At 41.6% G+C, this 72,089-nt stretch overlaps 1 protein-coding gene, 1 long non-coding RNA gene and 1 pseudogene across 13 annotated transcripts; 2 read left to right on the top strand and 1 right to left on the bottom strand.

Annotated features, from left to right (window-relative positions):
• Positions 1–21,537: 21,537 nt before the first annotated feature.
• LOC308051367 (heterogeneous nuclear ribonucleoprotein K-like) lies at positions 21,538–44,349 on the bottom strand. Of its 11 annotated transcripts, none has more exons than XM_080361761.1 (15): positions 44,236–44,349; positions 41,397–41,448; positions 40,434–40,531; positions 39,063–39,119; positions 37,588–37,631; positions 36,633–36,705; positions 35,947–36,060; positions 33,788–33,916; positions 32,895–33,202; positions 32,520–32,574; positions 25,277–25,327; positions 23,635–23,656; positions 23,478–23,560; positions 22,870–23,039; positions 21,538–22,100 (listed from the first exon to the last, which is right to left on the bottom strand). In XM_080361761.1, exons 2-15 carry the CDS (start codon positions 41,443–41,445, stop codon positions 22,067–22,069), a joined length of 1,287 nt encoding a protein of 428 aa, XP_080217887.1. In that variant the 5' UTR covers positions 41,446–41,448; positions 44,236–44,349; the 3' UTR covers positions 21,538–22,066. The 11 variants fall into 11 exon arrangements, with proteins under 11 accessions (XP_080217887.1, XP_080217882.1, XP_080217878.1 ...); XM_080361756.1 differs by having other exon boundaries at positions 40,434–40,544; positions 41,398–41,448; XM_080361752.1 differs by lacking the exon at positions 44,236–44,349 and adding an exon at positions 43,997–44,089.
• On the top strand, positions 44,169–51,133 carry LOC308051369. Its single transcript, XR_013923468.1, has 3 exons — positions 44,169–44,291; positions 49,950–50,129; positions 51,085–51,133. It is a non-coding gene; the product is annotated as an uncharacterized lncRNA (long non-coding RNA).
• LOC308051371 (recQ-mediated genome instability protein 1-like) lies at positions 45,961–47,127 on the top strand (annotated as a pseudogene). Its single transcript has one exon. The product of its transcript is annotated as a recQ-mediated genome instability protein 1-like (transcript).
• Positions 51,134–72,089: the final 20,956 nt, after the last annotated feature.

The following is a 72,089-nucleotide window of genomic DNA, read 5'->3' as shown; positions in this document are numbered from 1 at the left end:
TTTTTCATATTCTGGTTTGCTTATCAACAATGCTTTTTCAAGGTCTGCTTGAAACATTTCATATATCAGCTAAAAAAACAAAAATAACATTCTTTCAGATTTCTTTTAAAAAGGAGAAAGAGAGAACAAATCACTAAAACAATGTTAAAATTTCAGTTTCAATAAACATATCATTGCAGTTGTCAGAAAGCTTTACTGATATGACATATGACAGTATTAATTATTATACCTATTTGTGTCATAAGTAATAAAATTTCTTCAGGAAAGTGTGTGATGTAAGTTTACTATAAATAAGTTGTGCACATCTTAATGTCAATACAGTTACTACTGTAACTACTCCTACATTTATACAGTCCTAAAATTACATTCGTTCCTTTGAAGGCAACTGTGAGGCTAATGTGGCCCCTGGTGAAAATGAGTTTGACACCCTTGACATAGAAGCTTGACAGAATTTGGACAACAAAACTGAGGACAATAAAACAAGTTATCACTAAAACTGTTGATGACAATATTAAATAGATATGACAAAACCTAGCAGATATAAAAACTTCATGGTTCCTTGTTGTAGTTATCCTGACCAGAAGATCACTGTACATTGAGGAGTTAGAGATCCACATAACAGTTAACCTGAGTAGTCCCAGGCCTGTGCTACATATAGTGCTTGGCCTTCAGACCAGTGTTGTGCTATGCATAGCCCTTGGCTGCAGGATAACCTCAGCCAGCTCATTCTAACAGAGGAGCCTGCAGGCATCTCCCACTTGGTACCAGCAATTATGCCACCTGCATGGCTTTGCCTTTATCTAGGAGTGCAGCAAGAACTATTTTCTTGTAAGAAAATCCTATAATAGCTTGAATGACCAAAAGGGGGGAAACCTGGGAATCTATTCTATGGATAGGGTCTGCACAGCCTGCTGTTTAGATTAGAGGCCTGTTCAGTGCTATGTCATCTGGGGTTCCTGCCATCTAAAAGGATGTAAGATTATCCATACTATTCTCTTCTTGCAGTGTTAGTTCTAATGAAAAGAATTTTTAAATTATGCTTTAGAGAGTCCGAGTGCCTTTCTTACTGGAGTCATAACAGACCAGCACCTCCTGGTGCAAAACATTTGGTGTGGTCAGCAGAACCCAGTGAGAAATGCCTTTATGTAGAAAGAATGAGCAAGAGAAAAAGCTTGTGCCTAGCTGGCCACATACACAGCCGTGGAGGCTATTTGCAAGGCATTTCACCCAGGCAGTTTCCCCAGTGCACTGAGAAAATGAGAAAGAATGCCCTAAACCAGATGAAGTATTATGTTGTCTTAGAAAACACAGTCTAGGGAATGGAAAAGGTAAGGAAAATTTGCATCATCTTTGGTTGTTTCTAATATGCTTCAAATGAACATGGGATTATCTAGAGCTGGTGCAAAAAACTACAAACTGCAGGCACAGCTCTGCACAGCAGCTCCTGAGCAGCAGATGGCAATGCAGGCATCCAAAGTGCAACCCAGGAAGGGCACTGCTGAGATATGAGTTATTTGACAGAAGGATGAATGGTGGGATGAGGATCCTTGTTTCTCTGGTGAGGACAAATGGACAGAGGGGTAGGAGGATGTGTGGCAACAGCATTTCCCTCTGGCCATTAGCAAATCACGAAGCAAAGGGCCCCCCCCCACCCCCTGGGGACATTCCAGCACACCGAGTGCACAATTTTATACAGACTAAGTTGCAAAGTTTAACAAAAACATATCTGTGAAAGCCAGGATAAAGGCTGGCTTACTGGATATTGTGAAGATTACACTTTGGAGGAGATAATGTACATTTAAATACTAAAAAATTCAAGTGCTTGGATGTAATCTCTCAAAACTCTATGATTACCCAGGAACTGAGAGAAGCACAGGGTAATGTATCCCACTCGATATGGGTATGGCTCCAGCAAGCTTTAAAAGCAGAATATCCCTCACCTACTGATTAGGACAATAAAGCAGCATCCTGGAAAAGTATAACTGAGGCTGGTCAGTATTTACAGGAAGTGGCCACATGGCTGTGTTTCACACTGCCCTTTCTATATAAAGTTTATTTCAGGGTCATGACTCCCTTACTGTCTAATCACTGGAGTGGTAGGAATACAGAAAAAAAAAAAGTCATTCTCCCCAAGAGCCTTAATGTTTATGGAATATCAACCCTACACTCTAACAGTGATCATGCCCATGACAACTATTTTAGTAAACCTTTATTCTAGCAAGATAAAAGTTAACGCAGAATTTGTCGGAAGAATATTTACAGTCCACACTGTACCTCCACTGTTTATGCTCAGTCCCCTGTGACTGCAGAAAACTGTTTGAAATATAGCTGTACTAAAAAACAATCTACACTCCAACCCTGTATCTCATTACAGCATTTAATTTCTCTTTTGGTTTGTGGTTGTTTGTTTGTTTGTTTTTTCCATAAAGAGGGATATAAAATGTCTTCAGAACTGTAACATAGCTATCATGTTACAACTTTGATGAAAATTAGTTGGACACCCCTGCTCTAAAATTACTTTTAAAAGAATCCCAAGGCAACTTTTACAGGAGTGTAGCCTATAGGTCAGCAAAATCTGAATAAAAATCAGCTGTTTATAACTGAACTTACTTTGACCATCTTACCACCAAATAATTAGACTGAACAATTCTCTTATTTGCCTGAAATTATTGCTTTACAGCATGTAGAACACAAGAAGTACTGAACAAAGTAAACCTGTACCTTCAAAGTAATTCTGAGGCTAATTAGTTCCACTGCTAGGACAATCATTCAGAAGCCTAGAAAGTTAAGAACTTGGCTATACTATTTAAGGAGGCACATATACAAAAGCAGTAGCAACAAAGAAAAAAAACCAAAGACAGCATCCAAACATTAATCATTTGTCAACATAGATTTCTGTATTTCCTCTTAATTAAACAAAAGTAGTTCAATACACTCTTTTTTTGGCAAGACATAAGTTGAAGATATCTCTGTAAAATAAAATCACATAGAATCACAGAATGTTAGGGATTGGAAGGGACCTCGACAGATCATCTAGTTCAATCCCCCTGCTGGAGCAGGAACACCTAGATCAGGTTACACAGGAAGGCATCCAGGCGGGTTTTGAATGTCTCCAGAGAAGGAGATTCCACAACCTCCCTGGGCAGCCTGTTCCAGTGTTCTGTCACCCTCACTATGAAGACGTTTCTTCTCATATTTAAGTGCAACCTCCTATGTTCCAGTTTGCTTTCATTGCCCCTTGTCTTATCATTCGTTGTCACTAAGAAGAGCCTGGCTCCATCCTCGTGACACTCACCCTTTACATATTTATAAACATTACTGAGGTCACTCCTCAGTCTCCTCTTCTCCAAGCTAAAGAGTCCCAGCTTCCTCAGCCTTTCCTCATAAGGGAGATGCTCCACTCCCTTAATCATCTTTGTTGCCCTACGCTGGACTCTCTCCAGCAATTCCCTGTCCTACTTGAACTGAGGGGCCCAGAACTGGACACAATATTCCAAATGCGGTCTCACCAGGGCAGAGTAGAGGGGAAGGAGAACCTCTCTCGACCTACTAACCACCCCCCTTCTAATACACCCCAGGATGCCATTGGCCTTCCTGGCCACAAGGGCACAGTGCTGGCTCATGGTCATCCTGTTTGTCCACCAGGACCTCCAGGTCCCTTTCCCCTACGCTGCTCTCTAATAGGTCATTTCCCCAACTTATACTGGAACCTGGATTTGTTCCTGCCCAGATGCAAGACTCTAACACTTTCCCTCAGTTACAGCTGAGCAATGTTGTACTACTACTACTCTGGAACATGCAATAAATTGAAACTCAAAACTCAAAAAAGGTTAAAGATACTTCTTTACGATGCAGGGGGGGGGGGGAATGATGACATCAGAGACAAGTGCTCAGTCATGCTATTAAAAGAACTTGCAACACCAGATGTTAAGTCATGACTTGAAGTTTCTAAACTCCTTATTTTTTTCAGCTTAAGGAAAAAAAAATTTAAAGTCCACTGCAGTATGACTCTGTCAGCTAAAACCTTGATATTTCTAGTGCTCTATGTATTAATTATTATATATTTGGTTCTTAATATAAGTAATTAAATGGCACAGCACATTCTTTATTAAGTTCACAGCTGTTAATGGTGTCAAATATTCTCAAATTTTGGAAACAGCGGACCTATAACTCAAAGCTTTCAGCTGAGAAAATATGTTTGCTAGTCCTTTTACAAGATTTTTTTTTTCCTTAAACAAGAAATTAAAAGTAATGATGCTCTTTATTGTGAAAGATATGAAGAATATTAGAAAAATGAGTATTGGCATTCTTGAGCTGAAAATATTCTAACTGTGCTTGAAAAGGCTTTGGGGTGGGGGGTGGGGGAAGGGCAGGAAATGGGTCCAAATTCCAGAAGGAAATTTTGTAATTCCATATGACCTGAAAAATCATTTCAACCTTTATAGTGCTTTCAATTAAGAGTTTGACAATATGAGAAATTGCATGAGTTGATAACAGTCAGTCGACCCAAACCTATCTACATAAACACAATGTTATATAAAGATCAGTGATAGTCTGTGAGAGGAATAAAAGGAAACAAAAAGTGCTTGTGATATTTAAGCAGCTCATTAACATCTCAAGTTTTTGGTTTTTTGAGTTTTTTTTGTTTTTGTAAAGAAAATGTATAGTTACGACCATTTTTGTTGTTTTTGTTGTGCATAAGCACTATTCATATTCTTCAAGACTTCAATATATTAAAGAAGTAACTATCCCTTCATTTCTGTGTTAGGGAAAAGATCATTGAAGAATGGATTTCAAAGTCACAGTATCACTAAGGAATTGTTACACAGGTAGGATCAATTCATGAACCAGTTTCAAAACTTTCTGCTTTGCAGGACCAGGATCAGACTATTAGTTAAACTATTAATATTTTAAACTATAAGAGTTTGTGAGCAAATTTCCTTAAACCAAAAGTATGTATTATTCAGATTCATATATTACCAGCATAAGACAAGCATTATATATATGCACCATATAATTTTGAGGCAACAAAAAACATTTATTTTGGCTAGCAAGTGGTAAATTTAATGCATTACTCATTACAGAGAATTATAGACTGGTTGAGATTGGAAGGGACCTCTGGAGGTCATCTAGTCCAACACCCCTGCTCAAGCAGGGCCACTAGAGCCAGTTGCCTAGGACCATGTCCAGGTGGTTTTTGATCATCTCCAAGAAGGGAGACTCCACAACCTCCCTGGGCAACCTGTTCCAGTGCTCAGTCACCCTCACAGTAAAAGTCTTTCCTTATGATCAGACAAGAACCTCCTGTGTTTCAATTTGTACCATTTGCCTCTGGTGCTGTCACTGGGCACCACTGACAAAAGCCTGGTTCCATCTTCTTTGCACCCTCCCTTCAGGTACATATACATTGATGAGATCTCCCCTGACCCTTCTCTTCTCCAAGCTAAACAGTCCCAGCTCTCTCAGCCTTTCCTCATTGTCACTGTTTGATTTCAGGTGACAATAAACCATGGCAGATGCTTTGTTAACCCCTCTCACCCTCCCCAGCTCCCCCCTTCCCACTAAGAAGAGGCAATAGGAGGAAAAGAGAGGACAGACTTGCAAGTTGGAAAAACAAAAGTTAAAAATGTCTTACTAATAAAACAGAGAAAATAATACAAAATATACAAAACCAATCTTGAATTTTCCTGGTAGCTCAGCACTGCTCCAGCAGCTGCAGGGCAGGCACCCAGAAGTCCTGGGTTGGACTCTGCAGCAAACCGGAACGGGATTCAAGGATGCAGGGTCTGTCACTAGGCCTCAGGTTGCAGGGATGACTTGCAGGGTCCTTCCCAGATGCTGGCCATAGTCGAAGAGAATGAGACCCTTGTGAGCTCCCACTTTTATATGGTGTTATGACATGGATGGGATGGAATACTTAGTTGGTCAGTTTTAGCCACCTGTTTGTTCAGTTTGCTCCTCCTTGCCCCTCTCACTTAGGGGATGTGCATCCTTATCAATGACCTTGCATTCCATTGTTATGTCTGCAAAAACATGTATCCTACTTCTGAAAAGTGCAGTTACTTAGAAGAACTTAGCTGAAAGGGAAATTCACTAAAAGAGAAAACTGGTCTTGTTTTTAACAAAACCAGGACACTCATATGAGAGATGTTCCAGTCCTTTCATCATCTTTGTGGCCCTTTGTTGGACTCCCTCCAGTATTTCCCACTTCTTGCTTGTACTGAGTAGCCCAGAACTAGACACAGGACTCCAGGTGTGGACTTAGCAGTGCTGAGTAGAGAGGAAGGTTCACCTCTCTCGACCTGCTGGCAAGTCCTCCTAATGCAGTCCAGGATACCATTAGCCTTCTCTGCTGAAAGGGCACATTGCTGGCTCATGTTCAACCTGGTGTCCACCAGGACCCCCAGGGCTTTTTCTGCTAAACTGCTTTCCAGATGGTCAGCTCCCAACATATATTGGGGTTGTTCCTCCCCAGGTACAGGTCTTTGCACTTAAATACAAAAAGATGGGGATTCCATTTATTTCCATTTTTATTGCACAACCCTCCTTCATATAGTCATAATTTACAAATGACATTTTTAAAGCTAATTTAATTTTACTTCACTGTCAAGATGCAATACAGACTCATGGTGGGTTGGCCCTGTGTCATGGTCCATTCAGTGATGGACTTGTGATGGCTTGTCTACCTTGATCTTGAAGTGCAAAATTAAGGCAACCAAAATGCCAAGGGGTTATAATTCAATCAAACAGTGTTACTTTATTGTTTTGCCCATAAAGCGGCATGCGATAAAGTAGAGAAAATGGAAATAAAAATAAAAGGAGGAAAGAGAGTTGGTTACCACCACAGGTCCAAAGGCATCCCTATGGTCCCAGGTCCCGAACAGCGTCCTGCCAGTCCTCTGTCGTGATCTGTGATCCTTTGGTGGGGAGATCTCAACGATGTCCAGTCAGGAACCATCTTTATGCTTCTTCATCCCCCCTCACTCCCATGTGTCAAGGCCAATCTCCGCCTTTGTTTCACAATCCAGGCTTAACTGTGCAGGCTCGAAGAATCTCCACTTCGCCTGCCAGAACCCATCCGCGCCTGTGGGGCCTCACGTTCAGAGATCTCTTACTTGTCCACTGGGTGACCTCAAGACCCTCGGCAAGCCTCTGTGCATGCTCTTTTTCATTTGCCTTAGTAACAGGGAGGAGGTGGGGCAAGTTTGGCTGAAGCAGCAGGTGAAAATCCATCTTCTGGACAGCAGCTATTGTCCCCAGGTCGGAGAGACCTGTGCAACACAATTCTTCTCCTCAGGGCCTCTCTCCAAGTTATTGTCCATCTGTTCCTGATGGCGATTTTCAGGCAGATACTGTTCTTTGGACTGACTCCTACACCCTGGATGGCAGATAAGCCTCCACCCAGTTGCTTGCTGGCTCATCTCCTCTGCAGTGGAACAGGGGAGTGAATCAGAAGGGCAAAAGAGAAAAAACCTCATAGGTCAAAATATATAAAATTTAATAAGTGAGGCCAAACTATGTGTGCAAGCCAAGCAAAATAAGGAATTCACTCACTACTTCCCATTGTCAGGTAGATGTTTAGCTGCTTTCCTGGATACAGGGCCTCAGCACGTTAGGAAAATCTCAACTATTGTACCAATTAGTCTTTATAGTTGTGCTGGGTCAGCTGGGATAGGGTTAGTTTTCACAAGAGGATGGGAGCCAGGACAGCAGACCCAAACTAGCCAGAGATATTCATTACCATATGAGGTCATGCTGAGTATAAATCTGGGGGGCTAGCCAGGGGGAGGAACTCATTGCTTGGGGATTGCTGCTGTCTGGGGCATTTTTGTTGTTGTCTGTCTGAGGGTGCCAAAGACCTGGAACAGGCTGCCCAGAGAAGTTGTGGAGTCTCCTTCTCGGGAGACATTCAAAACCCACTTGGACACATTCCTGTGCAATCGCATCTAGGTGAACCTGCTTTAGCTGGCGGGTTGGACTAGATGATCTCGAGAGGTCCCTTCCAACCCCAACCATTCTGTGGTTCTGTGATTCCCAATTCTCCTCCCTATCCCACCAGGGCAGGGGGAGAGATGATCAAGTGGCTGCATGGTCCTAGTTTGCCAGCTAGGGCTAATCCACAACAGTCCTTTTTGGACTTGCCCCAGCACGAAGTTTTGGGATAATGACAGAACTTACCAAAGCAAGTTATACACATTTATTATATTAGCTAAGTAGTTGCTGGTCACAGTGTTGTTTTGCTTGCCCACATGGCTCTGTTATGTAAATTCTTACATGTTCTATATATTCCCTGCAGTGCTCCCTTCTGGGAGAAGGATCAGGATTATCATATTGCTGTCCTATGTAATATCAACCTATGATATGATAACATCTCTTGCCATGCGGCTAGGCTGTTATTTGCATGCGGCATTGCTGTCATTTTCATACCTCAGGCACCATCTCTCGGAACTGATTAGCAATCACACCCAGTCTATGAGGAAGAAGGGGGGGGGGGGGGGGCGGGGCAAAACTTTCCCGCACTCTTTCACCTTCCCTTTCTCCTTAAGGCTAGGTACAACAGTTTATGAGAATTTTGACCCCCTTGGGGACATTCAAGCTAGCATACTCTTATTGCTATGTCTCCTGAATGTGTTTCAGGTCATATTTAGGGTTACAAAAAGATTTTTTAAGAATATCACCCAGAGATTTGCCCCAAGGCTGGATGGTCATGGGTGGCATGGCATGTGGGAGAACATGGGGAGGTATTTAGAAAATTTCTCACCTCCAATGGTTTGGAGTTTCACTCCTGAACAACTACAGGACCCTGATGAAATTATAGATTATTTAGAAGGAAAATGCTGTGGCTATTCCAAAGAGGCATAACTTATCACCTTGTGCTGGGCCCTGGCCAGTATCTACCAAACTCTGCTCAATACTATGCAGCATCCCCAGGGGGAAGAGAGGGAAAACAGACAGATAGGCACTGCAGCTATTCCCACCCTCTTGCCAAACACTGCAGCTACTCAAACCCCAGTGACAGGAACTGTGACTACTCAAACCCAGTCAATAGGCACTGCAGCTGAACCAGAGAACCAATACATGCCAGTATCAGTCACCCCTATACGTAAAAGGAAATACACAAAAATTCAGTTCATTTAGTGAGGGATGATGATGAAACAGACTAATCATGAGAACAGGAGGAAGAGGCAGAACCAGCGATAATCATCCCATCCCTATCCCTGAGTGAGCTGTGAGATATGTGAAAAGATTTCAGCTGCCATCCCAGTGAGCACACTGTTGCCTGCCTGCTCCAGTGTTGAGATAATGGGGCCAGTAGCTTGGAGTTAGAGGGTAGGGAAGCCAAGCAGCTGGGAACCCTGTCTAGGGAAGGGGGCATTGACAAAGAGATTGGGAAAAAGACACAAGCTCTCAGCCTCTGGAGGTGAGTTCTCTCAGGCGCGAAGGAAAACTGTCCCTTCAAGCAAGATGTTACCTGTCACCCAGGCAAGCGGACCACCATGGAGAGAGGTATCCAGTACTTGAGGAATTAGCCATGTTGGAGGTGATTTATAATGATCCAAATAACAAGCATTTACCCGCAGATATAGATGAAGTCAAATACACACAACCCAAGTTCCTACAGAGTGCACATCATCGTATACCACCTCATTGGCAGTAATGTCCTGAAAAGGAGAGGGACTAAAGGTGTATGAATTGGCTAGTTAACTCCAGCAATACAAAGGAAGTCTCTCTTTCGCCCTAAAGGCCTGTGTCTCAGCTGTGGAGAAACTGTCCTGAGAGTTCTAGTGATTCAAGTATAAGTTCCGCTCTCCACCTGTACGTACCAGTATCTCAGCTATTAGGGATGAGTGTTCCTCAGCTCAAGAGAGAGAATATAAAGGGTACACACTATGAGGCACCCTGTGGTTTTACCTGCATGACCATGGAGAGGACATGAGGATGTGTGATGCAAAACCTACTTCAACCCTAGAGTCATGGGTACATGAGTTGCAAGGAAAAACAATCACAAACGGGGACTCTTCCAGGAAAGATGCCATTCCAGTTTCCAGAGGGCAGTTCCCCAGAGAGAGTAGAAGGGCTGATCTCACTTCTGATCCTATGGAAGGAACTTATGATTCATTTTCACAAGAAGCAAGTAATGAATACTATGACCAGGACTAGAGGGGCTCTGCCTCCAGCCAGGTGGAGGAAAGAGACAACCGGGTTTATTAGACTTTGTGGATTCAATAGCCTGGCACATCAGACCCACAAGAGTATAAGGCTCTAGTGGACACCAGTACACAATGTAAACTAATTCCATCAAATTATGAAGGGGCAGAACCCATCAGTATTTCTGAAGTGACAGGGGAATCCCACCGCTGACTGTATAAGAAGCTGAAGTGAGCTTAACTGGGAAAGACTGGCAAAAGCACCCCATTGTGACTGGCCCGGATGCTCCATGCATCCTTGGCATAGACTCATACTCTCAGAAGAGGGTATTTTAAGGACCCAAAAGGGTACCAGTGGGCTTTTGGTATAGCAGCTATGGAGACAGAGGACATTAAACAGCTGTCTACTTCACTCGGTCTCTTGGAGGACCCTTCTGTTGTAGGATTGCTGAGGGTCAAAGAACAGCAGGTGCCAATTGCTACCACGACGGTGCACTGGTGACAATGTTGCACCAACTAAGACTCTCTGACTCCCATCCATAAGTTGATTCGTCAACTGGAGAGAATCAAGGAGTGATCAGTAAGACTCACTCCCCCACTAACAGCCCCATTGCGTCAGTGTGGAAGTCCAATGGTGTCCTGGTTTTGTTAAAAACAAGACCAGTTCTCTTTTAGTGAACTTTCCTTTCAGCTCAGTTCTTCTAAGTTCTTCTAAGTAACTGCACTTTCCTGCATATTTTTGAGGAGCTGTTCACTCAGGGACTGATAAGATGACCAATGGAATGCAGAAGAGCCCCATGTTTAGATTTATTACTATGGTAACTAAAGTTAACTGATAACGGGACATATTTGCAAGGAGGGGCAGACAGAACAGGTGACTAAAACTGACCAACTGAGTATTCCATCCCATACGCATCATACACCCTATAAAAGAGGGAGATCACGAGGGTCTCACACTCTTCAACCATGGCCGGCATCTGAAGAGGACCCTGCCTGTCGTCCCTGCAAATCCCAGGCCTACTCCAGGCCCTGCATCCCTGAATCCAATTTCCAGATTGCTGTGAAGTCCTGCCCAGGACTTTCAGGTGCCTGCCCTGCAGCTACTGGAGCCAAACCAGCTTCGTCCAACACAGGAGGGGTTAAATGCTGCTCTACCCCAGGGGATTCAAGATTGGTTTTGTATATTTTGTATCATTTTCTCTATTTATTAGTAGCATTAGTAAAGCATTTTAAAACCTTTCCAACTTGAAGTGTCTCTCCCCTTTTCCTTCCTATCACTTTCCCTTAGCAAGGTCTTTTTCCTATGCGGAGAGGGTAGAGGGTGGGGGGGGGATTAACAGAGAGCATCTGCCACAGTTTATTGTCGCCTTGCAATTAAACCTTGACAAATGGAGAGTGGAGACTAAGAGTAGACTATCATGGTCTGAATTAAGTCATGCCGCCATTAAGTGCTTCTGTGTTGGACATGCTAGAACTGCAATAAGAACTGGAATCAAAGACAGCCAAGTGGTATGCCACAACTGACCTCACTAATGCATTTTTCTCAATTCCTTTGGCAACAGCGCCATAGTTTGCTTTAACTTGGAGGGGCGTCCAGTACACTTGGAATTGACTGCCCCAGGGATGGAAACACAGCCCTACCATTTGCCATGGACTGATCCAGACTGCGCTGGAAGAGGGCAAAGCTCCAGAACACCTGCAATACAATGATGACATCATTGTGTGGAGCAACACAGCAGAAGTTTTGAGAAAGGGGAGGAAAAAATCCAAATTCTTCTGAAAGCTGGTTATGCCAAGGGACCTATACCAGTTTTTAGAAATAAAATGTAAAGATGGATGTTGTCAGATCCCAATAGATGTGATCAATAAAATAGCAGCTATGTCTCTACCAACTAATAAAAAGGAGACACAAACTTTCCTGGGTGTTACGGGTTTTTGGAGAATGCACATTCCAAATTACAGTCTGATTGTGAGCCTTCTCTATCAAGTGACCCAGAAGAAGAACGATTTTGAGTGGGGCCTGGAGCAACAGCAAGCCTTTGAACAAATTAAATGGGAGACAGTCCATGTAGTAGTCCTGGCGCTAGTCCAGGTAGGACAAGATGTAAAAAATGTTCTCTATACCACAGCCAGGGAGAATGGCCCTACTTGGAACCTCTGTCAGAAAGCACCAGGAGAGACCCAAGGTCGATCCTTAGGGTTTTGGAGTTGAGGATACAGAGTCTCCAAGGTCTGCTATACTCCAACTGAAAAAGAGATATTGGCAGCATGTTGCTTTTTCCATGCGAGACACGGAACCTGACACACCAATGTGATGTTCACAGAGTTCGCTTTATTGTCGGACCGGGCTAGCTTTATAGCAAAGCTGCCCTGTCCACGCGCCTTACAACAATGTGATTGGTTGTAACTCATGCTATACAATCACGTGATAGGCTGCATGTACTGTCCACGTGCTCTGAATGCATGTGTCCAGCGATTGCTCACTCATTGTTACCTTCTAATGGTGCTCCTTTAGTTTCTTTTGTCTCTGGCTTCACCTCTCAGCCAGGCTGGCAACAACCCCATCCCCCCGGGGCAGGGGGGGGGCTCTGCCACTACATCTCCCCCTCTTTTATTTAATATAATATTAACAATACGCCGTATCGTGCTTTAAAGACAGTGCGAAATACAGGGTAAGAACATTAAGGCTAATACAATTACAATTAACAAGAACAGACCTGTTTTCAATATTCCTTTTAACCAAACAAGGCATCCAACCCAAAAAACCGAACATCTTCTGTTATTTTCTTGTTCTGCAAATCTTTTCTCTTTTTATCTTTTAAGTTCAAACAACACATACAATCAAACTCTTCATAACTGTGACCATGGCCAATAATGAAAAATTGCTGCTCTGTTTTACAAAGTGGTATTCTCAACATTGGCTACATCCGTTGCTAAAAGTGATAACATCTCTGAGGTTAAGGTTGTCATCATTGCAATCGGTTTCTTCTCTTTTAGCTAGCCAAGGTCTCACCCACTTTGCTGGGATCCACGAATTTTTGTGGTTACCTGTAGAAACACAAGCATACCCCCTTCCCCAGGTTATTAGTGACATAGGACCTTCCCATTGTTGTGTTGTGTTGTCAGATTAAACACACTAACCTTAGGCACATTTTCGGAAAAATCTTCGACATTTTTGATGTGGTGCATAACAACAGGTTCCATTTCAGTCTCACTTTTAGGATTAAGCCAGTTCAGCACATACAATGCCTTCATCAATACCTCTTCTGGACTCACACCAATTCCCCCTTGTTTTTGCAAAACAGATGAAAGATTTTTCAATGTGTGGTGTGCACGCTCAATAATTGCTTGGCCAGTAGAATTATAAGGGACTCCAAACAGGTGTTGTACCTTCCACTGGACGAGGAAGGTTGCAAGTCTGTCAGAGCGCTATGCAGGACCATTATCTGTTTTGATTTGTGTAGGGACACCCATGACAGCAAAAGCTTGTAATAAATGACGGTTTACCGCTTTTGCATTTGCTGAGGTCAAAGCTGTAGCCCACAGCAGTCCTGAACAGGTATCTATGGACACATGAATGTATTTTTGTCGGCCAAATGGTGCAAATTCAGTATTATCAGTTTGGCATAACTGACCTGGCTGCAAGCCCCGAGGATTTACTCCCTTTTGTTGTAGAGGCACTATGCGGGCACAATCAGGACAAGCTGCAATAATGGCTCGAGCTTGTTCCTTGGTAAGTGTAAACTGTTTTCAGAGTGATGCTGAGGATTGATGAAAGAATTCGTGAGCTTGTCTGGCTTGTTCAAAAGGAGATATATCCGTTACTGCCACAAGTTTGTCTATAATGCTGTTTCCCTCAACTAGACCATCTGGTATGTTAGTATGGCTTTTTATATGCATTATAAATATTGGCGCTGTCCTATAATCTAACACGTTCCACAAATCTAACAATGCTTCAAACAACAAGGAATTGGAAACTCACTGCAAAAGAGCTCTATGTATTCTTTGTACAACTCCCACAATGTAAAGAGAATCTGCTACCAGATTAACTGGGCAGTTATGCCATTTTTGTAATGCTGCTAAGCATATTGAGGGCAGTTTCTTTTAAGATGTCCTGTCTGTCCACAAGTAAAACATGCTAGGCCACAAGAAGAAGGGCTTCGGCCTTTCATTGTAGGCTTAAGTGCTGCAGCCAAGGCTGCAGCGTGGGCTTGAGCATGTATTTTTGCCTTTTCTACCTCCTGTTGCATAATCAGTACCCGTGTGCAAGCCTTCACCATCTCTGCCAGAGAAGCAGTTTTTCCCAAACCAGCTAATATCTGTTGGCATTGGGTGTTTGCATTCATCATGGCCAAATCTTTCCCCACAGCAGCTTTTGCTTCTGGAGTCAGGTTAGGAGAAGCATCTATAGCTTCTTTTAAACCGTCCACAAACTTCATATATGGTTCCCCAGGATCCTGCTTTGTTGTAGAATAGAGTGGCACAGGGTTACCTATATTGGGTAATTCTTTCACTGCCACCAGAGCAAGCCCTTGCGTTTGCTGCAAAATCCTTGGATGAAGCGCTGCCCGAGTGGCACCATCTGCATATTGCCCACGACCCAGTAATTGGTCCAAGCTAACTAATCGCAATGGATCATCAGCTGGTAAATGAACATTTTCTAATACTGCCAATTCCACCTTCCCCTGCCACTTGTTCAAGAACAGCAAATACCCCGTTGGAGGAAGCAATAACTCCATCAATGCCCTAATATCTGTTGGAGTTAGTACTTGTCCCTTGAAAAATGAATTGATTAGCTGCATCACGTGCTTATTATCCATACCATATTGCATAACTGTACTTTGCAATTGCTTAACCATTTTCCAATCAAAGGGCGACCACTGCCTTTGTCCTCTATTATCTATGTGCACTGGCATTGCTGTAATACTGCCAGGTAACATGATCCCTTCAACTGTTGCATCTCTGATTACCCCTTGCCAACGTTGCCCTGCATTATAAGAATGATCTCGAGGAATATCTCTACCCTGATGCACAGGGGCAGCACCCAAATTATCATTACTATCACTGCTATACAATTCCCTTGTGTTTCCCTGTGGATCAGTAAGTCGACGCATATTTGCAAACCGATCTGCTAACCCAGTCTCCAGCCCTTTTCCATATCGCGCTCTCAAATATTCATCTGCTTCTCTTACAGACCACATCCCATCTTCAACACATTGTCTAGCCCATTTTTGTATTCGCTCCCTTTTAATAAGGAGCTCCTCAGGAGTGAGGTCTAATTCCACCCCCTCCCGTTCCTGTTTTCCCTGTTTTTCACATTTCCTGCCAATTGCTTCCAACCCGTCCTTAATTGCATCTGACGCCTTTTTATATGCTATTAACCGTTAAGTTTTACTGTTACCGCCATCTAGTCACTTCATAGCTTTTAGAACTTCTTGCATCTGGCTCTCCTGCCGTCTCAGAAAGTCCTTCAGGCTCTGCACGTGGCTCTCCTCCTGGAAGTCAGGGCGATTCTGCGGTGCTCCATCCCGGTGCTCCATCCGGTCCTCCGGCAAAGGCACGTCAGCTGGATTAACTTGTCCTGGATTGTTGAAACTTGCTGGTTGCTGCCATTCGTCGTCGGAGGCAGGCAATGGCTCAAAGGGTGCAGAGGGTATAATTTGCTCTCCGCCTCAGAACTCCAGATCTGATATGGGACATACCAGCGGTATCGATTTTTCGGAGTTCTCAGAGAGGGGGCAGCTCGCGGCGGGCGGCTCCGGGGGGACGGCACACAGCTCCGGCTCTCCTGAGACTTCTTGCATCAGCTGCCTGACCTCCCGCCACGGTCTGGTGAGGTCGCAAGCCTCGCCGCTCCCCCTTGTGACATCTTCCCATAGTTTGGTCCCTATGTCCTCCCATGTACCAGGAGAAAAAAATTCGTCCGTCGATCGGACACACCCCTTCCGCTGGGCGAATCGGAGCAGACGCTTTAACGCGTCTTTTTCAAAATACCTTCCTGTTCGTGCAGCCAGCTGCAGAATACTTTTCATTAATATTTTTTCTTCCGTGGATGCCACGTTTCCCATGCCACCTGCTTCCCCGTAGGCCTACTTTCCGCTATTCTTCGAGTGCAGGGCTAACTTCGCCCTCCAGGTGGCTTTCCTCGCATTTTCACGTCCCAACGATCTTGCTTCAATACAAAGTATCACGTCGGGGTCACCAAAATGTTGCTTTTTCCATGCGAGACATGGAACCTGACACACCAATGTGATGTTCACAGAGTTCGCTTTATTGTTGGACCGGGCTAGCTTTATAGCAAAGCTGCCCTGTCCACGCGCCTTACAACAATGTGATTGGTTGTAACTCGTGCTATACAATAACGTGATAGGCTGCATGTACTGTCCACGCGCTCTGCACGTGTGTCCAGCGATTGCTCACTCATTGTTACCTTCTAATGGTGCTCCTTTAGTTTCTTTTGTCTCTGGCTTCACCTCTCAGCCAGGCTGGCAACAACCCCATCCCCCCGGGGTGGGGGGAGGCTCTGCCACTACATGAAGGGATTCTAGCTGCTTCAGAAGTGGTTGGTACTGAAGCACAGCTCCTCCTGGCACCTCAACTGCCAGTGCTGGGCTGAATGTTCAAAGGGAAGGTAGCCTCTACACATCATGCAACCGATGCTACATGGAATAAGTGGGTCACGCTGATCACAAAATGGGCTCAAATGGGGAACCCAAATCACCCAGGAATCTTGGAAGTGATCATGAACTGGCCAGAGGTCAAAGATTTTGTAACATCGCCAGAAGAGGTGATGCGTGCTGAAGAGGCCCCACCATATAACAAACTATCAGAGAATAACTCTTATGCCCTGTTCACTAATGGATCCTGCCGTATTGTAGGAAAACACTGGAAGTGAAAAGTTGCTGTTTGGAGTCCTATACGATGAGTCACAGAAGCCACTGAAGGACAAGGTGAATCGAGTCAGTTTGCAGAGGTAAAAGCCATCCAGCTGGCTTTAGATATTGCTGAATGAGAAAAATGGCCAGCACTTTTTCTTTATACTGACTCATGAATGGTGGCAAATGTCCTGTGGGGGTGGTTACAGCAATGGAAGTGGAGCAACTGACAGCGTAGAGTTAAACCCATCTGGGTTGCTGAATTGTGGCAAAATATTGCTGCCTGACTAGAGCCTGCCTGTACAAGTATGTCATATAGATGCTCGTGCCTAAAAGTCAGTCCACTAAAGAACACCAAAACAACCAGCAAGCAGATCAGGTTGCTAAGGTTAAAGTGGCTCAGATAGATTTGGACTGGCAACAAAAAAGTAAATTATTTCTACCTCGATGGGCCCATGATTCCTCAGGTCATCAAGGAAGAGATGCAACATATAGATGGACTTGTCATCAAGGGGTGGACTTGACCATGGACACTATTGCACAGGTTATCCATGAATGTGAAACATGCACTACAATTAAGCAAGCCAAACAATTAACGCCTGTGTGGTATGGGTGGGCGATGGCAAAAGTATAAATATGGAGAAGCCTGGCAGATTGACTATATTACACTCCCAGAAACTGCCATGGCAAGCACTGTGTGCTTACAATGGTGGAAGCAACCACAGGGTGGATAGAAACATATCCTGTGCCCCATGTTACTGCCCAAAACACTATCCTGGGCCTTGAAAAGCAAGTCCTACAGCGACATGGCACCCTAGAAAGAACTGAATCGGACAATGGGACTCATTTCTGAAACAACCTCATAGACGCTTGGACCAAAGAGCATGGGTGGGTATATCACATCCCCTATCACGCACCGGCCTCTGGGAAAATTGAACAGTACAATGGACTGTTAAAGACTACACTGAGAGCAATGGGTGGTAGAACCTTCAGAAACTGGGATTCAAATTTAGCAAAGGTCACATGGTTAGTTAACACTAGGGGATATACCAATCAAGCTGGCCCTGCCTAAAGCTTCCACGTACTGTAGTGTATATGAAGAATACGTTAGGGAAGACGGTATGTGTTACTCCTGCCTCAGGCAAAGGCAAACCCATCTGTGGGATTGCTTTTGCTCAAGGACCTGGGTGCACTTGGTTGGTAATGCTGAAGAATGGAGGAGTCCAATGTGTACCTCAAGGGGATTGGATTCTGAGTGAGAATACTCCATTATGTGAACTATAGGATGTTAATTGCTACTGGTAGTTGTTATATAATACTATACACCATACTAACAGTGTTCAGTAAATATCTTTCAGGTTAATGAAGAATGAACTTCAATAAAAGTGAAAAAAGTGCAACAATGATGAAACCAGAGCTGGCTTCAACAACTGGCATCCAGCCACCTCCTTGTTGACTTCTACATAAAACTTATGTTCAGCCTTTCCTAAGGAAGTGCCAATTCTACATGTATATTTATTCACTGGTGGTGTGGTTTAACCCCATCTGGCAACTAGGACCATGCAGCTGCTTGCTCACAGCCCCCCCCGCCCCAAGTGGGATAGGGTAGAGAATCAAAAGGGAAGGTTTAAACTCATGGGTTGAGATAAGAAGTTTAATAGGACAGCAAAGAAAAAGAAAATAATATAAGTGATACATGATGCAATTGCTCACAAACATCAGTTCCATACAGCTGATCCCAGAGAAGTGGAGATCCAGACATCAGTTCATGCTTGAACACAATTGCGCTGAACAGACAGTCCCAGGGGAAAAAAAAAAAAAAGGCAACCCAGCATTGAACAGTTGATCCCAGAAAGAGAGCAAAAGGCCAAGCTGGAAAAGCTGGCTCTAGCTATATACAGAGCATGATGCTAATGGTAGGGAATATCTCATTGACCAGCCTGGATGTCAGTCCTAGGGGCTGTCCTGTTATGCTCCCTCCCAGCTTCTATGTGCACCTGCAGCTGCTGGAAAGCTGAAAAAGTCCTTGGGTCTCCTTGGCAACAGCCAAAACATGCGAGTCTTCGCATTCTTTTCATACCAACTCCAAAACACAGTCTAGCTACTAGAAAGAAAAAATTAATTCTGTCCCAGGGAAGATCAACTCTTTCCCATGGAAACTTTGGTGTATTATTACATTATTCCATACTAAATCCAAAACAAAAGACTTCTAGCTACTAAAAAAAAATCTAACCACTATTAAGAAAACTAACTTGATCCCAGCAATACCAGCCCAACTGGGAAAACTGCCATACTCATTGCCCTAGACAAAAGCAGGTTTTGTGTGTTTTCTAAGGACTGATTACAGCTCCGATAAGGAGATTACCTCTTACCTCCTTGACCTTTCCCATTACATTTTAAGTGTAGCTCCTTATTATGACAGGAATTACCCCATATAGTTCAAAAAGATGAGAAAAGTAAAATGTTCTAGACACCTCCCTGTGGTGGATGCACTCGCCCCCCCTCAGCCAAACCAGCAGCAGTTTGGTCCAGGCTCCAGAGGAGGTAAGGGCCTGAGCCACAGCCAGGCCAAGAACTCCTTCTACGAGACCCACAGGGAAGCAGAACAGCACTGAACACCAGTGGCTTGTGGGCACAGGGAGTCTCGTGCAGACTTTTCCTACTGTATGCAATTTGACCACGAGTTAACCACCTCATTCGATAAATACAACAGCCTGGAGGAGCCTACTTTGGGCTCTCCCAGCTAAATAAGTGAGCTGTATGGCAATGGTTTTACTACTCACAGGTCAGTGGATGAGCCCAATTTGAGTACAATATTGATCGTTTAGCTTAAGTAGATGCACACCAAATGTAATGGATTATTTAGAAATATAAGGTTGTATAATTTTTAATATACCTCTTGATTCATGTTACTTGGTAGACTAAATTTGCGAAATTTTTACCAAGGTCAATTGCAGGCTACACTAAACCCTGCAAGATAAAGTCTAGAAGGATGGAACTGACTGGGAAAACAATGATCCAAGGCTAATGCAGAGACATCGCAGACATCTGCAAAGTGGCGCTTATTTTGCACTTTGCTGAGAAGAAAGGATTTATCCAGACAAAATGGCATCTTCAAGGATATGGACCAAAAACAATGTCTACAACTGAAAAAAACAAAGGCCCACATGGAGTCAGGGAAAAAGGGTCCAATGGGGAGCAAGGGACCCAGTGGTTAAATTTTGCTATTGGACCAGATCTTGGTGTGAATGGTCTGTAAAGATATAAAAGTTTGTAGTTTTCTATGCTCAGGCGGACCTCTTCGCAGGTACCCAGCTTGAGCCAGCCCTTCTGCTATTCTACTCCATTTTTATTTTTTTTCTGATAATCTTGTCTCCTTAAAGTCTGCTCTGCATATGGTCATAAGGCCTCGCCTGAATGTTTGCTGCTGGAGCTTTAAAATACAAACTCCAGAGCAAATGGTTATCAGGGAAAGAGGAATTCTGACGTTTTGCACTACAACAGACACAGCCTCACCTGAAAGTTTGTCTCCAGAGCTTCAAGACACAGCCCCTAGAGCCAACGGTTATCAGGGAGGGAAACGCCTGAAAGTTTGCTTTGTGAACAGGTACAGGCATCTGGAGAGAAGGTAATCAGCATTTGGCTTGGGATATTTCCCCCATGCAGTAGAGTGAACTTGCCACTGAACTCTTTTAAGTCATGCTTCTCTTTAAGAAATCTAAACATTGTTCTGCAGCAAAGAGAACCCCTAAAAATCACTCCCCTGTGACACCCAAAGTGAAATAATCCACTTAATCTCGATCAATCACAGATTTACTAAGCTATTTTGATTTTTTTTTTTTTTATTTAGGAAGTGAAATTAAAACTTATAAACTATAAATACAAATGCCAGGGTATTACATGAAATATCAAGAGGTACTTTATCTTGTTTAATGTCTCACAAATATTTCCTATGGAATTCAACAAACAACAGGGAAACCAAACAAGTTTAAGTTCTGTATACAATGAAAATCAAGTTAGATACTGCCAATTTGTCAACTCATAAAAGTTTCTACCTGACACAAATGAAAGCTCTGAAAACTACAATTAAGTCATTAATGATACACCAACTGCTATTTTTAACATTTTTATTTGCATTAAGCAAGCTGTCTAGAACCAGGTGTATTTAACCCACTGTTAACTTAGTGGCATCACAAATTTTAAAAATATTTATATACTGTTACCAATATATATAAATGTATTGCAAAAAGGGCCAAAAACTTGCAAAAAAAGGTCAAATTTCACAGTGTTTGCATTAATATTTTTGTGCTTTTTTTCCCCAAATCGCAAAGCTGAGCCACTGTTTTCACACTGTTTCTTTAATTTGCCAAGAACACATAACTCCATCTATATCAAAGAAGCAGAAGAGTAAACTTAACAACAACTTTCATTTATGCATTTTCTTGTGAAGGGCAAAAAGGGTGTATCCATTTTAGATATTACCTTATGCATATAAAAAATGACCACCATTAATAGGTTCACTAAATTTATTTAAAAATCATAATACATATCTTAAAGAAGAGCATTACATTCTGCACACTGCTCTCAAAGGATGCCAGGGACACGTGGATGACCAGTCTTCTCCTCCCTTAAAAAAAAAAACAAAAACAAAAAAAAACAACCCGTTGTACATTACATAAAGCAGGGTTTTCACAATAGTTACAGAAAAATCATTACAGTTTATCACCAATAATGAACAAAAATAAAATCCACTCTCTGCTGCTGTTTCAAAATTTCAGTGTTAGTCTTGTGTGGCCTTTCCCTTCTCCAACTATTTGTAATGAACTAGAACATTACATCTGATGAACAGCAGATTTCGCTACACCTCAAATGCAGAACACTTATGAAGCAGAGGAATGTTGGCTTTTTAAACAGAAGCAGATATTTAAAAAAAAAAAAAAAAAAAAAAAAAAAGGTGCAGGACTCCTTCAGTTCTTCACTAGTCTTAGAAAAACTTTCCAGAATACTGCTTCACACTATAAAAAAGAAAAAAATAATCTTGCATTAGAATCCTTCAACATCTGCATACTGCTTCACACTATAAAAGAAAAAAGAAAAAAGCATGTATTAGAATGATTGACCATACATCTTGCATCAATATTCACAATAGCATTCTAAAAGATTAATCTACAAATGCCCAATACATATAAATAATTTTAGAAGATTAATGGCTAGTAATTACAGGCATATAATTATTTTAAGCACATTTTAATATTAGAAATCAAACATTCAAGTTAAACATTAACAAATGCTATGATAGCCAACATTATTAAAGCAAAACTAAGCGAACTAAGTCCAAAATTGTTAATATTTGACAGAAGAGAAAGTAATGCCAGCAAGGTGTGAAATGCTGCCTAACAGCACCAATTGATTTCAACTTGTCCTGTAGAGGCATGGTCTGTGCCATATGGTAGACTGTGATTTGTTGTCAGTTAAGTTATCTAAAAACAACAAAATCACTAGTCTTCCACACAGAACTAGACCAACATCCACTGAAATCTTCTATATTTTCTACAGGTTCTATGTAATTTATTACAAATACACTTTTTGTAGCAATTTTCACCAGAGAAACAAGAGGACTGCTTGATTAAGGTGTCTTCCATCAAGATTAGTTTTGAGGGAATCTTCATTTCAATTAGAACAGAGAAAAGAAGAAAATCAAGGCAGAACTACCACTGGAGAAGTTCAATAATTACTTAGGTACTGCCTTCTAAAAACTATATTGTGGAGAAGAGCAGCTTTAGATTGTAGTAGGAGGAAAGTCAGTTTAAAATTGACATGAAGGACAGCATTATGCTTCAACTTGCCTGTTCTGCAGTAAATACTGAGCATTTTGTATCTGGTCCTGTGTTCCTGTAATAGTTATTATTCGATCTTCTGAGCCTTCTAGTGGTTCATCAATTTTGATTGAAGCTCCTGACTCATGACGTATTTGTTTGATTCTCTGGCCTCCCTTTCCAATAATAGATCCTGCCAACTAGGGGAGAAAATAAAGCATTTATTTATTGATGTAACTTTCTCTGCAAAAACACAGTACTGTTCAAGTAGCTTCCATCAATTTAGTTTTAAGAATTAAAACAGAAGCTTACTCTTTTACAGCCTCAAAACATCATCTGTAATGTTTATTATATAAACACAGGTGGGATAAAGTTGGAAGAACCAGATGCTTGTTTATAAAAACAAGGTATTGAATATTAACAATTTTAAAAAGTAGTTCAGTGTATCTCTAAAGTGAAGACAAAACATCCTTAAGAACAAGCTTTTGACAATTTAGAAACACTTGCTTTATATTAAAAGTATTTGTCAAGCATCCCAAATATTTTGATTTACTTACACAGTCTGAGAAAAGGCTGTGACTTTCTATTCATTTATTTATTTAAAAACAAGTGGAAATCAGCAAATCAGTTTTACTTACATCTTTGGGAATCGTTACTTGTGTTGTGATGATGGGTCCACCAAGATCTCCATATGAACCACGGCCCCCTGTGTAAGAATAGTCTGATTTAAATGTATGCATCAAGCCCCTTACTAACTAAATAAAGTGCATGTCAAAGTTGTCTATAAAAACTTACCATATCCAGAGCCACCCTCAAACTATAAGAAAAAGAAAACACTTAAATAGCAAATAGCCATGATTAATTAATATGTTTTCATTTTAAGTATCATACTGTTAACTTTGAGCCTATTTTATGCAAAAATCCTAACACACAACCTTAATCTAAATGTTATTAAAGGCAAACTGCAGAAGAGGGCAGAATAGGAACCAAGGGGGGGAGTAGGGAGAATATCTCATGAGAAACTCTTAGCTTGCTCTGTTAAAAAGTCTAAGTCAGGGGTGTCAAACTCATTTTCACTGGGGGCCACATCACCCTTGCAGTTGCCTTCAAATGGCCCAATGTAATTTTAGGACTGTATAAATGTAGGAGTAGTTACATTTATACAGTCCTAAAATTACATTTGGCCCTTTGAAGGCAACTGCGAGGCTGACGTGGCCTCCAGTGTAAATGAGTTTGACACCCCTGCTCTAAGTCATCAAGATCCAGCCATACTATTTACAAAGCAACCTTATCAATTCAGCTGGTAAACAGCTCTTGATACTCATATACTCCTGACCCTTGAACTAAACTAACATTCAAAACAAACAAACAAAAAAAAAAAAAAAAAAAATCAGAGTTCAGCCTAGTACCTACACAGTTTGGGACAATTTAAAGTGTCAGTTTGGGACAAATTTACCTAGTAACTGCCAATCCTACTCCATCTATATCTTGAGGAAAAAACAAGTCATCTCTAATAAAAATTTTATGATTGGTCTCTCCATTCAGACTATGCTACAATCCTTTGTATCTTAGAAAGGACAATCATGACACTAATTACTGCTGGTTTTGAACTTAATTCAGAGGTTGATCAGAGCTTCATATTCCACACACATACTCTTCTACCTATTTCAGCTGATATTTTGCACAGAGAATCTTTTTCAGGCTAAGTTGTTTTAATGAACAATTCTTTTCTTGACCTTTTCTGCTGCTTCTCTTCCCCAGACTACAAGATAGCAAATGAATTTGACAGCAAAAGAATAATTATAAGTGCAGTGTTTACATAAGCTAGAAACTAACATTAAATATTTGGCAGCACTTTGCCATCTTCTAGACAGCATAAACACTTGCTGACACCCTTTGAACTTTCCTTACTAAACTCCCTAAGAGTAAGAAGTCTGATAAACACAAATGAAATGGAATACTTTCAAATATATGGATAGGTAATGCATAAGTTTATCCACAACTATATGAATTATTCTTAACATTCCTTGTGTGAAACAGGAGAAAACACAACATGACAAAGTTAACATAAAACATACTCCTAAACAGATGCACGTACAGGGTGTTGAAAAGTAAGAGTTACAGTGAAAGTTACAACTTAGAACACTAAAATAGGGTACAAAAGAGGCAATACAACAGAAAAGCTTCTCTGTCTTGGCTGTGCTGCTGCATACTTCCATTGTGGAACATTAACTGCCCGTATAGGATTCACTGTTCAGGACATGAACTGCAAATAACCTGAGTTAGAAGGACAACTTTAAGGATTTTTCAATAGGTGCAAGCTGCCACTGACTACATTCAATCTCAAGAAATTCCAGTTATCATGTAAGCAATTAAAATGATTTTTCTCAAAAAAACAACTATTAAACTAGTCAAATAAAAGCATGAACATACTCACCAGCTCTGGTGGCTGCATGTCATCACAGGTATCCACATGACACTGCATCATCTTCCAGGCACAAAATCATAGGAAGAAAGAAGAAATGAATCCAAGTTAAGTCCATGTCATGGAAGCTTATAGGTAACTTGGCAAGCAAACATATACAATACCAATATAGAGAAACATTTTTCTGCACTACTTAAAATACTACTAAAACTCAGAAGTACATTATGTAGACCAGTTACAAGACTCACTCTCTTTTACTTTCACTGCAAGGGAACTGTAACTGGTCACACTTCTTTCTTCCTTGTTTCTGTGATGTAAACAGATTTTCCTCTTACAAAATATGTCAGACAGCTAAGGGGAGAGCAAACTTCAAGAGTTTGTTTTAAACACCTTTGAGTACTAAAACTGTACTATATACTAAAAGATGTTACTCTTGGATAGCAAAACCTTCCAATTTCTCTCATGCATAAAAAAACCCCACCAAAACAAAAAAAAACAACACACGAAACAGAAAAGGCATTTAATAAAACAAGTAACTGCCATTAATGTATCTATGTCCTGAACAGGAAGGACATGGCTTCTCTTATTAATTAATTTCCATATACCTCATACAGTCAATAGCTAATCTAACAATCTACTACTGCCTAATCATGTTGGAAATCTAATTATTTTTTCAAATATTACATTTATTTCCTTCAGAATTCTACAACAAACATTGGAAAAAATTTATTAAAACAATTTGCGGAATCCAATTTAAATTACTATTTAAGGCAAAGGCCTTTGCGGGGTTAAAATGTGCAGCACAAAATGAATAGTACATTAAAATATAAATGCTAATTTTAAAACAGTTCTAAAATACTAGGTGCTAGATAACTTAAGACACATTACAGAATTTTCTTCTCTACAGACTCATTTGCGCTAGCTACTACTGGCAATAAATGGAAATGAAATTGAAACCAAATGAAACACTGAATGGATAAGACAAAGCAAACAGTATTAATAAGAATTTATTGGCTATTACATCTAATAAAAGAATATGTATGCAATCCTAACTGATGGCAAATTCCATATTGTAACTTTCCCTAAGGGACTGGCCCAGAGGAGTGAAATTTTGTTAATTACTTTTAGTATTTATACAGGTAAATAAGATGTGTCATAGAATCATTTTGGTTTGAAAAGACCTTTAAGATCATCAAGTCCAACCGTTAACCTAGCACTGTCAAGTCTACCTCTAAACTATATCACTAAGCACCACACCTACACATCTTTTAAACACCTTCATGGATGTCGATTCAACCACTCCCCTGGGCAGCCTGTTCCAATGCCTGACAACCCTTTCCATGAGGAAGCTTTTCCTAATATCAAATCTAAACCTCCCCTGTCGCAACTTGAGTAACAAGCAATAGGACAAAAGACAATGGCCTCAAGAAAAGAGACCAACACCTTCCATGGTACAACCTCCTTTCAGGTAGTTGTAGACAGCAAGTAGATCTTCCCTCAGCCTCCTTTTCTCTAGGCTGAACCCTCCCCATGTCCCTCAGCTGCTCTTGATCAGACTTGTGCTCCAGACCCTTCACCAGCTTCATTGCCCTTCTCTGAACTCTCTCCAGCACCTCAATGTCTTTCTTGTAGTGAGGGGCCCAAAAGTGAACACAGGATTCAAGGTGCAGCCTTACTAGTGCTAAGTACAGGTAGACAAGCACTTCTCTAGTCCTACTGGCCACACTGTTTCTGATACAAGCCAGGATGCTGTTGACCTTTTTGGCCACCTGGGCACACTGCTGGCTCATATTCAGCCAGCTGTCAACCAACACCCCCAGGTCCTTTTCCACCAGGCAGCTTTCCAGGCACTCTTCCCCAAGCCTGTAGCATTGTGTGGGGTTGTTGTGACCCAAGTGCAGGACCCAGTACTTGGCCTTGTTGAACCTCATACAATTAGCCTCAGCCCATCAATCCAGCTGGTCCAGATCCCTCTGTAGAGCCTTCCTACCCTCAAGCAGACCAACACTCCCACCCAACTTGGTGTCACCTGCTAACTTTGAAGGTGCACTTGATCTCCTCGTCCAGATCACTGATAAAAATATTAAACAGAACTGGCCCCAATACTGAACACTATTTGTGACCTGGCACCAACTGAATTTAACTCAATTCACCACAATTCTTTGGGCCCAGCCACCCAGACAGTTTTTTACCCAGCAAAGAGTATGCCCATCCAGGCCATGAGCATCTTTCCTTCACTGATTTTTTTTTTTTTTACATGCTCCTTAATGTCAAATTTCTTAAACATGAAGTACTTTGAATATTTTTTAGTGTCTGTACCTTTATTGAAGTGCTTATACAGACGTGTATATACACACATACATATATATAATGTTAAAAAACATCAAGAAGTAGGAATCATTTGAATGAGCAAAACCAGATTAGACATCTGAACACACACTCTACTTTTAAACAGACATTCTGATTTAGTTCTCATTAAACTCCAATTCAAGCAGACTTTGAAAGCATTAGGAATTGACCATTAAAAAAAAGGCAGGGAGGAGATTAAGTGCCTTTACATGAACCTCTTCACCTTATTCCCCCCCCCCCCCCCAAGTATGTTTTTGTGCATTTGTATATCTGAAACACTGATGGGGGTATTAAAAAAAGAAGTAGTAGAAACACATTCATGTTTTCTCAGATATCAAAATAGCCATCATGGTCCACAGACATTTGATTTGGAGTAGTTACAGCCTAAAAGATATACCTCTTGAACAAGAGAAACAATGCATGGGAGTAGTTACAGCCTAAAAGATATACCTCTTGAATAAGAGAAACAGTGCATGTATGTCTTTCAGTAAAATGCCTTAGAAAAGAGATTATATATATATAAATCCAAATTATTTTTTCCTCCCATCTTAGAATTTACAAGGCTGTCAGTATTGTCGCATCTCAGAAAATTAAAGTTTCACCATCCAGTCTTGGTTCACAATCTTAAGTCTTGAACTACTAAATTTTTCAGCCTTTAGTGGAGAACTGGCAGAAAATGAGGATTTCTGTAGATTCAACATCTCCAAGATGTTGGTCTGAAAAGAGAAACTATTCTTGCCTTTATGTGTTTATGTAAAATGTCATTCCTGCTCTCTGAAAGCAGCCTTTCCCATGCATCACTTCGCAAACCACAATGTTGGTTTACTTTAAATCACAGAACCACAGAATCGACTAGGCTAGAAAAGACCTCAGAGATCATCAAGTCCAACCCTTGGTCCAACTCTAGTCCATTTACTAGATCATAGCACTAAGTGCCATGTCCAATCTGAGTTTAAAAACCTCCAGGGACGGCAAGTCCACCACCTCCCTGGGCAGGCCATTCCAATGCCTGACCACTCTCTCTGGAAAGAATTTCTTTCTAATATCCAGCCTAAATTTCCCCTGGCAGAGTTTAAGCCCATGCCCCCTTGTCCTATTGCTAACTGCCTGGGAGAAGAGACCAATCCCCACCTGGCTATAACTTCCCTTCAGGTAGTTATAGAGAGTGATGAGGTCACCTCTAAGTCTCCTCTTCTCTAGACTAAACAACCCCAGCTCCCTCAGCCTCTCCCCATCGGTCTTGTGCTCAAGTCCCTTCACCAGTCTTGCTGCTCTTTTCTGGACCCACTCCAGCACTTCAATGTCTTTCCTGAACTGAGGGGCCCAGAACTGAACACAATACTCCAGGTATGGCCTCACCAATGCAGAGTACAGGGGAAGGATCACTTCCCTTGTCCTGCTGACCACGCTATTTTTGATACAGGACAGGATACCATTGGCCTTCTTGGCCACCTGGGCACACTGATGGCTCATGTTGAGCTTCCTGTCAATTAGTACCCCCAGGTCCCTTTCTGCCTGACTGCTCTCCAGCCACTCTGCACCCAGCCTGTAGCGCTGCAGGGGGTTGTTGTGACCAAAGTGCAGCACCCGGCACTTGGCCTTGTTGAACTTCATCCCATTGGAATCAGCCCATTTTTCCAGTCTATCCAGATCCCTCTGCAGAGCCCTCCTGCCTTCCAGCAGGTCGACACTCCCTCCCAACTTGGTGTCATCAGCAAATTTGCTGATGACGGTCTCAATCCCCTCATCTAAATCATCAATAAAGATGTTAAACAGGACTGGACCCAACACTGACCCCTGGGGAACACCACTAGTGACTGGCCGCCAGCTATCTGGTCCACAGGCACTCAACCTTGTCACTGCTGACCTCAAGTTTAACAGAATCAAGTGACTCTCTAACATACAAAGCCACCCCTCCACCTCTCCTACCCTGCCTATCTTTTCTGAAGAGCTTTGCTAGACAATGGTTTTATATGAAATGCATAGTAGCTCAAGACAACCTTATAATTCTGGCATGACTCTTCCAGCTTCAGCCTTGCAATCCATGGAAAAACTTCTCATCTGCTTATACAATTAAGGATACTGTGATTATGCCCAGCTAAAACTCAAAATTAAATACAGTCTGTGTCAGTAAGCAGTCCACTTTGTAGGCAAGCTATGAAACTCATGCATAAAACAGTCAAAGCCATGAGCAGCTCCACTGTGAAGATGAAATAAAAATGGTTTTCGGAACATGGAAAATAAGCAGAGATGACTCCTACTTATTTGTAGAAACTCATGTCAAGAAAGTCAAGGTCAACCTGATCAAAGTCAGAATAAATAGAGTTCAAATTTTCTATTCTGGAACAGAACGAGAACACACCAGTGCCCAAGCTAAAGATTGCACACAACCAGATACCTAAGGAAGGACAGGCTGCTCTGTTTATATGTCCTGACACTGGTTTTACCAGCTGCAAATATGAAAACACAAAAATTGAGTTTTGAAAACATAAGAATATGAATAAGGGATCTTAAATGCATAGCTCATGATTCTTCTAGTTTCTTAAGATCCAGAATAGAATAGACAACTTAGCATTTCTGTTGTTGGTTTCTTTGGTGGGTGAGGTTTATTGTTTTGGTAATTTTAAGTGCAAGTCTTTCCTTTCAATATTTCTGCTAGGATTCTGGTGCCCCAATTTTGACATTCTTGTAATACGTACTTCCAGTACGTATTACTGGAAGTAATTGCCTCTTCCTCTCAGAAGGAGACAATGTGTAAATCTCATTTAACTAGTCTATTTCATAGCTCCTCTCCACTTCTTTCTTTTCCATTCATGTAAAAGAAAAATAAAAATCTCATCTAACCTGTTATTTTAAGGAATGTGTCAAGCAGAACCAGAGGAAAAAAGATGATGGTTAACCAGAGAGATTTACCTCCCAGATGCCTATGAATTCTCTTCCCAGGAAATAGGATACAACAATAAATGACTACCAGGAAATCATTGTGCTGGCTTGACTGAAAATGGGTTTTCTTCATGCAGTCAGAAACGTTTCTTTTTCATAGCTAGCACGCTTATTATTTGGACTTAGTTTGAGAACAAGAAGATCACACCTCAGCACAGAGCTAATGTTTTTAATTGCTCTGGTCTGAGAGCCAAGGACACCCTCAGTGCTCTGCCCACCTGTGGCAGAAAGCATCAGGAGAAACTAGAGATGGACCCTTAGGTTTTTGGAGTTGAGGATACAAAGGATCTGAGGCCAACTGTACTCCAACTGAAAAAGAGATACTAGCAGCATGTGAAGGGGTCTGAGCTGCTTCAGAAATGATTGGTACGAAAGCACAGCTTCTCCTGGCACCTCGACTGCCGGTGCTGGGCTAGATGTTCAAAGTGAAGTTTCCCTCTACGCATCATGCAACTGATGCTATGTGGAGTATGTGGATTGCAATGATCACACAATGAGCTCAAATAGGGAGAACCAATCACCCAGTGATCTTAGAAGTGATTACAGATTGTCCAGAAAGTAGATTTTATGAAGTTGCCAGATGAAGAGAAAGTAACATGCTGAAGAAGCACCACCATACAATAAACTATCAGAGACTGATAAGCAGTATGCACTGTTCACAGATGGATCTTTCCTGCTCTCTTTAGAAAAACATCGAAGGTGGAAAACTGCTGTGTGGAGTCCCACATGATGAGTTACAGAAGCTACTGAAGGACAAGGTGAATCAAGTCAATTTGCAGAAGTGAAAGCCATCCAGCTGGCTTTGGACATTGCTGAATGGGAAAAATGGCCAGTACTTCATCTCTATACTGACTCATGGATGGTGGCAAATGCCTTGTGGGGGTGGTTACAGCAGTGGAAGAGAAGCAACTAGCTTCTGCTCACAGGTGTGAGGTATCAAGGAAGGGGGGCATAGATGGGGCAGAGCTTGACTGATATCCAGACCGATCAATAAGAGCATTCCATCTCATTAGCATCATGCTTCATATATAAGGAGAGTTGGGTCTTCCGCTTTTTTTTTTTTTTTTTTTTTTTTTTTTTTTTTTTTTTACAGGGAGAGTTTTTGGTGCAGGACATTTAGTCCAGCCTTTTGCCACTTTGCAGAGGCCTCTGAGCCTTTCTGCCTTTTTCCTCTTTCTTCTCCCTTTGGATTCGCTTCCCTGTTGGGGGGGCAGAGGGGGTGAGTGAGCAGCTATTGTGGTTGTATTGCTAGCTCAGGTTAAACCATAACAGTCACATTTCAGAGTACAACATGGAAGAATATCTTTAAGCCTTTTTCAATTCTTCCTATCCCCCAACATGGGTGAATATACCTAATTTCATTTCAATTTCAACTTATCAGTGGCCCTGGCTCCAAAAAATTTGGAATTACAGTAGATTTTTTTTTTTTTTTTTCAGACATAAAAATTGGCATAGAGACAAGAATTTATTTGAAAAAGCAATCATCTGCCAAGACCAACTAGAGCTCTTTAAAGATATTATTCATGTTCTCTTAAATTCTGTTAACATCTGTTGGAAAACATTGTTCTGACATGCTTTCTTGATCTGAAAAGCCTCCCCATTCCTACTTCTCTCATTCTAATGCAAAAGAAAAAGTCTAAAAGAAGGTCTGTGTAATAAAACCTGCAGGTACTATGTTCTACCAACTTTCTATTCCACTGTTGATGACAGGTAGGGAAAACAACCAACCAACACCCACAAACCAAAACCACACAGCATATTTACATCCCAAATACCCTTTACACCCCAAACAATTGTCTTCTTGGGGAGACCATTTGTATGGCCAAAACATTTTGGTGATATCAAAGTTTATCAGAAGCACACATGCCCCACACTTAAATGTATGTATTCAAGAACAGTTTCCTCAGATATTCAAAGTGCTAACTGCATTACTAAACAAATCAATATGAATTTTAACTCCTACCATTCCATCATAACGGTCTCCAGGTCTACCCCTTCGGTCATAAGACATAAGATCTCTAAAATGAGAAAAAACAGCAGCACATGACTTATGTTTATGTACTCTAATTCAAGTTTCCATGATTTGCACACAACTATGAATTTCTGAATGCTTTAGTCAAGTTCTGAATAACAAAATAAAGTTACAAGAACTACTGACTAGAGTCCTAATAGACTGATACATTGCAGAAATAATTACCTTCAAATACTTTTTGAAATTTTATGGTGCAATGCACACTCAATCCTGCATAATCACTACCAACACGGAATGCAAAGTAAGTCCTGGAAACACTAACACAATTCAGCAAGTTTTACACAATATATTTATACAATAGCTCACCCGCCACGGGGAGGTGGTGGAGGAGGAAGAGGAAGATTACGAGCTCTGCTGCCACCTCTGCCACCACGACCTGGCGGAGGTGGTGGAGGTCCTCTGCGAGGGCTCATATCATCATAATCTCTTCTCGATGGAGGCATAGGTCGTCCACCACGACCAGGAGGCATTCGATCAAAGCCCCCTCTTCCACGCATTGGAAAACCTACTGGACGTCCCCTTCTATCATCAAACATCATTGTGAAGCCACCATAGTCATATGTTTCATCATAGAAATTAGGATCATAAGGCTGGGCCCGTCCTTTAATTGGAGACTAAGACACACACACAAAAAAAACCAAAAACAACAAAAAGCCACACAAAACAACAACAAAAAAATTAAAAAATTAAAAATACACCAAACCACAAAAACAAAACCAACACCACCCCCTCCCCTGGTTAGGGCTGACTATTACAATTATTATATCTAATTAAATTACTATATTAAATGTATAAATATCAATTTATGGATTCTGAATACATTCTTGATTCCACAATGCTAATAAGAAAGCCAGGGATGGTGATATGCTTCCTAAGAACTTAACTATGATAAAAAAACTGCTGTTACGGATAGGTGACACATACATTTGTCTCACTTCCCAATTTAAATTTTTTTATTTTACTGATACGTAAATCATGACTAACAGTCCATTGGTACTAAAAACGGCTTCCCTCTCCAATAAGGTACACCCCAATTCTAGAAAACAGGAATAATTTCAAAGGGTGCTAACAGTCCAACACTTTTGTTACTGGAGAAGAGGCACTGAATCAGAACAGAAAGAGAAAAATGTAATTTTCCATCCAAATCATCCCAACTTCCATGAATAAAATGAAAGAATAATAAGTTTAAGACACATTACCTCAGAGATAAGATCCAAGATAATCTTGATACATTCGACAACTCTATCAGGTTTTCCACCAATAAGCACCACTCTATCAGTGGAATGAGGACAACACTCTTGGAAGAGCTTAATGGTGGTCTGAGTGTTCTGTTGAAGAAAAAAATAGAAGTATTTTACACAATTTTATAAAGTTATTGAAAACAAAATGGGTAAGACACACACACAAACATTTTCATATAAACAAACAAACCAGGCCATTAAAGTTCCAGTCATTGCAAGTGAATGCTCGCTTCTGAGTTCTTACAACAAATTCAATCTTGGGATGTTACTAGGTTGGTGCAAAAGTAATTGCAGTTTTGGACTGAGAATTTTAAATCATTATAACTAGGCTCAAATACATCTTTGTTAATCAAAATAGGAAACATTACAGTCAACACATTTTTGCAAATGATAAATAAGTTTGTTTATTCCTGTAGCATAAAAATCTGTGCTTCGGGATTCAATTAACTCTTGGAAAGCATTTTCTGCATCCTGCTAGTTGTGGAAGCATTTTTCTTGCAAAAATTTGTCAAGATGCTTGAAGAAGTGGTAGCCAGTTGGCAAGAGGTCAGGTGAATATGGCAGATGAGCCAAAACTTCATAGCCCAATTCGTTCGACTTTTGAAGTGTTGGTTGTGCGATGTGCAGTTGGGCATTGTCATGGAGAAGAATTGGGCCCTTTCTGTTGACCAACGCCAGCTGCAGGCATTGCAAGTTTTCAGTGCATCTCATAATTTTGCTGAGCATACTTCTCAGATGTAATGGTTTTGCCCGGATTCAGAAAGCTGCAGTGGATCAGACTAGCAACAGACCACCAGTGACCATGACTACTTTTTTTTTTTTTTTTGTGCAAGTTTGACTTTGGGAAGTACTTTGGAGGTTCTTCTCAGTCCAACCACTGAACTGATCATCGCTGGTTGTCATATAAAATCCACATGTTGTCACACATCACAATCTGATCAAGAAATGGTTTGTTGTTGTTGCGTAGAATTGGAGAAGACGACACTTCAAAACAACGAAGTTTTTTAATTTTGGTCAGTTCATGAGGCACCCACGTATCGAGCTTTTTCACTTTCCCAATTTGCTTCAAATGCCAAATGACCACAGGATGGTCAACACTGAGTTCTTCAGCAACTTCTCATGTTCAATTGCTCTCCATTGGTCATTGTCAACTTCTGATGGCCAGCCACTATGCTCCTCATCTTCAAGGCTCTCATCTCCTTTGCAAAACTTCTTGAATTACCACTGCACCGTACGTTCGTTAGCAGTTCCTGGGCCAAATGCAATGTTGATGTTGCAAGTTGTCTCTGCTGCTTTGCAACCCATTTTGAACTCGAATAAGAAAATGACTACATATCCATGATGAGCTTACAGGTTATATAAACCTTCACATGTCATAAAAATATGCTTTAGATGCAAAACAGCAGTGTTGCCAGGATTATTTCTAGTCATCTTGCCTTCCTCAGTCCACATAGATAGTAGCTTACACCTAAACTGACCTGGAATTGCCTTTGACACAATGCCAGAAGAGAAAACAACACTCTAGATTCATAGACACCACTAGCTTTTTAGAACAAAACATCATTCCTTCACAAAGAAAACAGTGGTCTTCAAGGAAGTGGAACTTCCTAACAAAAAAACCCAATCACCAACCCCACCCCCCAAAAAAACAAAATCCACAAGACCCAAAACCCATCTAAAACCCCATCCCATACTACCTTTTTTATAGCAATATTCAAACATCTATTAAATTATCATTGTTAAAGAGTTTATGTATCCACACTAAACCATTTTTCCATGTACAACACCACCAATATAGTCTATTTAGCAGTTAATTCCAGGAGTGATGAATGGCAATTTTAAAAAGCATCCTTTATTTATAAAGATAACTCTACTGCTAATATGCTTAAAAGCTTTATAAGAAGTCCTAGGCTCTATCACCAACAGTCACTTCACTTCTGACTTTTTGCAAGGAAGTTGTACTCAGACTGCTCTCAGAACACAGAAATCACGTATGAAGAAATATGTTCTGAAGCAATTATTGCACAGATGATGCTTACACTCACTGTTAATTAACACAAAAAACCTAATTTGTTTATAGAATAAAAGTAGAATCTGAAAAGAATAGGAAACTTTACCTCTCTGAGTTCTTTGATTTTAGCACCTTTGACACCAATAATTCCTCCTGCTAGACTTTGGTGAATTAGAAGTCTTAATTCACAATCGAAGTCACTACCTTTGTAGTGTTGATACTGTAAGATGCATACAAGGAAAGAATAAAATATTAGTCAATGGAAAAAATAATTGAAAAATCTAAGTACTAATTTTGCTTTTTTGTTAAGGTTTTTCTCTTAACACCATGGTATGACTTAATTTGCTGCTGAACTGTAATGCTGTATTTGCTATGATAGAACACACTTAAATATCTAAGTACTTTACCTCAACATGAGGTGATGTCAAATTAGTTTTTCTTATTTCTTTTATTATTATTGTATAAAATTAAGATGTCAAACAGCACAACATACTTGCTTACAGCCAAGGTGGGATGGAAATTACAAAACAGCTACTTCAAAGTGGGGACTAAACAAGTAAGGAGACAGGTGTTTTGAGGGGAGAAGGCTGTTCCAAATATTTTTCTGAGATTTTTTTTTTTTTTTTTTGGCAGAGGACAGAGACAAAGTCAACATGTAGTTTGAGAGCTATAGGCCTCCTTTCAAAAAAGGATGGGTTTTATTTTCTAATTTAACATATTAAAACCACAATCATCTAGAATTATCTTGGTTTAAAATCTAAATTTATACCTCTGAAGAAGAAAGAGACATACCTCTTCTAAAGTAGGGATAATCTTCTTCAAGATTTCTCCAATTGTCTCTGTATCTGCACTTATACTCAAGATGCTGTTAGATGCCATAGTGTCAGAAAATATGGAGAAGGTGGAAAAGTAGAAATAAGTTTAGTATTCATAATCATATGCAAAATTCTAACAAGATTGACTACACAGAAGAACTTACAAATAATATTTCCCATTTAAAGTAAACCTGTTCACTGGATTTAAAACACATGCATCTTTGTTTATGCCCAATATATATGCGTGATGAATTTAAGACTAAGCAGGTCTTGCAGAGAGTAAGAGAGAGCAAGCAAGCAAGAGCTTTTGGAAGGGCTCAGATTAAGTGGGCAAGAAATCGACACAGAACTGAAAGTAAATGTTCACATCCCCACCACCACTAATTTAGTATATCCTCGTCATTACATTGGTAAAACTGGCACAGCTTCTTGTGGAAAAAGTGGAGATATGCATTACACCTGGAGTAAGGTTGAGAGACCAGTTAGAGATTAGATTATTAATGGGCACTGCAAAAAAAGACTATAAAGACAAGGAAAACAAAAACCTCACCAAAAAAAATGTAACACAAATGCAAAGTGAAGGAAAGTGAACTAGATTTAGTATTTCATCAGAAATAATTATGAACAGACAATGTTGAGGGGAGCAAGGTGGGCCACAAAGACAAAGGAAGAGACTCTTGAAACAATTTGATTTACAATGCAGTGAATATGCAACACTTGAAGCTATGCTCCTTCCACTGAAATAAAATTAGTGGATCATTTGGGTGGCCAACTCACATAAAAGTGACTTAATGTGGAAAATAAAACAGAAAACTTAAAAAAAAAACCCCACAGTCTATAAGGGGATACTATTTAATTATATAAAAGGCAGGTAATAAAATACATTTCTCTCTTTCTAATCAGGCAGTGAGGCATAAACTGTTGGGACATACCGCTCGGGGCCACTGCTGTCTGGGACTGAAACACTTGCATTGTACTGCATTGGTCATTGGCGTTCGTGGATGTTGGCATTGGGCATGGGTATTCAATCAGAAGTTGTCAAGTATTGTACCCGTTTGGCAACGAGCACATTTTTGGGCATAGCCAACCAGGGTTTTCACATGGGCGTTCAGGGGCGGATGGGCCAACGTCATGGTGGGCAACGCAGGGACAAGTCGATCCAGTACATGGATAACGGAGATATATGGCCAAAAAAACAAGGAGAGGGAAAAGGGGGAAAAGCAATACATTTTAATTTAAAACAAACTATACTCATTACTCTCAGTTAACGAAGCAAGCTTAAGTCGTTCTGAAGACTAACACAAACCATTGTTGATGTAGCAATCCATTAACAGTATGGATCTTACTGAGTTAGTTTATCTGACTAAACTATTTTTTACTTTTAACATAATGTTTCAGTAGCAGGCTGGCTCATGAATGTAGACACAAAAACTGTTGAGATAAATATTACTGAAATCTTGGGCAAGTTGGGAAAGTTACTATTCCAGACCAATTAAATTATCTAGATTTAATTGATGTATTTATTTACTTAAAACAAACAAACACACTAGCTGCCAAACTTAGCGAGTGTATGTATGATTCCTGACCATTTCAGCTTAATCCTCAATTCTAGTTGCTGTAGTTTGTGAACTTAGATGGAACAGATTCTGTAAAGATATATTAGCAAATATTGCGTTGAACGCAGTCTTGCTTGAAAAATTCCTGAATTATAGTTAATGCTAAGTACAGGAGTGTAAACAAATGGAATTTAAAAAGCACTGCCAAGTTTTATAAATACATAACATTTATGTTGAACGCGTCTAATCACAAGAGTCAATCCACTAGAAAATAAGTAAATAAGTCGTGACCATTTAAAAATGCTTCTAAGTAAGAGAATAAAGTGTTTCTTTACTGTTCTATACCCATATTCAAATAATGTAACCTCAACATTAATATTTTTGTACTTTATGTCCACGCTGTTACAGTAAGAACAGATGGAGCATTATGGTGGGTGGCTAAAGAATTCCTCTATCACTGGGTTAAGCCAGCCACCTGCAACAATTTTTAATAGCACTATAATCAATTCACACATATGGGAAATAGTACAGTTAAGGGTTTTACGCTTTACCATTATTTCTAATTAAAGATGTTAACTCATTTGAAGTGTCTAATTTAGAGGAACCCTGTTTGAAAGTAAAGAGGTTTAATATAAACCTCTCCTCCCACATAACTCAAGCTGGGTTTTAATTACAACACAAACTGAAAAACTAAAGTTACCTCCTCTGAGAATCATTATAAATGGCTTATAATCAGATTATTGTCATCTAGATTTGAATTTCTCAATTTCTAGAAATGTATGCAATCAAGTTTTTTATGTAGTGTTCTGAAAGAACTGGCGTTAAATTAATTCAAACTCATCTATACTCACATCCGTACGAAGTGCCTTAATATTTTTGCCACCTTTTCCAATCACTGCTCCAGCATTCTGGAAAATAGTTTTGAGAAGTTATGTTATACTAATACAGCATAGACTACATTTTTTAACTGAAGACTGAAAACAATGTATCTATTTCTGCATTACCTTGTGGGATGCATTTAGGGGTGTGGTGGGGCTTGTTTTGCTTTTGAAGGTTCAAATGAAATCTAAATATCAACTGACATGGGTTTACCATGGGGGGAAAAAAAAGTCAAAGCAGCTATTACCACTGAACTTCGGAAAGAGATAAAAATACTCAATAATATTATTTCCATTTCACATTTAAGTTCCTAGGCAATTCTGCTCATGTTAAAGTCATCCCATAGTTAGAGTATGACTGAAAAAATACCTTATGGAATTCCATTGTTATGTAGGTCAAGTATTTTCCTGATTTATATTATCACTTTTTAAAATATGTTTGCAAATTTCACTTTCACACTCCAAACATTTGATAATTTCAAATGCTACTCTTGGTTTAAACCTACGTAACTCAATTGACCACTCAGGCAGGTATAGGCTAAAGAACGTAAAGCAAATATAAACAATTGTTAATCTCCAGTTGCTAAAATCAACAGGAATAGACTCAGATATTCAAGAGGGACAATCATAAAACTACATTTTTACCAGGCTATATCAAGAACTACCTGCAAAATTATTGCTTTTATTATGCAGTTCATACATAATGCTTACAGCACCACAAATATTTTGCAGCATTCCATGTAACTTGACTATTCATCAGAAATGCCATACAGAGGTAACATTCCTCTGCCCCAACAGAAAAGACTGAGTTACTTCAGACAGCACAAACACCTGTAACGACTGGAAACACTAAAGGAGATTCATAAATAGCATATTTCCTTCTGTTGATACATACAGATTTATTAAATCTGGGAAAATTACTAAAACCCTGAGGAAGACCTCATCTTTTCTCTCATGTTTAATTTACAATCATAAGCTGATCATTCTCTAAACTGCTTGCTTTCTTAAGACTAATACACAGTCATTCTCATGGAAACAATTATGTTCCACTCAAATATAAGAAAAGTGGTTTATAATTTCTATTGCTTTATTTTTTCAATTAGTACTTTTATGTAAAATCAGAAGTCCCATAATCATTAAAGACCCATCCTTAAAAAAATTTACTGAATACCACTGCAATACACTTCTACTATCACTCACATAAACTTATAAATGACCCTAATAAGTTCTTTTATTTCAAATAAAGCACATGTTCTTTCTAAACATAAACCACAACATATACTTTGTCACTACTATCTTAAGCACTGGTATAAGCAGGAACATAGCGATACTGAAAAGCCATACTTTGCTTTGAAGCAAAATGCGTAATTCAACCATCTCATCTGTATTCCGAGATCTTTTGAAGGCCTGTTCTTCTTCCATATCTTCTGCAGGACGTTTGCCTGTAGACAGGTCCATAGGAAGGAAAACACAAACATATATTTAACTTTCAAAGTAACGATAAAATTGTATATCAAGCTTATGCACTGTATTTGTAATGAAGCATTCCCTATAAGCCAAATGCTAGCTTCTGACATCTACCCTGAGTATCTATAGCACAGAAATAGGTTTTTAATTCATCATCCTACATATCAATTATTGAAGACTCATTTCAAATCCATGAACTATAGTTGAAAACTTTGTGAAAAGATTACAACATGTTGTTTAAAGCAGTGCTATGTCACCTACTTAGTATTTCTTTTACAATTGGGAAACCTTGAAGTCCAAAAGATCAAAAGTATCTTGTCCAATACTGAAATACTGGTGAAACAATCGGAAAGCAGTATTTCAAATAGCTTTGAAAAACTGGCATGAATCAACTCAATGCTAATGCCCTAACTCTTCTTCAGTAATTATGTCCAAAAAGTTTTGCTCATCTAATATTTAGAAATATTTCACATATATATGCATTCCTTTAAAGTAACAACTGCAATAAATACAGTAACAGATATGCCTGACAGTAGTTTTACATGATCACACCACCCAGACAAGTACTGAGAGTTCAGCTATCAAATATTTTCAAATCCTTAGTTATTAATTTTAGTTACTTATGCCATGTCTAAAATACTCCTAAAGAAAAATTACATGTTTGTGATACAAAACCCACATAAAACGATACAGGACACTTAAAAAAAATTAAGATTAAATGCAAAAATACTGGCAACACAAACACTTGATACAGTTAAAACATTCCAAAATAGTTAGAAACACTGTGACTTAAAAAGCTTATTTCCCCCTCAAATAAAACAGTCCTTTAATAAAAATTACCATTTGTCTCTGTGTTGGTAAAGGTCTCCTCCTGTTGTTCAGTCTCCATTACCTGTTGCAGAATTAAAAAAGCTAGTACATCTATTTTGTGGGGAAAAAAAAAAACAAAAAAACAAACCACAACACACAAAAAAACCCTACAAAGAAATGCCTAAGTATACATCATACTAAATGGGAAAACAAAGATGCCTGCTTTTATAACTTACCGGTTTTATATATATTTGCAGAGCAAAACTCAAGTGTTCTAGGAGGGATCAAAACAGAACAGCCTACTGCTTCAGAAGCCTATGAAAACTGTAAGTGAATAGTCTGATCTATGCTGATCTGATTCTTGCTACAACTAAAAACGTGGGTTTGACCCAAGTTTTTACTGTAAAGCTTTTCTTTATAAGAAAACATAACAAAGCCAAATTAGGAGAAAAAAAATAATCGAGGCTATAAACTTACAGATAAACAATTACAGTCTGATTCTAGATAGACTTGCTCATTTTTCAAGCGTTTGCTAGTTTTAAGCAATCACATTTACCGATGATTTTCAGATAAAAAAGAACAATTATCCAGTTCCTATTTTTAGCTTGTTATTTAATACATATCTTGAATTTAGACTAAAAAGTTGTTATTATAATCATCAGCATTAATTTTATAAGTTCTCTATCAACTTACTAGCAGACATTTTATCTTGCTTTCCATTTAATACAACAGATGAACAAAAGAAATTACACGCAAGCCACACCAGAAAAAATCTGTTAAATATACTACACTGTAGTTATGTATAACCTTTGCATACATGCACAAATAATCTCAAAAGCAGCTGAATTTGACTTTGTGAATCAGGTACCTCTTTCAAGATCTATTTTTTGTTAAAACCATGTGAAAATACTTGTCAAACACATTAGAAGTCCAGGGAGAACAACTTTGCACCTCATTCTCTTAAAAAATTCATTTTTAATTTGTAAATTACTCTGTGCAGGCTAACAACAAGCACTGCCGGTAAGCAAGCACTTCTTTTACAGTCGCTGCTGAGACTGCCTTCTCAGCACATGCTAGTATTCCCAGGCCCCTAATTTGAGTTAATAGAAAAAAAGCACGGTTTAAGAATTAGCCAAGTTTTAAACAGACATTGCCAGAACGCAGGGAAAGGGGGGTGGGGAAAGGCGGGAAGAGAAATTTCACCAGATTCAAATAGCTAGCCCTTCCAGACCCTCTTCTATTCCAGACCCTATTCTATTTACAACACAAAAATTCTAGAGCTGTGGAGAAACAAAGTGTAATATAGCGTTCGTGACAAGATGTTCTCAGTTACTATGCTCTGTTGTGTAAATCGAATTTGTGGGATTAAATTGACTAATGCAGTGTTTTTTTAAAAATCGAAAGGATAAAGCGGCCACGGACACTAGCAGAGGGCTGGGAGATGCCGGCGCGTCTCTACTCCACTTCCTCCAGGACGAATGGCCTTTCCCGCCCGGACACCACAGCCCACGCGCAAGCCGTACCACGGTCTGCTCGGGCTGACGTTCACATTTATCTCTCTCACAGCTTCCACAGCCAGCCAGTCCATCCGCCACCGCAAAGCGGTCGGAAGCCCAGCTCACTCCGTAAGCGGGGGGGGGGGGGAAGGGGAGAGAGAAAGAGAGCGCGAGAGCTGTTACGTAACCCCCGACCAAGACCCACCTCCACGGTGGCAGAGACAAGCAGAAATGGCGGCCGCTGTAATAGCACCTACCCACTGCTAGGCGGAGCCGGGAGCTAAAAAACTACCACCACGCGGTCACAAGATTTCCCCCACTCTTCCCAGGGAGACACAAAGGAGGCACTCGGCAGCCCCTACCCGAGCTTAAGCAGGGCCAACAAAGCGCAACGGCCCCGCCACAAGAACTCCGCCATCGCCGCGATCGTTCTTAAAAGTAGGCCCTGCTGCAGACCGCTCCCCAATCGGTTTGGTACGGCCGCTTCCGCATAGGCCGCAGCCGAGAGTGCCCTCCCTCCTCTTCCTTTCTGCCCGCCATAATTCCCCAAAACTCGCCCTATCTATACACACTTATCCAGGATAGGCGCAAGAAAGCGGCGGCGGCTGCCGCTCCCCCAGCCTTAGTGCGCACCCGCTAGTGCAGCCAGTCTTCCCTAGATCACCACTCCGGGAGTCGCACCGGTTGAGCCGCCGTGCCCGCACTAAGGTCGCCGAGGCACGACGACTGCCGGCAGAGACACAGATCATCTTTTTCGCCCTTCCCTTAGAACAGATAGAGCCCCTTGGGCCCACAGGTTGCGCCAAGCCACCCCACATTAGCTAAGGAGGAGTCTCTCCCGGCCCCCTCCTCCACGCAGCAGTACCCGGACCTACTCAATTCCGCCGCCCCGACAGCGAGGAAGAGCCCTGTCCCTGCGGGAGCCCATTAAAATCGTAGGGCCCGGCAGCGACTCAGGCCTCCCGCGTTACTGTATCACACAGCAACATCAAGAGGGGCGCGATTAACAGCTCCACTTTCATAAGGCCGGCTTAGCCTACGCCTATCCCCCCTCCCCCAGCACGAGCGCAACACCTCCTCCTCACCTTTATCAGCTACGCGCGCAAGCCGCGCTTACCTACACCCACGACGTACGAGAAAGTAAAGCAGATCCCACCACTAACACACATCCACCAGCACCGCCAGGCGACTCCTTTCCTCCCCCACGTGGGGACCCACAGAAGCCCCGTTGGGTAAGGCAGCTGCCCGTCAGGGTAGGGATGGCCTCTTGTTCGCCCCGCCCTCCGTGTAAAATACAGCGAGACAAGCCGGTGTCACGAGAAGAACGCGATCCACCCTGCATCGTTGTAGTGTGCCTAGATAGTTTGTTTTACCTGCCTGACAGAAGTTACGAGCAGACTGGCAACAACAGCGGAGACAATATAAGGCGGTAAAGGAGGGCGGCCTAGTTTTTTTCGGGGGGAAAAAATGGCGTCTACGAAAACTCCGCCGTGTGCTTGTCCTCTAGCACCGGAGGGGGCGGGGAAGAGTTCTTGCGATGCTTAAAGGCGCGCGTGGCTCCATCCTTTCTATTGGCTGTTGGGTTGCGCGGAGTTTTGGGGGGCTGTGCACAGAGAGCAGATGTATTCTCTTTTTCCTTCCCACCTGCAGCTTGGGAGGTGGGCTGCCCTGCTGGTTCTGCCCGCTCGTTAGGCACCACCCCTACCCTGGTTAAGTGCGGGGTAGCTTGGCTAAGGGTGGGGTGCGGGGAAGTGGTTTAGAGTCAGCTTGTTTGAGGAGTAGGGAGGTATGTGTCTTATCTCCTATTTGACTGTGTGGTCAGGCGGGCTATCTCACCTCAGCGTCCATGGCTGCAGCTCACTGCAGCTCGTTGGTGCCAGCAGGGATGTGGGGTGGTAGTTGGCTCACTGCCCCGGGGGCCTGGGCACCGGGTAGCAGCGCCAAGCGCGTGACAGGCTGCCTAAGGACTGCACGGCTGAGATGAGAAAGTTATCGGAAATGGCGTGACATACTGATCGTTACCTTACAAGAGGCCCATGGGATTAGACACGTTGATGAGTGAACAAATGGGCTATTTCCCTTAAGCAACTGTACAGTTAAGTGGGGGAGTTTTGGAGAGAACTTTAAGGCAGGGTATTTTTTTTCTTAGCTGCAGGTTATAATGTCAGAAGACAAGCCTTGTGTTTCTTAACGATTCTTACAGTAATTTTTCTTTGGTATAATTCTGTAGGGAGATTGAGCTCCTTGGTCACTCCACCCTTAAGGGGATAAACAGGATCCAATACAGTTATACAACTTAAACATGCATAGCTACTTCTAAAACTAACAAGAAGTTAGAGCTTATTAGCTACCTATATTCTTGAGTCAATGACCACCAAAACTTGGTACTATTGCAGCCAAACCCCGGTGAACTGGGTCTCTAGATAACATTGATGTTTCAGGCTAGCCTTCTGTTGTCAGTTCCAAAGCTTTCATTGTGTTAAAGTGTAAAAATTGCTCCTGTGGTACAAATACTTGCAGATCCCAACTTGTTTGTATTATAAATGGGGCTTCTCACTTGTGTTCTTAACAGTGCTAATGAGATGGGAGAATAACTTCTTGGGTCAATTTTTAAAGTAGATCGGGTGTGAACAGCAGCACTGATAGGAATAAAACAAACAAAAAACAGTTGGAAGAGAACCTTTCTTCTTCTAATTATTATATGTTCTCTTTCCATCTGCAGCAAAAGGATTTCAGGTGTATACTTCCAATTAAATCAACATGAAAAGATAAAGCCACCAAGAAGGGTTGCTTGTAGAAGTCTCAGTACTTTCCTGATACTGTGATGAATAAACTGTATAAACTGTTTATGCTGGTTGAAGGTTACTTGTTTAATTATTGGAACTGCATGTTTACTTTTAGCATCAGTGGAAGTGTTTTAAAATGTAATCGCTTCTACATTGTCACACTTAGAATTGCTGAACTTTGAATTGAGAGCAAATTTCTATACAGTGCAAGTGAGAGGCATCATAACTTTAGGTATTGTCAGAAGAATAAAAACATCTTTCTGGGTTTTGTTCTAGAGAACTCACTTTTTTTTTCTTTTAACTTAAAAGAAAATGTCTGCATCTAACATTGCAGCAAGAATGGAAACTTGGCTTTCATCTATGTAGCATGTTGAAATTCCTTTGATACAGCTGGAAGCCTGTATTAATTTTATCTGTGAAAAAAATAGCAGTAGTAACTTAAGCCAAGCTAAGATTAACAGACAGATATTTGAGCAATGGATTCTTACCAGATCTAAGAGATTTGGAATATCCCTTTTTGCCTGATTGCATTTTAGATGCTCCCAAAAGAGAGTTGTCTGGCTTCTACTCCATACAGATTGATTCACTGGTTTATGTTAGTCAAACTAGCATGTTCACAGTTGCAGAAGCTCAGAGGAAAAAATACTGTAAATGAAGAAGTAGCAGCCAACACTTGAGCATCACAAGAATCCTGGGAAGCAAAGTGTACTCAAATGCTGATACTGCAACTAATTGATGGGATAGATCAAATTCAGGGCATGGAATATCAACCAGTCCCTGTTCTCCATAGTAATCTTCCTCCTGGAACAAAAAGCACTGTACAAGGGAATCTTGCATGTTGTCTTGGAGTCCTTCTTAAACCAGAAAATGTTAAATTCTTGGTGAACTGGATGAGGTGGAGATTCTTATAGTGGAATATACTCAGGAAAAAGTCCTTGCTAGATTAATTGGGGAAGATGAGAACCTTAACCCTGTTGGACAAACTGATCATGAACAAATTGTTCCAAGGCCTGTAGATGAATTAGGGCAAATTCTAGGCCCTTCAAATGAAGATCTTTTAGCTAGTCTTGATGAAAATAATTCATTTGTTTTAAATAATGTAACACCTTTAGAAAGCAGATACTGCAGTAGAAGTGACAATTTCAGTACAGCCTCAGGTTTGCTAACTGCACATGATGAAAATGTTTTGTAATAAGAATTTGGAAATCCTTTGCCTCATTCAGATGAACAAATTTCACCTCCTGTGTAACAATGAAGGATTTTTTAAATTACTTTTCTTTGGAAGATTGCTTTCTTCTGGAAGAAGAGATCCAAAGAGAGATAGAAGTGCTGTCAGTCGTCATGAAGAGAAACATAGATTTAATTACTGAGAGGCTTCTACATACATCCAGAAGTTCATGTGATTCATCTTTGAATGGCACTTATGAAAAATATATGAGAGAAGCCTGTAAAAGCTACCAGCAAGCAAAAGACTTCTGAAAGAACAATATCTGCTGGAGATGAAAATAGTACAAGTAACTTTTCACAGCATAATACTGTACATCAGACTTAGAGTTCTGCAGATTTCTCTTTGGAAAATACTACCAAAGAAAGGTGGAATGATATAGACCTAGTTGAGAGTGGACATAAATTCCAACACACTTCTGACAGCAAGCTGCTAACAATGAACCAGTATGTTTTTTGAAAATTGATTCAAAAGCAGATCAGCCAGAGAACAATATGCAATCCTTTCCTTGTAGAGCAGTAGAGGCATGTGATCTTGATTTAGTTTTTCCACCTTTCACCGATATTTCTGTTCTCCTTGCAAAAAAGCCAATTCTGAAAGTTAGATGTCTGATGGTTCAACTTATCTCAAAGTAGATTTTGCTGATGATATTCTAACAAGTTTGATTGGGTTTTCAGTGCCTGAAATAAATATGTGGAAAAATATCCCATTTCACATCCAAAGCTTAAGGATGGTTTAGAGTCTGTTTGATGACTACAGAATTTAATCCTTTTTTTTTTTTTTTTTTTTTTCAGTCTAAAGGCACTGTATTAATTCTGCAGGATGTGGATGCAAAGCATCTAGAACAATTGAAGAATTGTTTGAATAAATAATGTGTACAAACTTGTAGATTATATATTAGAAAATGTTTAAGTCAAGATTTCCTCTGAAGGACTGTTGAAAATTAAATTTTTTAATTAAGTGGTATGTTTTCTCTCTCAGGAACAATAGTGGAAAAGTGAGAGATGTCTTAGCAGGCAGGGCTTTACCTGTTTGTTTCTTATGGTAATAATATCAAATTAAACTTTTGATTTTTTTTTATTTTTTTTTTTTTTTTGGCTTGATTTAAAATATTCATGTATCACTTTCATAGAATCATAGCAGGTTGGAAGGGACCACAAGGATCATCTAGTCCAACCTTCCTAAAATCCAGAAAAACTCCATCCCCCTCCTTTCCTTCATCCACTAGGTGGGTGACCTTATTGTAGAAGGAAATGAAATTAGTTAGACAGGACTTTCCATTTGTGAACCTGTATTGACTGTGCCTGATGATTGTATTGTCCTTTAAATGTCTTTCAGTAGCACCCAGTATGACCTTCTCCATAATTTTTCTGGGTACTGAGGTTAGACTAACAGGTCTGTAGTTTCCTGGATCTTCCTTCATGCCTTTCTTGTAAATCAGACTAACACTGGTGAGCTTCCAGCAGGGACCTCCCCAGATGCTCAACACCTTTGTTGGGGGTCCTGCTGTAACATCCACTAGCTCCTTCAGTACTCTGGGGTGAATCTCATCAGGCCCCATGGACTTTTGAATACATCTGATACAGCTGGTCCCTTACAATTTCAGTGAGACAAATAAAAAGTCACTGTTCCCGCAGTCATGGTCCTCCAACTCAGAAGAATGGACAGCCCAAGATCTATTAGTATTATTAAAGACTTATTGTTAAATGTATTCACTCTCAAATTGTAAAATAAGGCAGTGGCTAGACCAAAGATGTGGTAGGATTCCAAATAAACTAGGCTGGCCAAACCAGCTTGAGAATTAGCCTGATCCTTCCAGATACCAATTCGGCCACAGTGATACATGTGTTTATAACCCAGCAACTTCTTTCTTGTTGAATGAAGGTAGCATCCTAAGGAAGTAACAGCTAGTTGTCATAATATCATCTTAAAGTACCGTTTAGGAATATGAAAGGATAAATTATTTCCTAAAAGGTGTGCTGTATTGGTACAGTCAAGGTCATATCAGAAGGAGACTTTTCACAGAAGTTGAGTATGGAGCACTATTAGATATAACATTAAATATAGCATTTAGGACAAAATATAAAACCCTATTTCTTAACATCTTTTGTGTGGAAATTTTTATTGTACCCCTTGAGGTGAATTAAAACCACATTTATGCTTAAATATAAAGGACAAAATTAATGAACACTGCGTTGGGCGGAGTCCTACTGCCATAAGCGGTTCTACGAGGAGTCTGCGAACATGTATCACAAGCTGATTCTTTATATACACTTGCACCAGCACCGATCCCATGAGCAGTTGCATGAGGCATCTCAGCCCGGCCTTGGGTCCATCCCCAGGCCCAGCTCTGCTGCCCATAGGTGGCCCCTGAACACTTGCATTCCAGGATGGCTGCAAGACACTGCTATGGCTGTTTCTTATCTCATCACCAAGGGAAACTTCACTCCCTTACAGGGAGTCATTATGTCTCTGGCATTCCTGCTTCCAGCCAGTTCAACCCCTTCTGCAGTTCTTGCCCTCTATGTTAGATCATTCCTCTGTCACAAATTACCACTGCTGAGCAGTTACAATTTGAATTTCCCCTTCACTTGCTATAATAATCTCAAGCATTTCTGTTTAGAATAAAATCTTAATAACTCAAAGCTATTCTTTGTAGGTAGAGTGTTTTACAGTACAGTGTTTTTGAGTTTTCTGGTGTCAAGCAAATTTAAATGTATTTACCTGGGAGGGAAGAGCAAAAAGGACTTAAAAGTAAATACTACTTCTAATTTCTAATCCAATTCTATTCATTATTGTCCTAGAAGGAAAAGAGTGCTAGGAATAATGACAGCAAACTGAAGATTAAGGGCAGCCTGCCATTGCAACTCTTTTTAATCCAACATAAGAGGCAGAAATTTTCTACAACTCTGCTTCTCATATAAATATATGTGTGTCCTTGTGGAATTTTTTCCTGTTCACATAGTGTTATCTAATGGGGCAAATTGCAATGTGTTCCTGTTAGAATCTGACCTGTTTCTGCTTTTTAGACTTCTCTTATGGCTGAACAAACCCAGTTCTTTCATCCTCTCAACAGAGTGGCATATGCTCCAGCCTCATGATCACCTTGGCAGCCTGGACCTGCTCCACTATGTCAATGGCTTTCTTGTAGTAGAGAGCCCAAAATGGGACACACTACTCCACATGAAGTCTCACAAATGCTGAATACAGAAGGATCACTTTCCTGGACCTGCCTAATACTTTCTAATAGAGCCTGGTATGTGGTTGGTCACCTTCACTGCAAGAGCACACTCCTGACTCACGTTCAACTTATCCACCAGGGCACACAGGTTTTATTCTGTAAAGTTGCCTTCTAACTAGTCTGCCCCCAGCCCACATTGTTGCATGGGGTTATTTGTGCCCAGATGAAGAAATTTGCATTTGCCTTTGCTGAACTTAATGAGGTTTCTATCAGACTATTTCTCCAGCCTGCTGAGGTCCTTGCTATCTAGTATATTTACTATTTTCTCTTCTCCCCCTCGCCCCCAGTTTGGTAGCTTCTCCCTTGCTTTACCCTTATCCACACAGTCAGTAATCTCTTCATAGAAAGTAATCAGATTGGTCAGGCATGACTTGTCTTTGGTAAACCCATACTGGCTGTTCTGTCCAGTCACCACCTTCTCCTTCGTGTGCCTGGATAGGGCTTCAAGGAGGATTTGGTCTAAACTTTGCAGGGACTGAAGTCAGGCTGCACAGTCTGTAGTTCCCTGGATCCTCTTCCTTGTCCTCCTTGAAGACTGGTGTGACATTTGCTTTTTTCCAGTCATCAGTCATCACCTCCCCCATCACCTCCCCAACGGTTATGACCTTTCCAATATGAGAGCGTCCCTGCAATGACATCAAGCCAGCTCCCTCAGCACCCTCAGCTGCATCCTGTGGGACTACAGTGGGTCCATGGATTCCCTGATGGAGGGCATGGGAACAGAAATTAGCCTTGAAGATATTAAGGCCTATCTGTGAGAAAGATGGGAGTAAAGGAGTATCTGGAGATGTTAAGGATGTACCTGTGAGAGAGAAGGGAGTAGAAGAGTAACACTGATGATAGCAAAAATAGCCAATGAGATGTTACTGCTGTAACTTGTAATCAATAGTGAAGAGACACAGGAATTGGTAAAACTGTGTAAAAATGCACTTGTGGCAATAAATGGCATCTACTACTTTCATCCTGGAAGAACTTGGTCCATGTAGTTTGTCCGTCTCAACCGCGACATCTGGTGACCCTAACGTGATCCTGTATGAAGAAGGATCTTGCATGAAGAAGAGACAGCGGTGAAGCTGTGACAGCCAAAGACGAGCTGTGGAGACCGAGCCCAGTACAGATGATAGAGCAGCAGGGGAGAGCTGCCGAAGATCCGGATCCTTGAAAAGACACCACGCCAAGAGTTGGTGAGCTACCGGGAAGGGGTGGAGGGTGGAACTTATCTAAAGAAGAGGGTATTATATTATCTACATGGAAGTTGCTTCTGAAGAAGCAGGGTATTAGCCTTCTGGAATTGACTTTACGAAGGATGTTACTATGGAGCAAAGCACTACTGAAAGATCCAAAGAAACAACTGAACTGTTAACGTTATGGCACTTGTTGCTAGAGACTTTGAGAGGATTAAAAGAGCAATGGGAACACGCAGAGACAGCAGAGAGGGGTGGCTTCTCTGGATTAGATTTGAAAAAGAAAAGAAAAAAAAAAACACAAAACACCGTTCAAGTCCGCGTTATCTGATGACTCGGATGAGCATGAGGGTCTGCAGCATTTTCTTGAAAAGTTAAAAGGAAAAGGAGAATGTGTATGTGTTGCCCTGAGATCAGATAAAAACCATGAAAAACTCAAGCAAAATTAGACCTATGGAATGTAACAGCTATAGATCATTTAGGACAGAATGATGGGGATTCATTGAAAGGGGTGGGTATCCCCCAACTCTTGGGAGAAACGCTAATTGGCACACCACAATTACAGGCATGATTAGTTTCTGAAATCCTGAGGCAGTCAACAGATCTTGCATATCAAGCTATGATAAAGGTGCCTGAAACCAACAAAGCAGCCAAATCATTTACAACTATTAATCAGGGTCCCAATGAGAATTACATGCAATTTATTGACTATCTTCAATAGGCCATCAATAAGCAAGTTGAAAACTTAGATGCTAAGGAAGCACTGGTGTTGAAATTAGCAGTAGAGAATGCTAATGTTTGCTATCAACGTGTTATCTGCGAGCTTTACACTACATATTACGTGCTTCTGTGTATTGCCTCTCTGAAAATCAAGCAGCTTCTCAGGAACGTGAGTTAATTGTTTTACTGGTTGTTGTTAGAATTGTTTCTTTGTGGTATAAGTACACCGTAAACCTTCTCCCCACTTTTCCCACTTGCACTGCAAGCAGCCCTGTGCTTCCCCCCCTCCCTCCCTCTTCTCATGGTTTTTGCTTAGGAGATGGGGTAGGAAATGACTGTTTTCAGTCGTTTTCCTAAGAAATTGGTATTGGGAGGTGTTTTAGAACATAGGAAAGCACTTGGAAATATGAGGAAGGAAGATCTTGTGAAATACTATGATCAGTGGTGGCTGCTGTGTAAGTTAGATGAATGGGAAAAGTGGTTGGAGGATAGAACCTTGAAGTATAATACTTTGTTGCAATTAATGTTGTTTTTAAGGCAAGAAGAGCAGGACAAAATAAAGAAATCATTACAAGAAATCATTACAAGAAATCATTAGATCATTACAGACAGTTTTACAGCTGGAACAGTTTGAACTTCAACAAGCTGAGAGAGAATTAACTGATAACAGACAGGTTGCCCGTAGCTAAGTGGAGAAAGGGGGGCTTTATTCCCCCCACTCTGTCTTTTTTTTCCTGAAGTGTTGTCATCCATCCTTGTTGTGGCACTGCGTTGCTTCTCAGCTTTGAAGCAGGGGTTCTTGGTGCTGTTTCTTTTTGCTTCCATCTTGTTTCTTAGGTTCTGGCACATCTGGGGAGAGAGCTCATCATTTAACCTCCTTGCTGAAGTCAGTCTTTTCACACTGGTCATCTTTGGGGGGTCAGAGTGCTCAGTGCTTCTCTGGGTCAGACTGGTACTAATTTGGGTGTGCAGTGCAGCCAGGTTGGTTTGATGTGGAGTTTGAACTGATTTGTTTTCATGCTGGGCTGGAGGTCTTGCCATCTCAGATGGGGGTCAGAGGGAGGTTTTATTCCCCCCCACCTCACTCCCAGCAATGTTACTGCTAGAGAACTGTAATGCTGCATGAAGGAGTCTGAAGGTGAAATTTAAAGGCATTGCCATTGGATCCATAGCTCTAATGAAGCTGGGAAATTAAACCAATTTTTTTTTTTTTTTTTTTTTTTTTTAAGTAGACTTATTCTGTGGTAACTAGTTGTAAGAGACTTCTTAGTAAATTCACCGTGCTAGTTTTTGAGGTCATGGGAGAGAATCAAAGAAAAGACCAATGGAATGCCAAATTTGGAACAAACTTTTACCATATGAATTCTTGTGTTTTCCAGAAAGCCCTATATCTCTCTTGGGTCAAGATTTGTTAAGTAAATTGTAAGCTCAAATCACGTTTTCTGAGATTTCTGTTTAGTTGCATGTCCTGCAAGAAGCTGCTTGGATGGTGTAGATCTGCTTGCTTCGAGTGAGGAATCTCCAAGGAAATTTCGAATGCTGTCTTTCCACTAGTATTAACAGTCAATGTTTCGATAAAGCAAACACTACACTGATAGAACTGAAACAGGACTTCGATCTGGTAAGGGAAAACAATATCCAATAAATATGACAGCCAAAATGGACTTGGAGACTTTGATGAATAAATTTATGACAACCTTACAGACTGATTGCATTCGATTGGACTTGCAGATTTGTCTATTTATAGCTACAACATAGAAACAACCTGTGGCTATTGTGGGACAGTATGAGAATGCTACTAATGTGGCCATGCATGATTTCTCTGCTGCAAAGGGCCTTGCAGCAGACAATGATGGCAATTTTTTTTAGCACAAATACAAACAGGGGGAATTGTGGGGGACTACGGTGGGTCCGTGGATTCCCTGACGGAGGGCATGGGAACAGAAATTAGCCTTGAAGATATTAAGGCCTATCTGTGAGAAAGATGGGAGTAACGGAGTATCCAGAGATGTTAAGGATGTATCCGTGAGAGAGAAGGGAGTAAAAGAGTATCATTGATGACAGCAAAAATAGCCAATGAGATGTTACTGCTGTAACTTGTAATCAATAGTGAAGAGACACAGGAATTGGTAAAACTGTATAAAAATGCACTTGTGGCAATAAATGGCATCTACTACTTGCATCCTGGAAGAACTTGGTCTATGTCGTTTGTCTGTCTCAACCGCAACAGCATCCTATCTGATCATAGAATCATAGAATGTCCTGAGTTGGAAGGGACCCACAAAGATCATCGAGCCCAACTCCTGTCCCTGCATATGACAACTCCACAGTTCACAACATGTGTCTGAGGGTGTTGTCCAGTCTCTTCTTGAATACTGCCAGGCTTGGGGCACCTCCCTGGGGAGCCTGTTCCAGTGCTCCACCACCCTCTGGGTGAAGAACCTTTTCCTAATTGTCACGGAGGCACCTCAAAGTCAGTTTTAGGCGGACAACAAGTTCCAAAAGAGACTTTACTCTGACCAGAAAAGTGCAGCCAATAAACCGACCAAAACAGGGTTTGTACAATTAGTTAGCACTCCGACAACATAAAATACAGTTTCGGATATCAGTTGAGGAGATTATCGGGGTGCAGCAAAATGAGAATAATGAGGATCCACAGCGTGCATTCACACACTCACAAGAAACAAACCAGAGCCCTCTGACTCCAGGGTACCCACAAGAAATAGTCACTCGCCTGGGTTAGGCAAGGACTTATTCAAGGATATATCCAGTAAATAACCACTCACCCAAATGAGGAGGTGAGGCACTCTCAATCCCGGGAAGTCTCCTTAGACAGCACCCCAGATTAAGGGGAGGGCTCCAGTTCACAGACCCACTGCTCCGAGAAGACCACTTCAAAGGGGGCCCTCAGCGGGAGCCCCGTTTATAGTCTGGTCAGATCTGGCTGTGGGCATTACAACATGGTCCAGAAGTTTCTCAGCTACTCTGGGCACCTCCTCTGCTAACGACCCTGTCAACTGACTCAGGGTCCCATTAAGGTGCTAAAAGAGTCATTAATTGCCCCATTGAAGGCTCCAGATCTCAGGAAGATGTGCAACTGCCACACTAATGTCTAGCCTAAACCTCCCCTGGCACATCTTCCTGCCATTCCCTCGGGTTCTGTCATTGGTCACTAAAGAGAAGAGTTTGGCGCCTACCCTTGCTCCTCCGCTTGTGAGGAAGCTGTAGACCACAATGAGGTCTCCTCTTAGTCTCCTCTTCTCCAGGCTGAACAAACCCAGTGACTTTAGCCGCCCCTCATAATTCTCCTCTGGTCAGCACTGGTAAATCTGTGCAGGTTTACTCCATATAGGTTTAGGAATCACACTTTAAGGAAGATGTCAATCACACATTGTTGGTCCAGACGAGCAGCAAGAATGATCATCAGGAGAGAAAAAATGTTTGGTGAGGAAAGGTTGAAAGAAATCAGGCTATTTTCCAAAGAATCATAGAATGTCCTGAGTTGGAATGGACCCACAAGGATCATTTAGTCCAACTCCTGTCCCTGCATACGACAACCTCACAGTTCACACCATGCGTCTGAGGGCGTTGTCCAGTCTCTTTTTGAATACTATCAGGCTTAGAGCCATGACTGCCTCCTGTGGTGGTTTCACTGAAAATGGGTTAATTTTTTTCATGCAGTTAGAAACATTTATTTTTCATAGCTAGCATGCTCATTATTTCGATTTAGTTTGAGGACAAGCAGATCACACCCCAGCACAGAGCTAAAGTTTTTAATTGCTCTGGTCTGAGAGCCAAGGACATTCTGAGTGCTCTGCCTACAGGCGTAAGACAGCGAGGCAGAGATAGGGCAGAGCTTGACTAACATCCAGACTGATCAATAAGAGTATTCCATCCCATTGGCATTGTGCTTCAGATTTAAGGAGAGTTGCTCTTCTGGGTTGCTCCCCTTTTCTCTTATTCTTCTGCTATCACTTGCTCTTTCTGGGGCGCAGCCGGGGGAGGTCTGTGCGGGACGTTTAGTTTGGCTTTTTACCACTTTCCAGAGGTCTCTGGGCTTGTCTGCCTTTTTTCTCTCTTTTCTCTCTTCGGAATTGGCTGTTTGGACCAGGTGTGGCTTGATGGGACTGCCTGCTCAGTTGTGGACAGAGTTTGTGAGGAATTGCCTTGAGTATCTTTTATTTCTATTTTATATATATATTTACTAGTAGTGTATTAGTGTTCTGTTATTTTATTAAACTATGTTTATCTCAATCCAATTTTCTCCCTTCCCTTTTGATTCTCTCCCCTGTTAGGAGGGGTGGGGGAGGAGGTGAGCGAGTGGTTATCATGGTTGTATTGCTAGCTCAAGTTAAACCACAACACTTCCCTAGAGAGCCTATTCCAGTGCTCTACTACCCTCGGGTTGAAGAACCTTTTCCTTATGTCTAGCCTAAACCTTCCATGGCACATCTTCCTGCCATTCCCTCAGGTTCTGTCATTGGTCACTAAAGAGAAGAGTTCGGTGCCTACCCTTCTTCCTTCCCTTGTGAGGAAGTTGTAGACTACGATGAGGCCTCCTCCAGGCTGAACAAACACAGTGATTTTAGCCACTCCTCATAAGGCTTCCTCTCCAAACCCTTCAACTTTGTAGCCCTCTTCTGAACACTCTCCAGTAGCTTAATATCTTTTTTATACTGTGGCACCCTGAACTGCACACAGTACTCCAGGTGAGACCACATCAGCACAGAGTAGAGCAGGACAATCACATCCCTCGCCCAGCTGGCAATACTGTGCTTGATGCACCCCAGGACACTTTTGGCCCTCTCGGCAGCTAGGGCACACTGTTGGCTCATGTTCAACTTGCCATCGACCAGAATCCCCAGATCCCTCTCCACTGAGCTGATTTCCAGCATCTTGTCCCCTAGTCTGTATGTACAGCCAGGGTTGCCATGTCCCAGATGCAAAATCCAGCACTTGCCCTTGTTGAACTCCACGCGGTTGGTGATTATCCAGTTCTCCAAGTTGTCCAGATCCATCTGCAGGGCCTCTCTGCACTTGTGAGTATTGACAGCTCCTCCCAATTTTCTGTCATCCACAAACTTACTAAGCAATCCCTCAAGTCCTAAGTCATTTATAAATGACATTGAAGAGTGCTGGCCCTAAGATGGATCCTTGTGGAACCCTGCTAGTGACTGGTTGCCAGCCCAACATAACCCCTTTTACTAGAACCCTTTGAGCCCGGCCCATCAGCCAATTGCTTACCCACTGTATTGTGTGTTTATCCAACTTTATGCTGGACATCTTGTCCAGGAAGACAGTGTGAGAAACAGTAACAAAGGCTTTACTGATATCCAAAAAGATCACATCGACAAGCTTCCATTGGTCGGCTAGGTGGGTAACCTTGTCGTAGAATGAAATTAAGTTTGTTATGCAGGACTTTCCCCTCATGAACCCGTGTGGGCTGGGACCAATGACTGTTTTGTCATTCAGATATTTTTCAATAACGCCCAGAACAATCTTCTCCATGATTTTGCCAGGAACAGAAGTGAGGTTGACAGGCCTGCAGTTGCCAGGGTCATCCCTGTTGCCCTTCTTGTAGAGTGGGAGAACGTTTTCCAGCTTCCAGTCATCCGGGACTTCTCAAGATTCCCAGAAGCATTGAAAAAATCAGAGAGAGAGGTCTTGTTATGACATCAGCCAGCATCCAAGTACCTTTGGATGAATCCTATCAGGCTCCATCAACTTCTAGGGATCTAGCTGGAGTAGCAAATCCCACACAAGTTCTGGATTCATTGGGAGTTTATTGTTCATGCAATCATGGTTTTCTAACCCAGGGCCATGGGGGCCCCCAAGTCCATCATTGATGTTGAAGACCAAGGTAAAGAAAGCATTAAACATCTCGGCTTTGTTTATGTCCCTGTTAATAAGGTGACCATGCTCATCAAGTAATGGGCCACTGTTGTTTCTAGTTTGCCTTTTGCCATTAATATATTTTAAAAAGCCTTTTTTATCATTCTTGACAGTATTGGCCAGCTTCAATTCTAACTGAGCTTTGGCAGCACAAATTCCCTGAAAGGATACTCAAGGGAGGAATGAGGAAACATGATAGTTTTCAAGTATGCATAAAGCTATAACAGACAAAGAGATTAATCTGTTCTCTATATCTACAATAGTGTCGAAGGTTTAGATTGTGGGGTGACAATAAAACCCTGGCAGATGTATTGTTAACCTCCTCTCCCCTCCACTTCCCCCTTTTGCCCCTCCCTCTCCCCCCTTCCCACTAAGGACAGGCAATTGGGAGGGAAAGAAGGACAGAGAGAAGAGAGTTGGAAAAATTAACAATGTTTTACTAATGCTACTAATAAGAATAGAGAAAATAATACAAAATATACAAAACCAATCTTGAAAGTCTCAGCAACTGCAGAGCCGGCAACCGAAGTCCTGGATTAGACTCCGCAGCCAACTGGAGCTGGATTCAGTCTCTCACTAGGCCTCAGTTCACAGGGACAACTAGCAAGGTCCTCTCCTACTGTCAGCCATAAGCAGAAGGGAAAAGGGATGAGATCCTCGTGATCTCCCACTTTTATATGAAGTATTCACGTGAATGGAATGTTATACACAGTTGGTCAGTTGCTTGGTCACTTGTTTCTCGTCGCCCCTCTCGCAAGATGTCCATCCATGCTTATCAATAAGTTTGCATTCCATTGCTAGGTTTACCAAAACATGTGTCTGGTTCTCCAGGAAAATGCAGTTAATATGAAGGCTTTAGCTGACAGGCAAATTCACTAAAAGAGAAATTTGTTTTTTGAAAAAAAACAGGACATTCCACCCCTCATAATATGCCATTCACTGAATACTTAAACCTTATCAATACAATCTATCAATACAATCTAATTAATCACTACTACTACATATATATATACATATGTACATATATACACAGGAGTAATTAATCAGTGGACCATCCTTTAAAAAGTTCATTAAGTTCATTTTGTCACAACAGTCTCCCAGGGCAGGAAAAATGGTACAAGTGCATCTAATGACCACTGGTTGTGGGTTAAAGACATCACCTTCGAAGAAGTTGTCAGGCGCCACTCGAAGAAGCTAGCTCTGGTTTCATCATCACTGTCTTGATCTGAAAGACACTTATTAAACACTGTTAGTATGGCAATTCACATCCTGCAGTTCAGTATTGCATATTTTCACCTAAGCTCAAATCCCCTTGAGGTACACACCGAACTTCTCCATCCTTAAGCATCACCCACCAGGTGCTGCCAGGTCCCTGGGCAAAAACAATCCCACGAATGGGCTTGCCTTTGCCTGAGGCAGGAGTAACCCAGACTGCCTTTCCTAACATATTTTTCCATGTGTACTACAGGGACTTTATCTCCTTCTACAGTCTGTAGAATTTCTGATTGGGCAGGCCGGGCTCAACTGGTTGATCCCCTGGTGTTGACCAACCAAGTGGCTTTTGCTAAATGTGAATCCCAGTTTTTAACGGTTCCACCACCAAGTGCCTTTAGTGTAGTTTTTAACAAACCATTGTACCTTTCAATTTTCCCAGAGGCTGGTGCATGATATGGAATGTGATATACCCACTCAATACCATGTTCTTTGGCCCAATTGGCTATAAGACTGTTTCTGAAATGAGTACCATTGTCTGATTCAATTCATTCTGGCGTACCCTGTCGCCAAAGGACTTGCTTTTCAAGGCCCAAGATAGTATTTCGGGCTGTAGCATGAGGTACAGCATATGTTTCCAACCATCCAGTGGTTGCTTCCACCACTGTACATAATGCTTACCTTGACGTGTTTGTGAAAGTGTAATATAATCAATCTGCCGAGCTTCTCCATACTTATACTTTAACCATTGCCCCCCATACCATATAGGCTTTAACTGTTTCGCTTGTTTGATTTCGGCGCAAGTTTCACATTCATGAATAACCTGGGAAATAGCGTCCATAGTTAAATCCACCCCTCGATCGCGAGCCCATTTATATGTGGCATCTCTACCTCGATGCCCTGAAGCATCATGGGCCCACCGAGCTACGAAGTTCACCTTTATGTTGCCAGTCCAAGTCCACCTCAGCTACTTTAATCTTAGCAGCTTGATCTGCTTGTTGGTTGTTTAGATGTTCCTCGGTGGCTCGACTTTTAGGCACATGAGCATCTACATGACGAACTTTCACAGGCAGGCTCTCTAGCCGAGCAGCAATGTCTTGCCACAGTGTGGCAGCCCAAATGGGTTTGCCCCTGCGCTGCCACTTGCTTTTCTTCCATTGCTGTAGCCACCACCACAAGTCATTTGCCACCATTCATGAGTCAGTATAGAGATAAAATATTGGCCACTTCGCTCGTTCAGCAATGTCCAAAGCCAGCTGGATAGCTTTCACTTCTGCAAATTGACTAGATTCACTTTGTCCTTCAGTGGCTTCTGTAACTTGTCGTGTGGGACTCCACACAGCAGCTTTCCACCTTCGATGTTTTCCTACAAGACGAAAGGATCCATCTGTGAACAGTGCATACTGCTTATCAGTCTCTGAAAGTGTATTATATGGTGGTGCTTCTTCAGTACGTTTTACTTCCTCTTCATCTGGAGACATCCCAAAGTCTTTACTTTCTGGCCAGTCTGTAATCACTTCTAAGATCCCTGGGCGATTGGAATTTCCAGTCCATTTACTCCACGTAACTTCGGCTGCATGATGTGGAGAGGGATCTGTCCCTTTGAACATCCAGCTCAGCACCGGCAGTCGAGGTGCTAGGAGAAGTTGTGCTTCAGTACCGATCACTTCTGAAGAGGCTCGAACTCCTTCATATGCTGCTAGTATCTCTTTTTCAGTTGGAGTATAGTTGGCCTCAGATCCATTGTACCCTCGACTCCAAAAACCTAAGGGTCGACCTCGGGTTTCTCCTGGTGCTTTCTGCCAGAGGCTCCAGGTAAGTCCATTATCTCCGGCTGCACTGTAGAGCACATTTTTAACATCTAGTCCAGTCCGAACTGGTCCAAGGGCCACCGCATGAGTTATCTCACGCTTAATTTGTTCAAAGGCTTGTCGTTGTTCAGGGCCCCATTCAAATTGGTTCTTTTTACGAGTCACTCGATAGAGAGGGCTCACAATCTGGCTGTAGTCAGGAATATGCATTCTCCAAAAACCTACAACGCCCAAGAAAGTCTGTGTCTCCTTTTTATTAGTAGGTGGAGACATTGCTGCAATTTTGTTGATCACATCCATTGGGATCTGACGACGGCCATCTTGCCATTTTATTCCTAAAAACTGGATCTCTCGTGCAGGTCCCTTGACCTTGCTTCGTTTTATGGCAAAACCAGCATCCAAAAGAATCTGAATTATTCTCTCACCTTTCTCGAAGACTTCTTTTGCTGTGTCACTCCATACGATGATGTCATCAATATAATGCAAGTGTTCTGGAGCTTTACCTTGCTCCAGCATGGTCTGGATCAGTCCATGGCAGATGGTAGGACTGTGTTTCCACCCCTGGGGCAAGCGATTCCACATGTACTGGATGCCTCTCCAAGTGAAAGCAAACTGCGGCCTGCACTCTGCTGGTACAGGAATAGAGAACAATGCATTAGCAATGTCAGTTGTAGCATACCACTTAGCTGCCTTTGACTCCAGTTCAAATTGCAGTTCTAGCATGTCAGGCACAGCAGCACTCAATGGTGGTGTAACTTCATTCAGGCCATGATAGTCTACAGTTATTCTCCACTCGTCACTAGACTTTCGCACTGGCCAGACTGGGCTGTTAAAAGGTGAGCGAGTCTTACTGATCACACCCTGGCTTTCCAATTGATGGATCAACTTCTGGATAGGAATCAAAGAGTCTCGTTTGGTGCGATACTGCCGGCGATGCACTGTCATGGTAGCAATTGGCACCTGCTGATCGTCAACCATCAGCAGTCCTACAACAGAAGGGTCATCTGAAAGACCAGGCAAAACAGACAGCTGTTCAATTTTCTCAGTGTCCACAGCTGCTATACCAAATGCCCACCTATACCCTTTTGGCTCCTTAAAATACCCTCTCTTGAGGTAGTCTATGCCAAGGATGCACGGAGCATCTGGGCCAGTCACAATGGGATGCTTTTCCCAGTTTTTTTCCAGTTAGGCTCATTTCAGCCTCTACAGCAGTCAGTTCCTGGGATCCCCCAGTCACTCCAACAATATTGATGGATTGCGTTCCTTTATAATTAGAAGGAATTATTGTGCACTGAGCACTAGTGTCCACTAAAGCTTTGTACTCCTGGGGGTGTGTTGTACCAGGCCATCGTATTTGTACAGTCCAATAAACTCTGTTATCCCTTTCCTCCACCTGGTTGGAGGCAGGGCACCTCTAATTTCTGTTTTGCACAGTCTCTGGGTGTGAATTAGAGGTTCCTTCAAGAGCATCAGAATCTCTTCTGCTCCTTTTGTAAACTGGAGCAGCCACCTTCCTAGGAGTTTTTCCTTTGATCTCACGTACTCGTTCCTGAAGTTCTGAGGTAGGTCTTCCATGCCACTTATTCATGTTTTCTCCCTGCTCATGTAGGAAGAACCACAGTGAACCTCTTTTTGTGGGCTGCCTCTGTCCTCTCTCTCAAGATTGGAAACGCCTTCTCCTAATAGCTGAAACAGAGGTTTGTGCAGGTTGTGAATGGTATGTGTCTTCTCTGAGTTCTCTGATTTCTTGCAACAGCTTTGCAAAACGGTCATCAGATTTTTCACACAGTTTCTCCACAGCAGAGACACAAGCCCGTAGAGAACCAGCAAGGCTGTCCTCAAAGTTCCGGAGCTGCTCAATCACTTCAGTAATATTTTGTACACCTCCAGCTGACCAGACCATTCCTGCCAATGACTTAGCATATGCAGGTGGTGCGCTTTGTACAAATCTGCGCCACAAAGGCATGTACAATTGAGTCTATCTGGGTCTGTCCCCTCTTGGCTGTTTGGTCCAAAATAGATGATGTCTCACACAGCTAATTCTCTCAGGAACTGGATACCTCTCTCCATAGTATTCCATTTCCCTAACTTGGATATACAATCTTCCCTGTAGGGAAATCTTACTTTCATAGCTGCCAGGAGTCGGATCCAGAGAGTAGTGGCATTAGACTCTCTTGAAATTGCCCTATCAATGGTGGAATCTTTTGACAGAGATCCCAGCTGCCCGGCTTCACCACCTTCCAATTCAATTGTTTCTGCCCCATTGTCCCAGCGTCGGAGCAGCCAGGTTAAAATATTCTCGCCTTCACGATGACTGAAGTCTTTTCGCAGATCTCTCAGCTCACCTGGAGAAAAGGACCGAGTGGTGGTCACTTCATCTCCTCCCTGTCCTGATGATGCCCCTTGGGTTGATGTTGGCCCTGTGCCATCATCTGCTGCACGGATAGTCTTTCTAGTGACTTTCTTACAACCGGCAACTGATGCTGATATGGGTTCACCATCATTTGATTCATCTCCAGAGTCTGAATGACTGTCACAGTGATTGCTGTGGTTACAGCAGCAAGAGTGACCAGTGTGTGAAGAAGGGGGGGCTGCCTTGTTAGCCTTTGAGGCTGGAAAAGTAATGTTATCTGCAGCGATCTTGGCAGAGGAACTCTGCGGAGGAGCTGTAGCTTCAGCCTGTGAAGCCGCGGTTGGGGGGGCAGCGGGTGCAGCGGCAGCTTTCGCTGTTTTGCTCTTTCTAGAGCGGCTAGGAGTGCTTTTTGCTAAAGCTTCCAAAGACACACCGCAAATCTCAGGACAAAAAAGAGACGCAAACCCCCTATTGAACCTCATTTCTCTTAACAGAAGCACAAACTGACACACATTCAGCAAACCAGATAACACCATCACCATTCTATCAAAGCTCCAAGGATATTCAAAGTTCTCTAAAACATTTGCGAACTGTCCTAGCAAAAAAACGAAAGTATTGTTAGTCAGCCTTTCTAAAGATTCGCTTGACCAATTAGCAAACACAGAGCCATACTGCTCTTTAATCTCTCCGGGAGGTTTTTCAAGGTAAAGCAGAAACGAGTAGAAATTCATTAGCGGCTGCAGTATAATGAAATAAATCAGTGACAAACCACACAACATCATCAGAACCATTGTCCAGTTTCTTGTTGTTATATAATGAATACTTTGATTCAAGAAGAAACTCCAACACAAATATGGAATCAGTGAGCACAATGTAGAAAATAACTGATACAACTTAAGCCATAACATCTTTAAATCAATGTAATTCACTTTGCCTTAATACCACTAAATAATATCCGAAGCAAACAGACGCCCGAGAATCACAACTGTATGAGTTAGCACCGTGCCAAGAAAATTGAAAGGTACGTCAGAGCAGTAGAAAAGCCAAAAATCTTCAAATTTACCCCTTTCTCTTGCCCCACATTGGGCGCCAATTATCTGTCGAGGGTTTAGATTGCGGGGTGACCATAAAACCCTGGCAGATGTATTGTTAACCTCCTCTCCCCCCCCACTTCCCCCTTTTGCCCCTCCCTCTCCCCCCTTCCCACTAAGGACAGGCGATTGGGAGGGAAAGAAGCACAGAGAGAAGAGAGTTGGAAAAAATTAAAGATGTTTTACTAATGCTACTAATAAGAATAGAGAAAATAATACAAAATATACAAAACCAATCTTGAAAGTCTCAGCAACTGCAGAGCCGGCACCCGAAGTCCTGGATTAGACTCTGCAGCCAACTGGAGCTGGATTCAGTCTCTCACTAGGCCTCAGTTCACAGGGACAACTAGCAAGGTCCTCTCCTACTGTTGGCCATAAGCAAAAGGGAAAAGGGACAAGATCCTCGTGATCTCCCACTTTTATATGAAGCATTCACGTGAATGGAATGTTATACACAGTCGGTCAGTTGCTTGGTCACTTGTTTCTCGTCGCCCCTCTCGCGAGATGTCCATCCTTGCTTATCAATAAGTTTGCATTCCATTGCTAGGTTTACCAAAACATGTGTCTGGTTCTCCAGGAAAATGCAGTTAATATGAAGGCTTTAGCTGACAGGCAAATTCACTAAAAGAGAAACTTGTTTTTAACAAAACCAGGACAAATAGGACAAGAAGTAACAGGGTTAAATTGCTGCAAAAATGGTTTGGGTTAAACATGACCAAAAAAATTATTGAAGGTACTGTTCCCAGAGATCTCAAATAGGTTGCCTGGGGAGGTTGTGGGGCTCTATGATCAGGACACCTTCAGGAACAGGAAGACAAAAACAGTCAGAAATTACTACTAGTTCCAATGGTTAAAGTGGTTTTGTCAGTGGAGTTCTATTTATGCTAGGGATTTCTGCTGGTACAACTCTTGTCACTCATCAGTTATACCTCTTCACACATAGCAGGCATCTCCGATATAAACCTGTCTTATTTGGGTAATTGTAACTTTAGGATAGCATCTGGTACCATATGCGGGCAAGAAATTGTAAAGAAGATATGGTCACTTTACCTGAACAGAAAACTTTTCTGATATCCAGTACTGAATCCACAGAGAAGCTAATTGCTGTTGACTGCCTCCAGTACTGAAAAAGTGATTATCATAATCTGATTTTAAACAACTTCGTTTTGAAATAACTTTCTTAAAACATTAATATTTTCTTCCCAGATATTTGTGGAATTAAAAAAATAAGAATATTTCATTAAAGAAACTTTGAAGCACTGCTCCCAGAATATTTCTTATTTATGGCATTCTTTTTAATGCAGTTCCTCCAGTTAATAAAAGCATTCCTTATATAAGACATCTGAAACATAAAGCTAATTGCTTTGATCTGTATACTCTGACTTGCTATAATGGGCAAAGTTTTTGCTTTTCCTTTTTCTATCCAACTACAGTGTTATCTATTTTCATGAGAAGAGTAGTAAAAAAAAAAACTTATCTGGATTTAAATAAGATCTGCCCATTTAATGTTACAAAAAAAAAAAAAAAAAAAAAAAGCTTCTTAAAATAAATTTCACAGTAGCTGGGGCAACTGCAGAGTAGTCAGAATAGAACAGTCAGTAGATTCTTATGCCAGAGGAAATAGAGGATATGTTCTTTTCCATACCTAAAGATAGGGATTTATTAGACCTTTTAGCAAATAATTTGATTTTACAATATATTACCAGGAATTAGTGAGATTGGCTTTGTTCCTAATTATGGTGTTTGTTTTAATGTCCTTAGTCTAGAAAGATTTTGAAGTGGACCTTTATTGTAGTTACAAAATTGTATAAAAGAACATCGCCCTCATAAGAGTCACAGGTGGAATGTAGCAAAGCTAATATGAAAGGTAATGGAAAAATCCACTACTTGCGTTTGTTACTGTCGTAGTTTAGCTCCAGTCCCTGCTTTCCTTTCCTTTCCTTCCCCCCTCACAGACGGCAGCTAAAACCACGTGCCACTCACTCATCTCGCCCCCGGTGAGATGGAGAGAAAAAGAAAAGGCAAAAACTCGTGGGTTGAGATAAAAACAAACAAACAAAAAAAACCAACCAAACAAAACAAACAAACAACCCCCCAACAATTTAACGAGGCAGCAAGGAGAAAACAAGGGAGGACGAACAGTAACAGCAATGACAAAGAAACTACAAAGACGGTGGGCACGCAGCGCCGCGTGACCGCCCTCCCCCGTAGACGCCTTTCCCACCTGGTTGCTCGCAGCTGTAGCAGTCAGCGCTGAAAACGCTGCTGCTTCCCCCCCCCCCCTTGCCCCCAATCCCCACTCGCACCCCGAATACTAAGACAGAGACGCGTGGTCCCTGCCGGAGCGGAACGGAGCCGCGCCGCTCGCTCCCCTCCCCCGAACCGGAACCCTCCGAGAGAGAGAAACCGGATATGGTATAGAATACCCAGATGTCCTGGCACCGTAGAAATTAACCTCATCCTGACCGACCCAGCAGTTACTTAAATGACATGGTTGGGTAAATGAATTTTTCAACTTCCTAGGAGTTGTCACGGTCCATTCGGTGGACTCATGATGGTTTGTTTACCTTGATCTCAGAGCGCAAAATTAAGGTGACCAAAATGCCAAGGGGTTATAATTCAATCAAACAGTGTAACTTTATTATTTTGCCCATAAAGCAGCATGCGATAGAGAAAGTGGAGAAAAATAAAAGAAAAAAAAAAAAAAAAAGGAGGAAAGAGGATTATAGCTACCACCATGGGTCCAAAGGCATCCCTATGGTCCCAGGTTCCGAACAGCATCCTGCAGGTCCTCTGTCATGATCCGTGATCCTTCGGTGGGGAGATCTCTCCGAGATTCAGTTAGGAACCATCTTCTATGCTCAGCAACAGTGCCTCACTCCTCCTCTCTCCCATGGATTGAGGCCAATCTCCACCATTGTTTCGCAATCCAGACTTAACTGCGCAGGCCCAAAAAGTCCCCACTGTGCTTGCCAAAACTTGCCTGCACCACCTCACATTTGGGGTCTCTTGTTCTCTGGGTGACCTCAAGACCCTCTGTGAGCCTCTGCGCATGCTCCTCTTCATTGGCCTTAGTAACAGGGAGGAGGTGGGGCAAGTTTGGCTGAGGTAGCAGGTGAAATCCATCTTCTGGACAGCACTTGTAGTCCCAAGTCGGAGACTCCCTGTATCATGCAGTTCTTTCTCTCAGGTCGTTTGTTTCTTGGTATCTCTCTAAGTTCCTGATGACAATGTTGAGGCAAATACTGTTCTTCAGACCAACTCTTACAGGAGTGTGCTTCTACATTAGTCTAGTAGCAGTTAAAGAGAAAGAGGTTGCTCTGTAATTTGGCTCTGTGAACCATGCAGTTCATATTTTTATTGTGTAAAACTTAAAAAAATTGCTCTTAAGCAATCCACTTCAACTTTCAGTCTAAAATTATCAGAATAGAGCACTTCTAAAATGTTTTTTTCTGAAATTAACTAAAAGGAGATGATATTTGTATTAATAAGCAGATTATGGTTGAGGTAAATCTTACTGTGTTAGCAACAAAGGGACTACATTACTGCAGAGTTCTTAACAAATTGATTAATGCTTTTAGAATAATTAGTCCACATTTCAGATGTAATACTGCTCTCTTATTTAATAAATGAATGATGTGTCACTTGACCATAATAGTAAAATAGCTCAGTTTTTGGAAAAGAAAATAAATTATTTTGAACTTTCCTTATCAACAGATAGTAAGTTACTTATTAAATACAGCTTGCCTCCTTGTCTTTAACATTTGTCTCCTTTGAGACAATAATATTTTTGATTGTAGCTTCATGGTAGTCAATAGTTCCCACAACTTGACAGAATCATTGTGATCAGATGATAGGACTGGGAGTCAGGAAATGTGATTTCTACAGCAGGCTACTGGTACAACTGTTAAAGAAATGTTCTTGACCCTAGGTTTCCCGTAGCATAGTCTCAGACGTATGCACTTGAAAAGGTAATTTAATTAAAAGATAAAATTAAAAAAAAAAAAAAAAAAAAAAAAGAAAGAAAGGTAGAGCAAAGAAACAGTCAAGACTGGGTACCTCTCAAGGGGAGAAGAGACCCTGAGACAAAAATAGGCTTGGGCTTTTCAGTCTTCATGCGTTCTTCTTGCGCTGTCCATGCGCCTTTTGGTTCAATGGTAATTCTGGGTCTGGGGGCTTCTTTGTTTCTTATTGGATTCTCTTTCTCTGTATTCCAGGCGGCTTTTTTGCTGTTCTTATCTAGATGGTTTGCAGCCTCTGCTGACAGTTTCCACTTGATCTCCTGGTACTGGTCTTTAAGGTCCCCTGTAACCAAGCAACCAGATCAAGATAAGTTCATGACATGTGGCCTGAAATTCTGTCTCCTACTAACTCTTACTAAGCAAAGTTATTCAAAGAAAATAATATATTTAAAAGAATAGAATATGGTTAAAAAGTTAGTTTGATTAAACTTATTCTGCAACAATGACGGTGGGATGTTATTAAATCTTTGTGCTGTATTTTCTGTAATATGTAGGTAGTATGTTCATTATTAAAATATTGTGAGGCTTAATTATACTTGAGATCTTAGGATGAAAATGGTTCTAAAAAGTCCTATTATCTGATGGATATTTTTAGTCCAATTTTGTAATCCTCTGAAAAGCAAAACTATAATGCAAAGTATTATTCTTGGTTATTAAAGTTGGTGAGAGATGACAAATCAATTTCATTATAACATTCAAGCTTTTGAAGTTTGTTTCTGTTCTGCATCAGAGTAAACCCAAAACCTTTAAAGTGTTTTCACAAGTAAAATTGCATTGAAATATCCATTTCTTGAGGTTAGTTTAAGGGACAACAGGGTCCAAAACAACTTTCATTAAAACAGTGAGAAACAGGGTTTTAGCACTCCAAAAGTGACTTGAATACAGGTTCGGATATCAGTTGAGGAAAATTATTAAGGGGCAACAACTAATACAACAGGAGTTCCACAGTGTGCATGCACGTGGCTTCACCAAAAACAATACCAGAGCCGTCCCTGAGTCTGGGAAGAGTACACACTTGCCTGAACACGGTGTGGGATTATTTTAAAGGGATACATGTACTCGTATTGGGTATGAAAAGTGTACACTCACAATTCTGTGAGGGTAAATTTATAATACACTCTCAATCCTGCGAGGGGAAATACACGTGCAAATATGCACGGAATATTACACGTGCTTATGTGGAAGCATGGGAGGAAAATACACTCGCGATTCTGCAAGGGTTAATTTATACACGTGCTCGTACTGAGCACGGAAAGTACGCATGCAAATGTGCATGGAAAGTATAAATACATGTGCAAACGTGCACGGAAAGTAGATACACTCGCAATCCTGTGAAGGTTAATTTTACTCACACACATGGCGGCAAGGCAAGCGGAGTCTCCATCCTGGGGAGGGAGGAGGTGGTGGCTCCGGACGGCAGTGGCTAAGCTTGTAACTCCAAGAGATCGCGCGCAAGGCCGCATGTCTCGACAAGAATCCCGTTTTTTATAGCCTAATCAGATCTGACTGTAGGCATTCCAGAAGCTTCTCTGCACCCCCACACTGACTGTGGGGTGTCCCTGAAGCCTCCAAACATCCCCCACACTGGCCACGGATGCCCAGCGGCTCCCTGGCGCCTCGGCACTCCCTTCTCCTAACAGCCCTGGCCAGGGGGCTCTGGGGCCAAACAAAAGAAGCTGTTAGCCTCAGACAGCAGAGAGAGAGGGAGATATGTCTACTCCTTCCATATTGAAGGAGGGAGGGGGAGAGAGGGGGGTTTGCATTCTGCCACAGGAGGTTTTCTGCTTGCTGGGGGCTTGGATTTGGAATGTTGTGGAGAGAAAGATGAGGCTTTTCTAGCCTTTGGACTGTTCCTCCCTGCTGCTCATCCCTGTGGATACCAATGAAACAAGCAAGGGAGACCTTGAGCTTATAAGAAGTGATTGCATGGCTCTGGGGGATGAGGGTCAAGTGCATGAGGGCCCAGATTGCATCTTATCTATCCTACTGGTGAAGGGGAAAGGCTTGGAGAGGAGCTGATGGATCCTGCAGGTCAACACCTGATTGTGCATCTGGTGTCATGGACAGGGATTTGGCTTTTATGACCACAGGAACCACTTTGTGGATTGAGAACTGCTATGAAGAGATGGAATCCACCTAGCAAAGTGGTGCAAAAGCATCTTTGTCAACAGGTTGGCCAACCTAGAGAGGAGAGCTTTAAACTAAGAATGATGGAGAGGGAGATGGCAAACCACAGTTAAGGGAGGAAATGTTGGATGGGGTGGAAAGCAATGAATGCAGGGTGATGGGAACAAGCAAAACCTCAGAAACTATAAAACAGGGTGAAGGGACACACACCTCAAATATATTTGCACATATGCATGCAGTCTGGGAGACAACCAGGAGGGGCTAGAGCTCTATGTACAGTCACAAAAATATGACATTGCTGTGAGTTACAGACCAGCCACTCAGGGTGAGGAAGTGCAGCTGGATCTGCTGTTCACTAACAAGGAAACACTGCTTGGGGATGTGGTAATCAATGGCAGCTTTGGCTGTAGTGACCATGAAATAGAAGAGTCAAGATCATGAGGAGAGGGAGGAAGGAGAGCAGCAGAGCACAAATTCTGTACTTGAGGAGAGCAAATTTTCATTTCAGAAACTGGTAGGTGGAATCCCATGGGAGGCAGCTCTGAAGGGTAAAGCTAGTGAGTCTTTAAAGATAGCATCTTCCAAACACAGGAGCAGTCCATCTCAGTACTCAGGATATTAAGTAAATATTTTGGGAGACCAGCTTGGCTAAGCAGGGAATTCATGCCAGAGCTCCAATGCAAAAAGGTGGTGTACAGGAAGGGGAAGCAGAGCCAGGATACAAAGCAGAAATTTAGAAACATTGCTTGGGCATGTAGGGATGGTGTCAGTAAAGCCAAAGCTCAGCTGGACTTGAGACTTGCAAGGGATGTCAAGAGCAACAGGAAGAGCTTCTACTGCTGCATTAGCAGTAAAAGACTGAACAAGGAAAATATGGGATCACTGCTGAAAGGGTAGGGGGTGATTTACTGACAGTGAACACAGATGAGGCTGAGGTACTCACTGCTTCTACGTCTCACTGGCAAGGTCTGCCAAACAGATGACTCTGCTTTGAGTAGGAGGTTGGACTGAAGACCTGCTGAGGGCCCTTCCAACCTAGATTATCCTATTGATACTGTAAATTGGCTAATTGAAGAAACTTCTAAAACCAAAATTTGCAGTTTTAAAAGCAAGCATCACCTTTATTGATGCACCAGCATCCATGGGGATCATTCTGCCTAGTGGCGGCCCTGAACAATTCCCAAACACAGATTATATCCACACAGATCATACATATTAATTACATTTCCAAGAAATCCTTTGCATATGCATTACATTACTTTGTTATTCGGCTTGTAACCTGCTTGTGCTGGTGTCGCCACCTTATCTTTTGAGAGCAAGGGCATTGTCTCCTACCCTTCTCCTGCTTTTTTTAATAATTTGATTACCATGCCCTTTTTGAGGAGCAAATCTTTTGAATGCCATTGTGATGAGAAAGTCTTCTGAAGTCAAGATAAGAAAAGAATTTTAGAAGTGGGATCTTAATTAATTGAAAAAGGGGAGTGTAGCTACAATAGATTAAATGTTGGTGCCCATAGTAATAAAGTATTTCATTCTATAGGAGCATGCTGTTTAAATAATTTT

The sequence above is a fragment of the Nesoenas mayeri genome (assembly GCF_963082525.1).
Source record: "Nesoenas mayeri genome assembly, chromosome: W".
Lineage (NCBI taxonomy): Eukaryota > Metazoa > Chordata > Aves > Columbiformes > Columbidae > Nesoenas > Nesoenas mayeri.
The sequence above is the reverse complement of the archived record's forward strand: the minus strand, read 5'-3'. Positions and strand labels throughout refer to the sequence as shown.

Excerpts from the sequence above, each read along its gene's own strand:
- LOC308051367 (XM_080361756.1), bottom strand. The coding sequence starts at position 41,445 with ATGGAGACTGAACAACAGGAGGAGACCTTTACCAACACAGAGACAAAT. Across the intron at positions 39,120-40,433 it reads GCATTTTGCTTCAAAGCAAA|AATGCTGGAGCAGTGATTGG; the intron begins GTATGGCTTTTC and ends ACTATTTTCCAG. Across the intron at positions 36,061-36,632 it reads TTATCCCTACTTTAGAAGAG|TATCAACACTACAAAGGTAG; the intron begins GTATGTCTCTTT and ends TGCATCTTACAG.